The sequence below is a fragment of the Platichthys flesus genome, chromosome 14 (assembly GCF_949316205.1).
Source record: "Platichthys flesus chromosome 14, fPlaFle2.1, whole genome shotgun sequence".
NCBI lineage: Eukaryota > Metazoa > Chordata > Actinopteri > Pleuronectiformes > Pleuronectidae > Platichthys > Platichthys flesus.
Window position 1 is genome coordinate 1,027,547 of NC_084958.1, and position 68,311 is coordinate 1,095,857.

Genomic DNA, 68,311 nt, shown 5'->3' on the forward strand with positions numbered 1-68,311 from the left:
TAACACTGGACAAGCTAAGGAGCAGCTTCAGCCACAGACTCATTCAACCCCGCTGCTCCAAGGAACGATACAGGAAATCGTACCTCCCAACCGCAAAAAGACTGTACAACGCATCTACCTCTGTCAGAGCCACCATCACAGAACTGCACTAAATATACCTGTCTCAATTCATCACTTTATACAATAATATTGTCTTTTGCACACTCAGTCTACATATTCTTACACTCTAATAGTGTATCATATTATCTATTGTATCGCCAAATACTTATATTTATACCCGTACTATATATCATATATTATATCATACTCTTTATATATTCTTTGTATAGATAAGTCTATATACACATATTTATACATGTGTACATGTTGTTGTTATTATTATTATATTTTACTATTATTATTATTATATATACTGTTACTGCTATTATTACTATATACTGCTATTATTATATTGGTATAATTACTTTCATATATAAATATATATTATATACTATATATACTGTACTATTTTTTATATATATACTGTAACAATAACATTGAACCGTCACCTTATCGTGGTGGAGAGGTTTGCGTGTCCCTGTGAACCTGAGGGCTGTGTTGTCTGGAGCCTTGTGCTCCTGGTAGGGTCTCTCATGGCAGAGTGGTCTCAGGTGAGGGGCCAGACTAAGAATGGTTCAAAAACCCTCAATGAATATCGACACAAGAGGAGATGGGACCCAGCCCGGAGGAAGCCCGGGGCCCCCGTCTGGAGCTAGGCCCAGACGGAGGGCTCGATGGCGAGCGTCTGGTGGCCGGGTTTGCCACGGAGCCCGGTCGGGCATAGCCCGAACAAACTACGTGGCACCCCCCCTCTCTTCATCTCATGGGGGAAGACCCGTTGGGGTCGGGTGCGCAGCCACATGGGTGGCAGCGAAGGTCAGGGGTCTCGACGGACCAGACCCGGGCGGCAGAAGCTGGCTCTGGGGACGTGGAACGTCACCTCGCTGTGGGGAAAGGAACCGGAGCTTGTGAGGGAGGTGGAGCGCTATCAGTTAGATCTGGTGGGGCGCTATCAGTTAGATCTGGTGGGGCTTACCTATTTCAAACTATTAGAAATAAAATCAACCATCTCCTGCCCTCAATTGGCACTAATACCCTCCCAACAACAGAGATCTCAGAAACGGCTGAGAATCCTACCCATTACTTAGACAGCTTCTCTCTGATCACCCGTGATCAGTTTACCAAATTAATCTCAGGTTCTAAACCAACAACCTGTATCTTAGATCCCATTCCTACCAACTTACTTAAAGACATTCTGCCCCTAATTGATAGTTCGTTACTTAACATTATCAATCTGTCATTATCATCAGGTTATGTACCACAGTCTTTTAAAATAGCTGTCATCAAACCCCTACTCAAAAAACCCACCCTAGACCCAGAGGTTTTAGCCAATTACAGACCAATATCTAACCTCTCCTTCATTTCTAAAATCTTAGAAAAAGTGGTAGCCAATCAGCTGTGTGAGTTTCTCCAGGAAAATAATATATATGAAGACTTTCAATCGGGGTTTAGAGCATATCACAGTACAGAGACAGCCTTGGCAAAAGTCACTAATGACCTTTTAATAGCCTCAGATCAGGGACTTGTGTCTGTCCTCGTTCTGTTAGATCTCAGTGCAGCATTCGACACAATTGACCATCAAATTTTATTACAAAGACTAAAACAGTTAATTAACATTAATGGAACCGCCCTTAACTGGTTTAAATCGTATTTTTCTGATCGCTCCCAATTTGTGCAAATTAATGATGAGTCATCTGTGCGCACCAAAGTTAATCATGGTGTTCCACAGGGCTCTGTGCTCGGCCCAATTTTATTCTCATTATATATGCTTCCACTAGGAAACATTATCAGGACACACTCGGTAAATTTCCACTGCTATGCGGATGACACCCAGTTATATTTGTCAATAAAACCTGAACAAAGTAATCAATTAACTAAACTTCGAACATGTCTCAAGGACATAAAAACCTGGATGACCCGCAATTTTCTCTTATTAAACTCAGACAAAACAGAGGTTATAATACTTGGCCCCAAACACCTTAGAGATGCATTATCTAATGATATAGCTGCGCTAGACGACATTGCCCTTGCTTCCAATGAAACAGTCAGGAACTTGGGAGTGATCTTCGATCCTGATTTATCCTTTAATAGTCACTTAAAACAAATTTCTAGGACCGCTTTTTTCCACTTGCGTAATATTTCAAAAATTAGACATGTCCTTTCACAAAAGGATGCAGAAAAACTAGTCCACGCCTTTGTTACATCGAGACTGGACTATTGTAATTCATTATTATCAGGCTCCAGCAGGAAGTCGTTAAAGACTCTACAGCTTGTCCAAAATGCTGCAGCACGTGTCCTGACGAGAACAAAGAGAAGAGAGCACATTTCTCCAATATTAGCATCGCTACACTGGCTTCCAGTTAAATCTAGAATAGAATTTAAAATTCTCCTCCTCACCTTCAAGGCCCTTAATAATATAGCGCCTTTATACCTTAAAGAGCTGTTAATACCTTATAAACCCACTAGAGCACTCCGCTCCCAGAATTCAAGCCTACTTGTCGTCCCTAAATTCTCTAAAAGTAGAGTAGGAGCCAGAGCTTTTAGCCATCAAGCCCCTCGGCTGTGGAATAATCTACCACTTTCAGTTCGGGAGGCAGTCACCATCTGTTCGTTTAAAAGTAGGCTCAAAACCTTTCTTTTTGATAAAGCTTATAGTTAGAGCTAATTAGTGCGCCAGAACGTTACTTGTTCTATTTTATGACACATGACACACGGAGCTTCTCTTTCCAGCTTCTCCTTCCTCTTCTCCATCCCTATCCCCCTTCCCCGGAATCCCTTTGCTTTATCACCCGCAGATCCAGGGCCTCTGTGGCCGCACCATGGATTACGGTTTGTGGATCGCGCACCGGGGGTCGCGGTGTTGGATCCAGTGTGGCGGATTCTGAGTCATGTGGGCTGATCGTGGTGCTGGTGGCGGACCCTGTGTCGCGTTGGCATTGGGCACGGGCGGTGGACCAGGACCGCAGTGGTGGCTTGTGATGGGTCCTCCTGGTGGGCGGCGGTGGACGGTGACTGAGGACTGAAGTGGCGTCTGGTCTGGATGGTGGATCGTGGTCTAGATGGTTGCTGAGCATGGACTGTGCTTCATCAATGCTGCTAGAGACTTTGATTATTGATGATGTTCTCCTGCACGTGGCATCTATTGCACTTCTGTCCGTCCTGGGAGAGGGATCCCTCACATGTGGCTCTCTCTGAGGTTTCTACATATTTTTACCCTGTTAAAAGGGTTTTTTGTAGTTTTTCCTTACTCTTGCTGAGGGTTAAGGACAGAGGATGTCACACCCTGTTAAAGCCCTATGAGATGAATTGTAATTTGTGAATATGGGCTATACAAATAAAATTTGATTGATTGATTGATTGACCTCCACGCACAGTCTCAGCTCTGGTACCTTACTCCTGGATAAGGGTTGGACTTTATTCTTCTCCGGAGTTGCCAAGGGCGTGAGGCGCCGGGCGGGTGTGGGGATACTCATAAATCCCCGGCTGAGCGCCGCGGTGTTGGAGTTTACCCCAGTAGACGAGAGGGTCGCCTCCCTGCGCCTAAGGGTGGTAGGGGGGAAAACTGTGACTGTTGTTTGTGCGTATGCACCAAACAGCAGTTCAGAGTACTCGGCCTTCTTGGAGACCCTTAATGGAGTCCTGTATGGGGCTCCAGTAGGGGACTCCGTACTTCTGCTGGGTGACTTCAACGCCCACGTGGGCAACGATGGAGACACCTGGAGAGGCGTGGTGGGGAGGAACGGCCTCCCTGATCTGAACCCGAGCGGTCGTTTGTTATTGGACTTCTGTGCTAGCCATGGATTATCCATAACAAACACCATGTTCGAACATAAGGGTGCTCATAAGTGTACCTGGTACCAGAGTACCCTAGGCCGAAGATCAATGATCGATTTTGTGATCGTGTCATCTGATCTGAGGCCGCATGTTTTGGACACTCGGGTAAAGAGAGGGGCGGAACTGTCAACCGACCACCATCTGGTTGTGAGTTGGATCAGGGACTGGGGGAAATTTCCGGATAGACCTGGTAAGCCCAAACGAGTAGTGCGGGTGAACTGGGAACGCCTGGAGGAGGCCCCCGTCCCAGGTATCTTCAACTCACACCTCCGGCGGAGTTTATCTGGCATTCCTGTGGAGGTTGGGGGCATTGAGCCGGAGTGGGCGGTGTTCAAAGCCTCCATTGCTGAAGCTGCGGCGGCTAGCTGTGGCCTCAGGGTCTTAGGCTCCTCAAGGGGCGGTAACCCTCGGACACCGTGGTGGACACCGGTGGTCAGGGAAGCCGTCCGATGAAGAAGGAGGCCTTCCGGGATATGATATCCTGGAGGACTCCTGACTCGGTTGCAGGGAACCGACAGGCCCGAAGGGCTGCAGCTGCTGCTGTGTCGGAGGCTTAGCAGCGGGTGTGGGAGAAGTTCGGAGAGGCCATGGAGAAGGACTTTCGGTCGGCACCAAAGTGTTTCTGGAAGACTATCCGGCACCTCAGGAGGGGGAAACGGGGAACCATCCAAGCTGTGTACAGTAAGGATGGGACTCTGTTAACCTCGACTGAGGAGGTTGTCGGACGTTGGAAGGAACACTTTGAGGAACTCCTGAATCCGAATAACACGCCCTCTATGTTGGAGGCAGAGCTTGAGGTTGATGGTGTTTCATCGTCAATTTCCCTGGTGGAGGTCACTGAGGTGGTCAAACATCTCCGCAGTGGCAAGGCCCCAGGGATTGATGAGATCCGGCCAGAAATGCTAAAGGCTCTGGGTGTTGAGGGGCTGTCATGGTTGACACGCCTATTCAACATCGCGTGGGAGTCGGGTACAGTGCAAAAGGAGTGGCAAACCGGGGTGGTGGTTCCCTTGTTCAAAAAGGGGGACCAGAGAGTGTGTGCCAATTACCGGGGCATCACACTTCTCAGCCTCCCTGGTAAAGTCTACTCCAAGGTGCTGGAAAGGAGGGTTCGGCCGATCGTCGAACCTCAGATTGAAGAGGAACAATGCGGTTTTCGCCCCGGACGTGGAACTACGGACCAGCTCTTCACTCTCGCAAGGATCCTGGAGGGGGCCTGGGAGTATGCCCATCCGGTCTACATGTGTTTTGTGGATCTGGAGAAGGCGTATGACCGGTCCCCCGGGAGAAACTGTGGGAGGTGCTGCGGGAGTATGGGGTAAGGGGGTCTATCCTCAGGGACATCCAATCCCTGTACTCCCAAAGCGAGAGCTGTGTTCGCGTCCTCGGCAGCCAGTCAGTTTCGTTCTCAGTGGATGCTGGTCTCCGCCAGGGCTGCGCCTTGTCACCAATCCTGTTTGTGATATACATGGACAGGATATCGAGGCGTAGTCGTGGTGGGGAGGGGTTGCAGTCCGGTGGTCTGAGGATCTCGTCACTGCTTTTTGCAGATGACGTGGTCCTCATTGGATCATCGGCCTGTGACCTTCAGCACTCACTGGATCGGCTGGCGGCCGAGTGTGAAGCGGCTGGGATGAGGATCAGCACCGCTAAATCTGAGGCCATGACTCTTTGCAGGAAAACGATGGATTGCTTACTCCGGGTAGGAAATGAGTCCTTAGCCCAAGTGAAGGAGTTCAAGTACCTTGGGGTCTTGTTCGCGAGTGAGGGTACTATGGAGTGAGATGGGCGGAGAATCGGAGCAGCGGGGGCGGTATTGCGTTCGCTTTACCGCACCGTTGTAACGAAAAGAGAGCTGAGCCGCAAGGCAAAGCTCTCGATCTACCAGTCAATCTTCGTTCCTATCCTCACCTATGGTCATGAGGGCTGGGTGATGACCGAAAGGACGAGATCACGGGTACAAGGGGCCGAGATGAGTTTTCTCAGAAGGGTGGCTGGCGTCTCCCTTAGGGATAGGGTGAGAAGCTCAGCCATCCGTGAGGAACTCGGATTAGAGCCGCTGCTCCTTTACTTAGAAAGGAGTCAGCTGAGGTGGTTCGGGCATCTGGTAAGGATGCCCACTGGGCGCCTTCCTTGGGAGGTGTTTCAGGCACGTCCAGTGGGGAGGAGACCTCGGGGAAGACCCAGGACTAGGTGGAGAGATTATATCTCAACACTGGCCTGGGAACGCCTCGGGATCCCCCCGTCAGAGTTGGTCAATGTGGCCCGGGAAAGGGAAGTCTGGGGCCCCCTGCTTGAGCTGCTCCCCCCGCGACCCGACCCCGGATAAGCGGATGAAAATGAGATGAGAGATGAGATGAGACAATAACATTACCATCATATCATCAGTACTTACCATCATCTGCCACTGCACCTTATCTACCCATTTATCTTGTGTTTCTGTTTTTATTGTTTCTACCGCAATATTTTATATTTTATTTTATTTTATTTTATTTTATTTTATTTTATTTTATTTTTTTATTTTATTTTATTTTATTTTATTTTATTTTATTGTATTGTATTTTATTGTATTCAAATGTACCGGCTGCTATGACGACTTAATTTCCATTCGGGGATGAATAAAGTAATCTATCTATCTATCTATCTATCTAATCAACAGGAGGGAAACCCGACAGGACGTTGGATCTGAAATGAGAGACACAAGCTGCCAAAATCCAACAGCAAAGCACAGAGTGAATAATAAAACATAACGTAATCATCTCAAATCGGCTCTTGTACAAACTCATGCAAATTCACAGTAGTCAATTAAAATTGTATATATGTGACCAAATATAACAAATCACAATTTTTACTCAGGGGGGGTTTAACAATCCATACTGCATACAAAACTACCTGTCCTTTGATACTTCAAAATCCAAGAAGAAAACATTCCCAAAAAGACTTTGGATGTGGTAGATGAAGGATTGCCGTTGCTTGAACTCTGTGTGATGTTGAACGAATCTAAGGGAGCTATTTTATAATCTAAAAGTTAAGTATGAGAACAAGTGAAAGTGAGGTGTATAGTATGTCACAGAGTTATCCCACAACAGGCAGCGGCTCTTATCAGACCTTTTATCAAGACAGGTGTGAGACTAAACAACAATGTGATGCACACACATTCTAATTTCAAGATTAACACTACGCAGCAAAGGTTATTTATAAATCATTTGTGTGAAGGACTAATATCTGGCCCAAACTGCTCATGCCACCACCCTCCTTTCATTTGTTTAGAGTTTCAGCTCCATAAACATCTTCACAGAGACAGAAAGAAGCTCACATTTAAAATCCCAACAGGAAACTTTGGGAAGAGCTACAGGGATGTGAGTCTTCGTCTGGGATAAATTATATAAGCTGCACAGGAGGAGGGTTGGTGTGCTGTCGGGGATAGAGCGGTCGTACTCTAACAAGAGGGTCGGGCAGCTTGATCCTAAAGTCTGCCATTCCGCATGTCAAAGTGTCCTTGGGCAAGAAAACTGAACACCAAAATTGCCCCATCTAATTGGGAAAGTTTTGCACATGGATAGATGTACTGCATGACTATGACTGTGAGTGTGGGAATGGGTGAATGGCAAAACTATAGGCTATTTGAGCAGCCCACATAATTGCTGTCTGCCTACTTTGATTGGTTACGAGCAAACTGTGTGCACAGTTACAAAAAGAGGAAGGGCAGAGCGGAAAAATGCAAGAGAGAAAAATAAATATTTCACTGTCGTGGCAATTCTGCAATCCCACTCTGACAAAGAGGAGAGAAAGATATCTTGCAGTATTGTAATGCTCTAAACATTAAAGTGAGACAATTCTGTAGAGATTTGTTTCTTGTTCCTCGTTGTCAGTGGGATTGCAGAATGGCCACAACATCGACAATGTTGGTTCATTATATGCAAAGCTTGGGATCTTTTGATGACCTCAAGGCAACAATACCTTAGTTTAGACAATCAGGCCTAGATGCATTCAGTTGTACAGGATAGAGCATGATCATGGTTACATTGTATAAGATTCAATGATGATCAACCAATGGGGGAAATTACATGATTACATTTTGCATGATCAAAAATCACAATCCCCCCTTTTGACCATGTTTGATCAACCATAAAAGTAAAAACTTAGAGGGAGGGGAAATCAAGGGGGTAAAGTGATCCACTTACTTTTTCCACTTTAGAACTGCCATAACAACACATGTTGTATTAGTTAAAATCCTGACAGCTAGATTGACAACCACACATTCCAAAACTAATATCGGACTTGTAACAGAATCATGGGGATTGTGCAATTAAGCAGATTTATGATTATTATGATTCATGTGATCTCTTGCACACCCTAGCTTACCTGCACATTGTTTCTCTGTCCATTTAGCAGGGACTTGGATATTGTTTTTCTCTCCGTATTCAAATTCCCTTTCACTGCACTTAACTTTTCTTAAGGACTTCTTTCCTTGCATGACCTCAGCGGCTGCGCTCTCCATCTCTGTGAGGGGTGTTTGGCCCCAGGTTGTCTTCCTGTTGTAGTTTCGTGGCATTATGGCTTTTCTACAATGTTTATGATATTAAAAAATAAAACATATGTAATGTAATATTACACTAAACTTAACTTGTGCTTCATGTCTCACTTTACCCCACAGCCAACATTAAAAAAAAAAACATCTCTTTGCAACTCAGGCTAATCTTCAGCTAGCATCAATCACATGGTTTTATATGTTGGGACTTCATCAACATGTATGATATAAGTTTTCTACCTGAATCAATTTGTTTTGACACAACAGTGGTTTAAGTTCAAAGCAAGAAAATGTACATCATCTTGCGGCGCATATCATCATGAGCACACATCAGCCTGCGGCGCACCTCATATCATCCTGCAGTGCACATCATCGTGAGGCGTTTATCATCCTGCGGCGCACATCATCACCACTCATCATCGTGCGGCGCACATCATCCTGGGGCACATCATCCTGCAGCGCACATCATCCTGGGGTGCACATCGGCGCACACCATCCTGCTGCACACACGGCGCACATCATATCATCCTGCGGTGTACATGATCCTGCAGCGCACAAAAAACTGAATCCTTCCTCTTCTGTGCAGGAACAACTTTAATGAAAAGACAAAGACAACAACTCTAGATGAAAAGACATCATCATGTAAAACAAATCAAACGGTCTGTACTCACCAGTGTGCTGCACGACCACAAACCAACGCACGACATTACCTCAGCACTTCATCATGCAGCGCACATCATCCTGCAGCGCACATCATCCTGGGGCACATTGGCGCACATCGTCCTGGCGCACATCATCCTGCAACGCACATCATTTTTCTGCGCACAAAAAACTGAATCCTTCGTCTTCTGTGCAAGAACAACTTTAATGAAAAGACAAAGACAACAACTCTAGATGAAAAGACATCATCATGTAAAACAAATCAAACGGTCTGTACTCACCAGCGTGCTGCACGACGAAAACCAACGCACAACAATACCTCAGCACTTCATCATGCAGCGCACATCATCCTGCGGCGCACATCATCCTGCTGAGCACATCATCCTGCTGAGCACATCATCCTGCAGGGCACATCAGCCTGTGGCGCACCTCATTGTGTGGCGCACATCATCCTGCAGCGCACATCATCCTGAGGCGTATATCATCCTGTGGCGCACATCATCATGGGGCACATGATCCCGAAGTGCACATCATCCTGGGGCACACATCATCCTGCAGCGCACATTGGCGCACATCATACTGCCGCACATCATCCTGCAGCGCACATCATCCTGGGGCACATCATCCTGCGGTGCACATCGGCGCACATCGTCCTGCTGCACACATCATCCTGCAGCGCACATCATCTTTCTGCGCACATCATCCTGTGGAGCACATCGGCGCACATCATCCTGCAGCGCATATCTTCCTGCAGCACACATCTCCCTTGGGCGCACGTCTGCGCACATCATCATGCGGCATTCTGCGGCGCACTTCATCCTGCGTTGCACATCAGCGTGCTCAAGCGCACTTGGGTTATGCAGCAGGACAATGATAGGAAACACACCAGCATGTCCACCTCTGAATGGCAAAAACAAAAAAGAAGCCAAAATGAAGGATTTGGAGTTGCCTAGTCAAATTCAGGACTTAAATCTGATTGAGATGCTGTGGCATGACCTTAAACATGTGGCTGAATTAAAGCTATTTTGCAAAGAAGAGTGGGCCAAAATTCCTCCACAGCAATGTGAAAGACTCATTGCCAGTTATCGCAAATGCTTGATTGCAGCTGTTACCGCCAAGGGTGGCACAAGCAGTTATTAATTTTGGGGGTAATTACTTTTTCACAAAGGACCAGGTAGGTCTGGATAGCTTTTTTCCCTTAATAAGTGAAATCATGATTTCAAAACTGCTTTTTGTATTTACTTAGGTTATCTTTGTCCAATATTACAATTTGCTTGATGATCTGAATCATTAAAGTGTGACAAATATGCCAAAAAATTAAAAATCTGGAAGAGAGCAAATACTTTTTCACAGCACTGTATATGCTTTTTATATTTCATGTAATGTCTGTTGATTTCTCTTCAAAGAGGATTTGAAGAATTTAATCTCTTTCTGAAACCGAGTTTATTTTCAGCTCAAAATAAAGTTCTCAGTCACCACCATCGTCATGTTATTCTCTGTGTAACAACACGGGGGTTGTGTGTGTGCATATATATATATATGACATTGCTGATCACTACTTAACCTCTTCAAGAATGAAAAGGTTATGAATAAATTTGTTTGAGTTTGCTAGAAGTCATTAAAAATCAGGAAAGTTGTGTAATTTAAAAGCAAGCATTTTATAGCCTATATAGAAAGTGAACCATTGTATTGGGGATATATTGACGTAGGTAATGATTTGTATTTTTAATTTAAAGATATACTCTATACTACAAATAATTAACCAATGGTGTTCTCCTATCCGGGTTACGTCTGTAGGTCTCATGCATTTACTTTGAAAGTCAAACAGGAAGCCTTGTTTAGTTTGACCACGGATAACTTTGCAGACACTACGGTTTGGGGAGAGTGGTCTGCTGCTCAGCCGCGGAGCGACCGGCCGCCTCTCAACGCTCCTTCACCCCTCTCAGAGGAACCGCACCGCTCTGCCGATGCGCCCAGCAGCCGCCGTCCCTCCCCGCCACATCACACCTGTACCCAGAGCTCGTCTCCTCACCGGGGCTTCGCTCTCAAAACCTTCCCCCATCACACTCTGTATTTCACTGTAAGACCTCAGGTAGCACTCTCAACTCCCTTCTGAATGACGGGCGGTCGGTTCGACTTTGACGATGGCGGCACATACTGCGGAGGCTGGGAGGACGGCAAAGCCCACGGCCACGGTGTGTGCACGGGACCCAAGGGCCAGGGCGAGTACTCTGGCTCCTGGTCCAACGGCTTCGAAGTGGTTGGCGTGTACACCTGGCCCAGCGGGAACGTGTTCCAGGGCTACTGGGCGCAGGGCAGGCGCCATGGACTCGGTGTAGAGACCAAAGGGAGGTGGATTTACCGGGGAGAGTGGACTCACGGGTTCAAGGGCCGGTACGGGGTCCGGCAGAGCCAGAACACACCGGCCAGGTATGAGGGCACCTGGAGTAACGGACTGCAGGATGGCTACGGCGTGGAGACGTACGGTGATGGAGGTGAGAGGGGGACTGGGTCGCTGTTTGGACATATAATAATAATAATATAATCCAACCACTTTGGAAATTTGTCCTAGATTAATTTGATCCACCTCACGTCGATGCCTCATTATTGTGAATGAAGCAAATGTTTAAGGTTTTACTCGATGGAAACACAGGAAATAGCTGTTGTGGAACTTTGACTAAAATTTCATTTGGATCACATTCTCACCTAATGGAACACAAACCAACATAAGTGACCTGGCTGTGACACACATCTCAGTATGAAGTTCGATATGACTATATAGAAGTTGTGTGAGTATATATGGTAAAACTGAAAAACTCTTTGAGACACTCATTCCATATACCCACTGTGCATAGTGCAGGGGTTGAAGCAGTCTGTGCCTCTAATGGATCAACATCAGATAACGCACACACAGAACCTCTTCTAAACACGCTTGGAACCATTCAGATGAAAATGGTTCAGTACACCACATATTGAAAAGTGCACTATGAATAGTGAAGGACAGATTATTATTTAGGCTATGGTTAGTTTCCCCTTGATCCAATGTCTGTGCACTAGGTATGTGTGATGTTTTGTAAATGGTTGAAGTGGTCGTCCTGCCATTCAGTGCCATGCATTTTATTCAGCAGACCTAATTGATCGTTGTTCAACAGCTGGTTACTTATATGTGACATAGTTATGAGTCTCAGTTTGTAGCAGGATGGTGAAATGTTAGGTTGTATCAGTAGCAGAGCTTGACCCCTGCATTATGAATGATTAACCACACTATATCAACATGTATTTCAATTGTATTTATAATACAAATACAATTAATGATGTGAATACCTTATAATATACAACAAATAGTCAGCAAACAATGACACATTGAAGGGGAACCAGCACATCAAAGTGGATGTAGTTCCAGTTATTGTAATGTTTTATGAGAGTTAGTTTCATGTGATGGTTAAACTGGACAAAGTGACTGACACCAACAGGTGGTTGGCCATGTTCAGGAGGTGGAGGGGCTCAGTTTACCCTATGAGCTGTGCAGCTATGTCATCATATTCACTCATGATTTATTAGATCTGTAGTAATATCCCACACTCGTGCTTCCTTTACACAGCACACCTTTATTTCAAGAAAGACTTGTTTTTTATTCTGAGTAACTCTTGTATGATTTGTTAAGGAAGCACGACATGAAGGAAAATATAATGTCAGCGCATAAACAGCAGAATCTCTTTTTTGCTAGTTCTTTCTCTTATCTTGCTGACTGATGTGTTGATGCCCTCAGTTTTTCACTTAAATATATAGTAATATAATAGTAGTAACAATAGTCCCTGTCTGCAGCAACTTGAGCAGTAGCAGATAGCTGCAGTGATACAGGTGTAATTTTGACTATAATAATAGGAACATGGAAATCTCAGTTTTAGAGTTATACATAGATTAAAATGAATAATTACTTCCCACTGAAAACTCAGCTGAAGTAAAATCAGTGGTATTCCCTGCCCAGTGAGTTTTCATTAGTAGGCCTACAGTCTATACATTTTTAAATTTCATAGTCTGCTCCATTCTTCAGTGTCTTCAGCATCACTGGTGAGTTGGGTTTTTGTAGAGTAGACAGTATAATACCGACCACTATGTCTTCATTTACAGAGTATAGCAAACTGTTCACATTATAAGATTATTTGTGTTTAATAACATGTCCTTTATTTAATCTGACATCAGATTGTCTGTTGTTAGGACAACATTTGTATGCTGATGCTGTTGAGAAGTCTAGCTCATTTAGTCAAAAGTATAAATGTGTGTTGAGAGTCAGGTCAAGTTCTGTCAGTTTGTCTTGTTAATGATATCCACAGTGCAGAGTGTTGAACAGGGCTCTGACTTTTGCTCACACATAGTGGTGCGTATCTCTCCCTTATACAATGATACAATCAGAAAGATGTGTTTCAATAGGATTCGATTTGGTGCTATACAAAGCAATCTCATACAATTCATGTCTAGATATATTATAATTTATATTATAAATGAGAATAGGACCATTATAATAAAGAATAACCTACTTTAAGAAGCTATTTTATACAAGACCGGAGAATCTCATGTATTTTTTTTTGGTGCATGACAGTGTAAAGAAATGGAAGCTGGGATAAATGTATTCAGAACCACATGTTAATAAGACGGATAGAAAAAAATACTAGAAGAACAAACATTTTTGACAAAATTAACATTAAGTGAAGTTTGTCTGGCATACCCATGATCAGCTGTATAACTTTGGCAGATAGTGAGGGTGAAATATAAAAAAAAAGAAAGAAGCCCAAGCACATTTAAGCTCTCTTCATTGTGCTAATTGTGTTAGCATCTACAAATGTCCTCTTTGCCTTACATGTTTTTCACGTGGTGAGTGTTAAGGTTTGTCAATGTAACACTGTTCTTATTACAGACCATACATGAAGCCAAAATTTCTATCAGTCTCACAAATCTTAAGCGCTTCCCGCCCTTTGATTTTAGACTTGATGGTGTACTGTAAACCAATGTCCACTGGTCCCTTTACTTACAGTCTGCATTAGTGGCATATCAATTCATGACTTGCTTATACCATATACAAGGCATGGGGATTTACAAGGCAGGTAGGACCCAACAAAGTATGTAATCCAGTTGCATCATGGGAAAAGTAGAATTCAACATGTTTGCATCTCAAGCTTTACACCATGCGTAACACGTAATCATATCTTATACCGCAGTCTTTTTTTACATTTGTCTGCCATGAATTCCCTATCTTTATGGAAGTTCCCGTTAAATCTGGTGCCAGACTGAAAGCTAACCAGACTAATGGGTTACAGGAAGCACAATAATACTAGAATTTCACCTAATTACATAGAAGCTTACTTCTACCTTTCATTTTGTTTTTCATTACCCATTTTTGTTCAGTCCTTTTACTTGAGTAAAACATGTACTCTCACCTTCATATATCATATTAGTGTTCTTCCTTCTCTAACAAGAAAAGGGTATGCGGAGCTACTTTTACCCACTGCTGGTTATATGAAACCATTAGGGGCCTCTCTCTCTCCCACTCGCTCTATCTTTAGTTCTGCCCTGCACCTTGTTGTGGCAAGAATATATCCATCTCACTGTCAAATTGTTCTTAGCAAGTGCATCATGATTTTGTATTACTGTTTATCATTGCTTCCAATAGTGACCTAAAAAGCAATGCAGATGTAGTTTGTCAGGTAATGTGTTAAGTACAGCAAAGTAACATCAGGTCCAGTGATTTGTTTTCAGTTCATTAGCAGGAGTTTATAGGGGTGACACACAGCAATTAAGTCAACTAATATATACACTCATGGAATTTTGATTAAAAATAGTGTAGTGAACTCATGAATAACACCCTTTCTGGCTGTGGTCACTTTCCTGTAAGAAAGTACAGGAGCCTGGTTTCACATAAAGGCAGAAGAACCATACCAAATTACCTTGACTACACACGCTGATGCAGCAAATTCATCATCTTTAATATTAAAATTGTATTTGTATAGCCCATATTTACAATTTGTACTTTGCCTCATGGGGCTTATCAAGGTGTAACATCCTCTGCTTGTAACCCTCTACAAAAGGAAAGAAAAGCTACCAAAAAAGTTGAAACCTCAGTCAGAGTCACATGTGAGGGATCCCTCTCCCGGGAACGACAGATGTGCAATAGATGCTGCGTGGAGCAGAGTGCATCAACAACATAATAATATTTACAACATTTATGAGAAAACACTTTCTCCAACTGGAAAGGTTTATACATTTAGTATCTATGCACAAGGAAAAGGCCAAACAGAGTGGCAATGGCAATTGTCATGATAGTGGTATTGCCAATAGTGGTAGTATATGCAAGCAGGAATATTGTATATCTAAGCAATCAAGATGTAATAATAATCCACGATCACCTCGGGTAAACATGCCATTAAGCAGTATGTTACTATATTTATGGACTACACAAATTTATTATTTATTTTTTCGAGAGGCTTTTCAGATGTCTTCAAAGGATTATTTCACAAGGCAAGATAGCTGCTCCAGTTATTTTTAGCCAATTGCACCCAACTGACTTCCCAGTGTCTCAAGTTACTTCCAACTTTTAAAATAGACATTCTCACATTCTCCAGCTGAATTCATTGGGGCAAGAGGCTGAACTCTCCTTACCAGACCACGGAGCTGTTTCTCAAAATACATTTTTTAGACTTAGACACACTTTTGTTCAGGTGTATGGCTATAGCTGTACTCTTACTGATTTACTCACTGAAGTATGTTAACTTTAGCATGATTACATAGCATTAACTCAAGTACATAATTAACCGATTAAAGTCTTTACAGCTTTTCTTATTTATTAAAATATTGACCTCATGTCCACCAATATCACTTTCCGATGATATACATTACAGGCTTATGTTCCTTTGGTCATGTGACAGGAATACAGTAAAGTATGGCACTTTAGTGAGAGTATTAGCGCTGATATCTGTATCATTTTATTTCATATTCAGTAACAGGTGATACCTGACACCAGATTAATTGGAAAGTACCTATTCTGAACTTTCAATGAAATGTCTTTTTTTGTATTATCTTGTTATCATAGCTAGCATTATCTGAGCATGGTTTATTGTGGTGAATGCCCCTCTCAGCTCTGAGGATGTGATTATTATCTCCCTTTAAAGCATCACGATGCAACTCTTACACCTGTAGATGGCAACTATAAAATTAGTTTGAGGGTTTACTGACTTGAAAAGGGAGAATGTTTACTCTTTCATTCCCACTCCTCTCCCTAAACACGTATTCTAGCAGCATGTCATTTTGGTGAGCTTTAATTGCCAGAATCAGGTACAGCATGTTCAAGAGTAATGCTGAACAATATATCAGTTAAAAAAAACAGCTGTGTTTATCTCAAATATTCAGCCAGGAATTTTTTTTCCCAACAGAATTAATCACAGCGTTATATGAGTTATAAAGTGTTAGGGCTGTAATGGTACACAAAGTATGGTGGTTCGTATTACATTTCAGTTCATGCTCATGTAGCTTATTTTATTCCAATGAACCCTAGATTTATTGATGGTTTATAAATATTATTTGATGCACAAGGCTGTGAGTTAACTTTTTGCCACATAACACTATTGTTACAGGCCATAAAGTTTTGCCATCTCTACAAACAATCACAGGTAGGGCAGTTTATCACTCACTTATTGTATTCAAGGCGCATAAACTAAGAACCTTAACAACATACAATGTAGTTATCTATGTAAATTGATATTATCATATGTTATTGTATTTATATTGATTTAAGAAAGTGTGTTAATCACCAATAAAGGCTGCTGTACACTAGAGGTTAATCAGGACAATTTTGGACCCAATTTGCCCCTTCTGACAATCGCGGTGGTGTTCCCCATTGGAGGTTAGTCGCTGCTAATTATCAGCTCAAATAATCCTGTGTGAGGGGTTCAGAAAATAATCTTCATGCTAACTATTGAGTCAGAGCCTCCCCATGTCATCAAACATGTTTGATATTTACGATAATTGGTTCCAATAATAATCGGTTCTGTCACCAACCGTCACCAAGCGGAGGTTGCGTACTTGTAGAGATGCAACTAAAAACATTAATACATTTCCAACTCACCTCCACCTCGCGCTGAAAAATAGCAAAACCAATTCGTCCTTCTCATCTATGACATATCCATAGTTTTTTTTATTATGTGGTTTATCGCTGCAAAAAGAACACTCAACGTCGGTCCTCCTCCATGTCTGTTTTTGGTCTGAAGTCACTTTCAGAAACGCGAGTGTTCCACACTCCAGATTAGAAGGTGTCGGTAATGCACCTAAAAGTTGTTTGCCAACCGCTATAAGAAAAACTGAAGCAGAATAAGAAGAATCTTGCAAGTTCCTTTCGAGAATCGCCACTGAGAATTTGTTTCCTACAAACAGCAGGTGTGTGGTCTAAATGACTGGCCAAATAGTGTAGTGTGTATGTTCTGAAAATTATAAGATAAAAAATCGGTTAAATCTGTCATTATGTCAGTTGAAAATCCTCTAGTGTGCAGCAGCATTAAGGGAACATAAAACAAACATGAGAAGCTGTGTGTGTGTGTGTGTGTGTGTGTGAATATTGATTAGTTTGATATAGATGGGCAGAGTAGGATTACTACTCTTACCGATCCTACTTATTGATTCAGTACTTCTACTTCTTCCAATAAACATTACAGATTATCATGTTGTTAAATACAAGCCTAAAGTTGACTAGATAAAAGGTGCTAAATTATATTTGTTCGGAAATAATAGATAAGAAATAGATATTCTTAATTTTTCAGTTCTGACAACCAAACTGATGACATCAGAGCTTATTAACAGTACAGCCTTTAATAATTTAGCTGTGCGGGGTCTGGACCCATGTCTTATTGTTGGACAAGGTGTTAATTTTACACACTATTACACTACACTACAACTTCTAAGCCACATAGCTAGCTCAAACAGAGATACAGGTTCAGACAAGAACACAGTTGTGGCTGCTAACTCAACTATTGTTAAAAAATGATTAAAAACTAAAAGAGTAAACTGAAAACTACAGCTGCACAATATATTCGAAAATGTATGAAATGTCATCCCGATATCAACATGTGCAATAAACGCATCGCAAGTCTCTGCTTGAACTGCGATAAATGGTGTTCCATGTACTATGTATTCACGCTCTGCATGTCAATATATTTGGCCAATCAGATGGAGCCCTGCTGCCCTAGATAATAAATTAAAGATATTCAGATCATTGTTGGGTTTTTCCATTGTGAATAAAAGAGACTAGATAGAGAACAGAGAATTGCGAGGCAGCTCTGTCATATCTCGCTCTGCCTCCGCCCGACTAAGTTCTACTGTGGAAACATCCATTGATCACATTTGCTGTAGCTATTGGCTGGTCTGGATCAGGTGCCGTATGTGGTGGAAGTTTACATTATAAACCGTCCCCTTCACATAAAAAACAGTAATTGAATTGTGCAGATTGAGGAAGAGGAGAAAGCAGACTACGTAAATTGAGTACAGTGATTGAGCAGTTACATCTAAATAATCTATAGAATTATGGCAGAAGAATTATTAAATAAAATAATAATTTCCTCTCTGATTTAGTGCATCTCCAAGCACACATTTTGAGAGCTGTGAAGAGGCTTTTATAAGGAATAGTGAGTTGCCAAGTTCAGAGTCTCATGATGAGCAGTCGACACAGACACACAGTCCAGCACCAAGACACAGAGACACTGAATGGACAGGTGTGTCTTAGCTTCACTTCCCAGAACTGTGTTTAAAGGTTATTTTTGGATTATCCATGGACTTAGAGGTGCAATGTCCTGTTTCCTACTGCCTCCACTGAAATTGACCCATCTTGAGGTTGCCAAAGATAAATGCTGACTACACACTAGTAAAAAAACATGACTAGGATTATTTTATAATCAATTTCTGCCAATAGATCCCTCTCACCTAAATCGTACACACTGAACCTTTACTTTTTGGGATTTGAATTTGGTCTATTGACAGCAGCTTGAATATATATTTTTTGGGGAATTTTTTTTTTTGTAGAAAGCAATAGAAAGAGTGTCACAACTTCAAACAGCTCATAACATTTTCATTGACTGACATGAGAGCATATATCACTGAATCCTTGGAAACAGTATCTAGTTTTTGGGTTAATTTACAATAAAATCAATAACCATTAACGTGGCATATCTACTCCATTTAACTGTCCATTATATGGGCTTACTTCTCAAATCCTAGTAGCCTTGCTGCAATCACACTGCACCTGACACGTTGTTCAAGTAAATATTGCAATGAAAACATTCAGAGTGAAGTGTGGGATTTCTCTGCAGCTGCACTACAGACATACCCTTTCCCATCAGGAAACCACAGAAGTGTATTAAATAAAGTTAAAAATAACTGTGTTCAGCTGAGCCTTGGCTTACTTTGACCCTTACATATCGTGAAGCCACCATTAATGGGTTTACATAATTTGAGATTGTACTGCCATGACAAATTACATGATATAAAAATTGGAAACTTAAGGAAATTCAGGGGCTGTATATCTAATAAAACTTGCCCAAAAACATTAATGAACAAGAGAAGGTGGGAACAAAGAGTTAAAGTTAAAGCTGTTCAGTTGTTAATGGTTGTAGAGATTGTTGATATGTGAAATATAGTTATATATTTAAAAAAATTAAAAATGGGAAACTCAAACTACCTTTTTCTAAAAATAAGGGTTTTTCAAAACCCCTTTTTTATGTTCTATGTCAACAGTGATGGCTACCTGTTCCTTCCTGAACCTCATTAGTACACCGAGCAGCTTGTTATTAAGGTCATGGCCTGTTAGCAGGACCTCTTTGAGTGACACTCTTTAGTATGGCGCATTGGAATCAAAAACAACAGATAAGATAAGATATATATATTTATTGATCCCAAACACATGCACAATCACACAACATGCAGAGTAGGGAAATTTGTCTTCTGCTTTGGTCCCATCTGGTGAACATCACAGGACACACAGAGCAGTGGGCAGCCATGCACAGCACCCGGGGAGCAGATGTTGGGGGAGTAAGGTGCCTTGCTCAGGGGCACTTAGACAGTGGGGGTAGGGAGAGTGCTCTTTAGACTTTAGAACAGATCCGGCAGGTATGTTGTATTGTCACCGCGAGGAATCGAACCAGCGACCTTCCAGTCCGATGTCCGTAACTTTCTGCCCATAGTCCAGTACTCTTATCCTCATGTCAGAGGTGGGGAAACCTAAGTGTGTCTTTTGTCTAGCATGTTTTCCATGAATTCTAGGAAATGGGCTTTCATCTGCGGCCGTTTTTTTCCAGTGTGCGCCATAATGAGTCAAAACGGTCGTGTGCCTGTTTCTTATTGTTAGGCAGTCTCTGTCTCTGCGAACTGAAAGGCAGCTGTCCCATCCAGCTGTTCCAGCTGTCTTGATGGAACTCAGCTTCCATGATCTGGAGAAACTTCATGTCCTCCCCGATGGGGCAAGTTTATGGTCATAGGCAGTTCGAGTGAAGATTGTTTGACCCAAGCTGTCACCATTATGGGTCGTATAGCAGGATGATGTGCAGTCTTAGGTGCTTGACTGAAAATCTCTTTTAATTTGATTTGGCCGTTGCATGGCTGCAGATGGCTGGCATGACCATTCTCTAAAATGGATGTCTTGTAGTTGCTAACCTAAGGTGGTCTGTGGGCTCTTCCAAAGCAACAACCCATCCTAGGTCTAGCCTTTGAGCAAAAGGACCACTTATCTGTTCACGGCCCTGGTTGACCTTAACGGATTTTAGACATCTTAATGCAGGCTACGTGACATAAGAGGGTTTTAAAACAATTTCATAGTATCATAACTCTGAGATTAGGGTTTCTACTTCAGATTGGGATTTTTATAGATGTCTCGCCTGGATGATAGTAGCAGCATTAATATAGCATTAATTACCTTGACTCAGGCGGCCCACAATAGTCTCATTTGTTCATCCAAAATTTTCTTCACTGAAAATTCACTGATGACCCCGTATATCATAGTGGTACTGACCAAAATTTTTAATTTTCTTCAGACAGACCTTGACATACCAATCTGTCACCTGTCACTACATGTATGACTACATTAGCTTAAGTAAATTAGTCTTTGTTCAGGCCAACTTGAGGATATGCTTCACTGTCTGAGGATATTGTTGCATTTATTTTGTCCCCATTACACCGACCCACTGCAGAGAACATAAACTCCGAAGCTGGATTTCTATTAGACACAAATTGTTAATGACTTCTGTAGATGCTCTATAATATGGGTTTCAAGATTTCCTGTGTTGATGTTACTAGCTAAATACGCAACTGTAGTATAACACATAATCTGGCCTTATTAAGGTTTGAAAGCATCCCCACAGTAACTGGAATTTACATTCATATATTCACTTGGTGGTACTGACTGATGGTGGACTGCACACATACTGTTCTTATAGAGCTGGCGTTACACCCAGGTAACCTCCATCTCACCTTGTCTTAGTACTACTGGTAGGCTCTCACGTTTTTGTATCCTGATTGGTGATAGAGAGAAGTGATCACACCTCTTTGTCCTCAATCTTTCTTTCACTATCAACCCTCATCGCATATTGAGCACTCACTTTTTGTTGTTTCTCTGTAGCCCTGACAAGTGGCTCATCTTCACACACTGAATCCAAATCACCTGTCAATAATATCCAGTTCACTACTCTGTTGTTTTATTTGGACACTAGTAGAATTCTAGCAGCATACTAGCTCAAGCAGAGTGAATATGAACTTGAATTAATATTTTTCTCTCTCCCTCTCTGTCTAAATACTTATGTAAATGTACAATAACATTTCAGTTATATATACATATATATGTGTAGTTTTTGTTTTATGTGTAATGACAAACCAAGTAATTGTTGCAGCTGTAGCTATGTCTGTGTCGGTTTAATATTTCGTCTTAGTATTTCTATTCAACTCATAACATTTATTTGCATAGCACTAAATACATAGCATAACATACGTTATCTCAAGGCACTTTACATATTTAGGCCAAGACCATAACATTTTATGGAGAAACTGGAAAACTGACAGTGATTATTCAACCATCAGCAAAAACCATGCGGTCATGTATTCCATGTTTGCTTATATTCAATGACCTCTGTCAATAACAATAATTTTATCTACTGCTTTATCTGATTTCTGTATTTCTGTATTTGACTGTTCACTCATGGTCTTTCTTTTTCTCTCCCACATGCTGTCCTTGTAGGTACTTATCAGGGTCAGTGGACTGGTGGAATGCGTCATGGCTATGGTGTACGTCAAAGTGTCCCATATGGTATGGCCTCTGTCATCCGCTCTCCTCTCAGAACCTCGCTGGCTTCCCTCCGCAGTGAGCAGAGTAATGGCACAGTATTGCGTGACAGCCTGTCTGACAGCCCTGCTGGCACACGTGGTGGCTTCGTACTCAACTTCCACTCAGATTGCGAAGGTTCTGAGAAGAAGAAGAGTCTTTTCCGACGTGGCTCCCTCTTCGGCAGCCTTCAGCGACTGCGAAAATCAGACTCGCGCTCGTCGATTTCCAGTAAGCGTAGCTCAGCACACAGTGACACCACCATGAGCCGCATCAGTTCAAGTGACGCCAACTCCACTATAAGCTTTGGAGACGGAGAGCTGGGCGATGATTACCTAACTCAGGAGGACAATGTGGATGCCCTCACCACTGAGTCCTACATGGGCGAGTGGAAGAACGACAAGCGCAGCGGCTTTGGTGTCTCTGAGCGCTCTAACGGCATGAAGTATGAAGGTGAGTGGTTGAACAATAAGCGCCATGGCTATGGCTGCACCATCTTCCCTAATGGCACCAAGGAAGAAGGGAAGTATAAGAACAACGTGCTGGCCAGGGGCATAAAGAAGCAGCTGATCCCACTGAAGAACGCCAAGACCAAACAGAAGGTGGATCGAGCTGTCGAAGGAGCAGTGAGAGCAGCAGCCATCGCCAAGACCAAAGTGGAGATTGCCATCTCCAGGTAAAATTCCCTTTGTAAAATAGGACACCACAACTAAATCCCATTTTACCTGTTTTTTATTTTGCATTGAACTCAGTTTTTGTAACTTTTCTGCTTTTATATTAGGGGTGCTGTAGAGACCTTACAGAAAGTAAGGGGTGAGAATATTTGGGAAAATTTCGAATACAAAATGGACTCTTGAAACAACAACATTGAAACAACATCATTGTAAAAACAGTTCTCCTGTGCATGAGTGAGAATAACTGTGGACGTTGAGTTTGACCTATTAAAAAGTGGTTTAGATAATCAGGTTTCTTTTCCTGTTGGAGACTTTGTTGTAGTGATGTCTTGAGTGCGATGCGCTTATAACTGTTAAAAGTTGTTGTTGTAATATACCAGAATTCCCCCGTAAGGGATCTGCCACCAAGACTTACTTGAAGAGGCTCATATAGAATCAACTTACTTAGTGAGCTAACATAAAATGTTCTAGGGGATTTTCCCTTGTTTCTTTTTTGCTTAGTTTCAAATAATAGTTTACATCATGATACTTTTGTGAAGCAGTTCCTCATCAACAGCAGTTGATTTCTGAGGCGTCAGCTCTGGTGATATCATGGCTGTAGTACAGTATATGTATACACAGTATATATCATGGTAAAAACTAAATTATGTTACTGGTTTGCAGCAGGAAAAGTTTTTGTTTTTATGTGGACATGTAAGAGAGCTCATTCTACTGTAGCTGCTACGCAGATGAACACATCTGCAGCAGAGTCTGTTTTTTCTCTTTTTTCTGTTTGTAAGACACAGTTAAACCAGAGTCATTCATTTTACCCCTTTATTAAATTTTGTGGTGCAGTTGTGAACACAGTCATCACACAGTGTGGACTAAAATAACCACCTTAAGATCCATTGGAGTAGGTGGTCTTGGTCTGGTCTCATACAAACTGTGGTTCGCTTGTGGAAGGAACTCGATCCAGCCTTGATCTGACCCAACTAGCACATTTTCTCTGCAGTTTTGAGCTTAGAGGCTCCTGTTGGAATGATGTATCTTTACCTGTATTTTCTGTGTTTCTCCAACCCTAGACACATCTCATTGTCTCACATGGTTTGTCCTGATGCGTTATGGTTTGCTTGTATTTTTTCTATTTTAAAAGAAACCTAACCAAGAGAAAACCGAATAACTGAGTTAGAACAGGTCAAACAAACCATTGGTGTAAAAACACCCACAGTCTCCATTAGTCTTCCCTGTTGTGAAGATGGTTGGAAGAAACATCTCTAGGTCCAACAGTGTTTGTATGATGTATGCAGATTGTCATTTATGAACATTTGATAATGGTTTCATGTATTATTATGTTAGCCAGCAACCCTTTTCACTATTCATTAGCACTTGACACATTGCATTGCATGTGCATGCTTGGATTGAGACATTATTAAATGCTCAGACAGTCCAGTGTAGTGAGAGTGGTTGTTTGAATTTAGGAAATGGAGATACAGTCTTTGCTTGTTGTATCGAAGATAGTCAACATTGGTCAGAGCTTTCAGCTTGCATCACTTGTCCCATCATCTGGGCGAAGTAGAGAGAAAGTAGGAACAAAGTGAGGAAACATAGAGATAGGTCAAGAGAGTAGGTGAGTGTGTGTGTAGTGAGTGCGTCAAAAGTAAGTGCCTGTCTGAAAAAGGCCAGGGAGGAGGAAGCATACAGGAAAATTGTCTGACACTGCCCCAGCTACACAAGGAGAGTCAGGCAGTCAGTCAGTTGTGTAGTGTTCTGATTTCCGTTGATCAGTGTTGAGAACAATCTGAACTGTGTAGTTGACACAACTAACCTTGGAAATGGGGCTGCCTTAGTTTTGTTTCTGTTATGGCCCTGGGTTAGTTATGTGTGAATTTTATTATAAATTCTTTACATTAAAATATTGAATGGGTGTAATCCGTTGTAGACATTTGAACGGAGCACATTTTTGACTTCTAAATTGTGAGTGGGAAATACAGACTGGAAAATATTTGATAAATGCCTTATTCACTTGTATTGTTCCACTTGCCTTAGTGGTGGTATGCCATTGTAGTCATCATGTGTGACTGAATTGTAAACATGACTTTCCTGACAGCCAGAAGGAGTCAACGTGAGCCTCCTGGTCAATGCTCAGTTATAAAATCCTAGCTCCTCTCCTGACAGCACAGTCAGCTCAACACTCAGTTGCACTGGAGGCCCTTGGATGTTGTACAGTTGTCTGTTTCAGAAGCTTATAGCCTAGCATAAAATGCTATAAAAATAAGAAAGTAAACTTCACTCGGTCTTAGAAGTTTTTTTGTTTTTTAAGTGACAGTATTTTATTGTGTTCTTAAAAATTAATAGAAGTTCTTGTTGCAACGCTTACTGTACACAGCATTCACTTGTAATGGTCAGCTATTACTGGGCTCTACAGTAAACACTGCAGCAATATAGTGAGATTAATAATCTCGGCCTATTTTATAAATCCTACATCAGTGGTGTTATAGTGTAACAATGTTACTTGCTGAGTTTGTATATTTCTGTATTTCTGCAGGACGTCCCATGCTCGTGCCAAAGCAGAGACTGCAGATCAGGCTGCATATTCAGCCAGTCAGGATTCAGACATTGCCAGAGCTGTGGCCAGAGAGCTCTCCCCAAGCTTCCATCAGCCAGGTACATTTGAAGCAGTGATAGCATGGAGAAAAACTTTACCATCCAAACATGTGTGAAGACCCAAATTAAACACTCTAAGCGGACTACTTGATCACTATTACCGAATTATACCAACCCTGCCTAATTTTCGTCCAGGAAAAAGTCTGCATATATGCTCTTCTGTAACTTTCATCAGAAAAAAACAATGGTGACGGGAATGAGCTCAATACCTAGGTAGGCTTCAAATTTTTATTTTATTTAAACCCCCCCCCCGATATATTTATTGGTTTTATACAGGGGGGGGACCAACCTCAACCCAGAGCATGTTGACCAGCTCTTGTTTTTACACAGTAATCTAAACATATTCAAGCAGTAGCTTTGCCTAGTCTACATGCAAACAACAGTGAAGCATAGCCTACTTTTTATTTCAAAGTTTATGTTTTAAGTAAACTTTTATTCATTTAATTTAATTTACCTTTTATTTATTGTTTAAAAGTAGCCTAAGTGGCATACATTTTTCAATCTGTCAGTTTGTGTGCAGTTGACATTATACAATAATAGGGCACAATTATTTATTTTCTCTATTGGCTTAATATTTGAAATAAAACGTGTAAAGTGAATTTGACTGTGGTGTATTAAAATGAAGGATTCAACTGTTTTCCATGGTTCACACTTTTAAAAAACAAAACGCAAGAAATTCGTAATATCGAATCGCAATACTTAGCGAATCGCAATACCCACAGAATCGCAATACATATTGTATGGGGGTCCCTGCAGATTCCCGTCCCTACTTAACATGAATGCAGTGCCTAGTGCCGTCCACATAAAACCTGAAGGCTCTCACAGGAGACAAGTTGTGAAGCCTCTCAGCCTCTACGGAAACAAATGGTAGAGGATAAAAAGCCTCTATCTGAAGAAAAAATTCGTAGCCAAGATCTTTGATGCACAAGATTATACATGATGTTTCAGGGTTTTGGAGTCTCGTTACCACATCTTGCCTTGTACCTGGGATAGCATATCCCTCCTAAATGGAAGAGGCACGATGCAAGGAACTCAGCCATCCACAGTCTTTGTGGCTATTGGGAATTCAGCGCCATCAAGAGAACATGAGGATGCAGTAAACTCCCCTATTTAGGAAGGCCTGCAGTAGATGAAGTAGGGGATGTGCACACAGCCTCACACAAGGCCATGAAAAGGACAGAGTGTCCACAGGGGCCATGAGTCAATGATAGCAGGGAACAGAGAGTGTTTTCCACTGTGCCAAAGAGGTCTTCCTCCACCTGATGAATGTGACCCCACCATTTGCAGGTGCAAGCCCCTTCGTCAGAGTAGGGGCCTCCCTTTGACAGCAGATGTGCAGCTTCAATCTGCAGTCCCAGAAGATAAATGCCCACAGGACCACACCTTTGGACTTGGAACTTTGGACCAAAAAGCAGCCTTTGAACTGTTGCATACAGAGATGGAAACTTCGAACTAGCCTGGCAATTAATGTATGACACCACGCCATGCTGTCTGTTAATACTATGACCTTCCTCCAAAGTATCAATGGGAGGAAGTACCTCAGTCACATGTCTACAGTTTCACTGAAATGAAGTACGACTGAGGATATCCGTTGATAGACCCTTTCCATCCAATCAGGAACTGCAAATCTTTTATAGAATTGCCCTTTGACTGGAAACTGTACCTGCTGCCTAAGGGGCTTCTACAAAGTATTGAATTATACGTCTTAATACTTTTTGTAAATAAGTGATTTCAGTCTTTAATTTTTTAGAAATTTGTGAAAAAACTCCTTTTAACATTTATATTAGATTGAGTGCAGGTCAATGAGCATAAAAAGCTTATTAATCCATCATCAACAATCAGCAAAAATACTGTTTTAAAAGCAATGTTAAATTGTGATGAAGAATATAATATTGTATTTCTTTTTTTTTATGCTACTGAGATAGACAGGTGCGTATGGGTAAACCTCAATGTCATCTGAATTTATTCAGATGATAAAATGCATGTGACAGTAACATTATGATCTAAACAATTGGTCTACAGAAAGATTTCCCTGTCCTAGTCTGACCCACTGTACTACAAGCAATTGTGTTCAGAGTTTTCCTGTGACATAAGGAATTATTACTGACATTTCTGGTGTGTTCACCCTCAGAATGGTTTAGATTATTAATAACCTGTACATTTACTTTGTTTACAATCTGTCTGATCATCTGACTGCACATTTTTCTGGACATTCGGACTTTGTTGTAACAATGATACCTTGTTCCCAAATCTACTTTGATGAGCACATCGTTTTCAATCAGGTAGTCTTGATACATATAAACACAAAAAGAAAATGTGTAAAAAAACAGAATCATCCTTAAATGCTGAGCTCTTTGTCAGAAATAACCTGCTTTAGTAATTCTTCTCTCATATATTCCAGGCCCTGACTACATACGACAGAAGTACAATGAGCCAGTAGAGGTGAAAGAGGTTCCGGTGGCAGAAAAGAAAGAAAAATCTCCATCAGGGAGCCCCCATTTCTACCGGAAAGGAACCACACCCAACCAGTCTCCATCTCCGAGCCCAGGCCCCAGTCCCACTCCTTCACCGGCTGTTGTCAAGAAGACCTTTTATAGCAGTAAGAACACCATCCCTGCAAAGCCTGCTGGGAAAGAGAACAAAACCCCTGCAGCTGAGTCTTTGACAGCAGGTGAGGAACTTGGGTTGTTGTAAATGTAAAGAATTTATATTTAGTGTCAGTGCCTCGAAGATCTGTTGCACATTGTGTTGTGTGTTATCATACTAGAGGTGTGGCTAAATTGTTTGGCAGTCACAATAATAGCAGCAGAAAAATGTTAGGTGGCAACCTGGTGAGTGATACTGTAAAACATGTGTCTGGGCTCTGAGGACAACTGACAGTACTACAGTACTGTAGCTGAAGGACTCCTGTGTAGGGACTAATGGGATGCTTTAAGCACACTGCCTTTATAGATATAGGCAACGTCCACACTGATATTTTGTTTGATTTGCATCTGATGTCCACACTACACCAGATAACATTGGAAATAATAGTGCCTACGCTCTCTTCCTGATTGGGTCTTATCAGTCACTTACTCACTGTTAGTTTCATAGTCCTTATCATCAGTCCAAAAAAAGAAAAATCCAATCCCCAAATATCTGATCAACTACAGACAATCAACTTCCTCCTAACAGCAGTACACACATAACCACCGATGTGAAGTCAAGACAGTCTATTATTAGTCCCTTAATGGGATGTAACAGTTCCAAAAATGGAATAGTAGAATAGACACTTAGTAAAGGTCATAAATAAGTAAAACATATATTATATACAAAAGGAATTATAGAAAATGTAACTATATACAATGTAAACAAAATATAAACAGCGTAGCAGTATTGCACAGTATTGCACATGTATGATATTGGAATTGCACGGAACGACCTGCAATACCTCTCCTTCAGACAGTTTGGGTTGTACTGCAGGGGGTGGGGCTGTTTCTCCGAAAGAGCTTAAGTTCTATCCATACTACTACATTTGGAGTTGAAAATATGGTTCCGAATCAGTTTTAATCCCTGTTCATACTAACATTCCATATTGCAAATGCAGATGACGTGATCACTCACGTACACTTGGCATACGTGTCGGTGCAAACAGCAACACTATACGCAATGGAAGAGTCTGACAATCAGGAGAATCGTAGGTGGATTAACGGACAACACAACAAATACATGTAGGGGAGAGCGGGGTAATGTGAGACATCAGGTAATGTGAGACAGCCCCTGTATCTAGGCAACAGAACACATTTGTGGTCATATGACTATTATATTTTCAAACCCCTCCCATTCCCTCCTTGCCATGAAGGAGAAGTTGGTGCTGGTGCTGTGGTAAGTATGTTTTTTCACAAAAATGTGTTTTTTGCATGTAAAAGTAATTTGTATTGCTTTGTTTAATCAACTGCTGTGTCAAAACAAATTGATTCAGGTAGAAAAACTTATATCATACATGTTGATGAACTTCACCATGTGATCATGCAACCAGAGTTGCTGAGAGATGTTGTTTTTTCTAAAATGGTGGCTGTGGAGTAAAGTGAGACAAATGCTGTGGGGTAAAGTGAGACATGAAGCACAAGTTAAGTTTGTCTTAAACATATTTTAGTGTAATATTACTTTACATATGTTTTATTTGTAATGTCATAAACATTGTAGAAAGCCATCATGCCAAGTAGCTACACCAGGAAGACAACCTGGGGCCAGACACATCTCGCAGAGATGGAGGGTGCAGCCGCTGAGGTCATGCAAAGAAAGAATTCCTTAAGAAAAGCTTGAAGGGATATAAATATTGACAAGACAACCCTCAAAAGATTCATAAAGAAAAAAGAGAAAGGGGAAGTAAAATCTGTAGCCTGGGTCGAAGTAGCTGAGGCAAAGAGAATATTCACAGATGAGATGGAGGAGGAGCTTGCCAAACACTTGAAACAACTAGCTGACCAGTTCCATGGCCTTGCTCCAGTTAAGTGCCGTGAACTTGCATTTGAATACGCAGAGAAAAACAATATCCCTGTCCCTGCCAATTGGACAGAGAAACAATGTGCAGGTAAGCTAGGGTGGGCAAGAGATCACATGAATAATAATAATCATAAATGTGCTTAATTGACCAATCCCCATGATTCTGTTACTAGTCCGATATTAGCTTTGGAATGTGTGGTTGTCAATCTAGCTGTCAGAATTTTAACTATTACAACATGTGTTGTTATGGTAGTTTTGAAGTGGAAAAAGTGGCTCACTTTAACCCCTTGATTTATCTGGTCTGTTTCACTTTACCCCAGCTTAGGGGTAGAGTGAGACACAAGACCACTTTTAAAAAAGCAATCATATTTTCACCGCCCTTTGTCCTGACGACACTCTGATAATTTCCATTGCTGGGAAACATCCTGAATTAATGTGAAATGTGTACATTTTACTGATATATCATTTTAGCTCACGTAGAGGGGAGCAAATGTAAAAAAAAGTCTCACATTACCCCGCTCTCCCCTACTGCTTCTTTGCTTAACTAGCTCTCTTCTCTTTTCCTTCCCTCTACTCGGCAGGCTTAACAAAAGCTGCATCAAAACTTTCTCTAAGACAGGAAGTAAGGCAACAGGAGGCTCCTACAGTAGTCAAACCAGCTGTTGCCACAGCAGCCAGCATTTGCCCCAGCAATGGGCAGATTCACTCCCAGTACCATGGTTACTATGTCAAGGCAGATGTCAAGAGTCCACCACCCGAAGATCCAATTGGTGTAGAGGATGACCTTCACCCATCAAGCCTTGCTCAGTTTCCACCACCTGCCAAACAGATTCAGACACCAGCACTAAAATCTCTGCCAGCCCATTGTCCTTCACCAGCTCCCCCAAAAGAGAGCACCAAAGCAACAGAACCTCTCAAGCCAAAAAGACTGGAATCAACCAAACCAAGGAGCCTTGCAGAAACCAAGAAAGCCAGCATGGAAATAGCTCCTGAAATTGTAGAGGAAGAATCGGTGAGTTAGATTACCGTAATGTTTGATTTAGATTCTAATTAGTTTTTTCCATCAATCCCCAGCTGCTCCCTCATGGCACATGGACTGGAAAGCTTGTAAAATAGAGCCACTCAGGAAGTAGGCTACCTAACCTCTCAGTGTTGGGACCTTGTGATATCAATTAAGACTGAGATTAGTTTCTACAAACTGGCAGTTTATAAAAAAAAAGCAACCTAAACAACCTCTGTTCCCATACAGTGTTATGAAAAAGTATTTTCCCCCTGTTAAATGTTATATAAGCCAAGTAAAAACTAAATTTAGCTTTTAAATGATGATTTCATTTATTGAAGGAAAAAAAGTTATAGATAGTTAGATAGATAGATTACTTTATTCATCCCCGAAGGGAAATTAAGTCGTCATAGCAGCAGGTATATTTGAATACAATAAAATACAATACAATAGAATAAAATAAAAAATATTGAGGTAGAAAGAATAAAAAAACAGGAACACAAGATAAATAGGTAGATAAGGTGCAGTGGCAAGATGATGGTAATAGTACTGATGATATGATGGTAATGTTATTGTTAGACAGTATATACAAATAGTACAGTATATATAGTATATAATATAACATAATATATATATTTATATATGATAGTAATTCTACCAGTATAATATCAGTATATCGTAATAATGGCAGCAACAGTATATATAATAATAGTAAATATAATAATAATAACATGTACACATGTATAAATATTATATACAAAGAATATACAAAGAGTATGATATAATATGATATGATATATAGTAGAGGTATAAATATACGTATTCGGCTATACAATAGATAATATAATATACTATGAGGGTAAGAATATGTAGACAGTGTGCAAAAGACCATATTATTGTAGAATGATATATAGTATCTATATTGTTTATAATAACACATATCACATATGATGTGAAGTAAGTGTTCCAGTATATGGAGCGGAGTATTTTACAGGGTACACAGTGCAAGGAGACAGGTACATTTAGTGCAGTTCTGTGATGGTGGCTCTGACAGAGCTAGGTGAGTTGTACAATCTACCTCTGTATCCAAATCTACTTGGCCCAACATGAAGGTAATAACCATCTCAGTCTCTAAATCAAGCAGTTAACCAAATTTAATTGGTAAGTGAGTTCACTGTTACTGGTCACACCCAGGCCTGAGAAAGTATTTTTGGATTGCTCAGCATTCCACAATAAAGACGTCATACCAAGGGTCAGGTGTGAGGGGTTGCTGCTGCTTTGTTGCTTCAGGACCTGAATGACATGCGCTCATTGATGGAACCAATCCTGCTCTCCACCGGAAAATCCTGAAGGAGAATGTCTAATCATCAGTTCATGACCTAAAGCTTGTGCAGTTGTGCTCTGTAGCAGTAAATTTTTTGAATCACAAAATCAAGTCTGCCTCTGAATGGCTAAATTCAGTAGTTAGTAACCCAATCTTATTATTGATGTCTGTGGGTTCCTGGTCAGAAAGCTCAGTTTTAGCTTCATCTGTTCACAGCACCTGTTTCTTAAACCACACTGGTGTATCGAGATGTCGCTCTGCAGACTTCGGAAATTGACTTTTGCGATGAGGTGACTGCAGTTGTGTTGGGTTTGTCTTTCTGTCCAGCAGACCTGCAGATTTATCTTGTTGGTCTTCCAGATCTTATCTTGACCTCCACAGTTTCCCTTAAATATAATTTCTAAATGACAATTTGCACAGTGAAGCACTTGACAAATGCTAATAACAGTTCTTGACCTGCCTCTCAAGTCCTAATGAGTCAGAGTCTAACAAGTTAATGAAGTTCTTAGACTTTTTGCCCCTTTTGAACATGCCACAAATGTTCTTAAATCTTTTCTTATTTTCTAAGTTTGTAAAATAAAATATGTAAATGTTATCAGTAAATACATATTGAATAAAGACGTATTTCTTATGTCAGTTTCCTGAAGGGGTTCGATGTACTTATATGCAAATGTATTCAGAGGACATAATGTAAACTTTTCTTGTGTTTTCCACAGGGCCCTAACTCCATCTTGGTGGCTCTTGTGATGCTGTTGAATGTAGGTCTAGCAATCATTTTTGTCCATTTCCTCACCTGACCAAATCTCCACTCAGGTAAGAATCAACTTTTTTTAAAAGAATCTGAAACTAAATTTAGTTTACATTCATTTTTCTAATCTAGCTCATTCAAAGACATTTACTAGACCTTAATTTATATTTTCACTAACACACCAGTAAATCTCTGGACACATGACGTACCTACATCATCTTCCATTCTAAAGGGGTGATGCACATGAGCTAAAGTGGCTTCATTACTCTCCTGTGTAACTCGAATTTGCGTGAGCCAGGCACTGATTGATATGTGGTTGAATAGGATCTGTATGTCCTGTCCCGAGTTATGCAACACAAGGGAGAGGCAGGTTTCAAATACAGGATCCATTTAAATCAGTTATTATTTTCACCCATACCCATGTTACAACTTTTGATGGCTGCAGGAAGTGTCTAAGTACAGATCTATCTGTACATTTTTGAATACGAGACAGAAAATGGGGTGAGAGGGATTGTGAGATGCACGGTAAATGGTCCAGATACCCAGGCGTCATATCAGGGACTGCTTGAGGAATATGCACCATAACCATTCGGTGTTTCCCTAAAAAGTTTTTGATTTAAGTTAAACAACAATTTCTAAAGAATTTAACCTTAATGCTTGAACTTTCATCTCATTTTCAACTGGTTGATTGGTGCATTTTCTAGTCCAACCAAATTCTTATTGGTCACACGCTTTATATCGTTAACCTCCAAGGATTCATGTAGTTTTTACATTGGGGAGAGAGACAGAGCACCTTTGAAAAGATGGGGGTTCAACAATTTGAACTGGCCCTACCTAATAACTAGATTTAATTTATTAAACATTTACTAAGCATTACCTCAGAGTTGTCTAAGCAATGGATAACAGAGGTGAAATGTGCGGTTGCATTTTGTAATGAAACAAATTGTTGGTGAGAGTAAAACTTTTCATATCACAGCTCAACAACCAACATGACACATCATCTAGAAACAGTGGGATAACCTTTCTGTGTTAAGATGCTCTATCATTTCTGAGTTTCAGCTTTGATGCTTTGAACACAAGCATATCAGAACTGGCAATATATTTGGTGAAATTATTTTAATATGCAGCTAATACTTACAAAATTATAAATGGTAAATGGTTTTGGTAAATTGTTTTGTATTTTAGTTCTAGTCTTGATGACCACTCAAAACGCTTTACAGTACAGTTTTACATTAACCCATTCACACACACATTCATACAATGCATCTATTCGCAGCACTTTGTTATTCTATTCGGGGTTCAGCATCTTGCCCAAGGACATTCGGCATCTAGATGGGTCAGACTGTGTTATCATAATTTATTTTGATTAGTAAGACCACTAGGTAGAGTGCACTTTGGCTGATGTAGTTATTGTTGAAGAGCAGGTAATGTTTCAGTGGAAACATTGAAGATTGTTTTTGGTTGACTTCAACCCTACTTAATGCAATGCATGCTGGCAAGTAGGCAAATAAGTTTAACAATGTTACATAACTTACATTATTGGGTTACATAAACATCAGACATTTCGTCAACTGATATGATTTAACATTTTAAAGGTGAGGCTGACAAAGTGAACTTAAAGAAAAGAAGGTTAATTCATCAGTTTTTTTAAATGTATTTAATACTTCTTACCAGGTGACGATATATAACGCATAAGACAAATAATGTGCATTTTTATCGAATTGCAGCATTGAGCTAGATAGTGTAACAAGTATGGTAAACATGTAAGCGCTAAATATCATAAATTTTAACATAAGCCTGTTTTGATGTGTTTAAATTACATTGATTTTTGATATAGATGCTTTTGGTATCCAGAAGCAACTGTCATACATTGGAGAGATCCTACACAGTGGCTGTTTTATTCAGGGCCCACAAACCTCAATCCTGTACTGTAGATAATATGATATTTATCAGAAATGCTGATGTTTGCAGGTTAACACACTAATTAATTTGTCAGCCTGATTCCTTCCAATAGCTGGTTGGGGTTGTTGGAGAGAATAGTACATCTGCTTTAACTGTCGTAACATGCATGCAGAGAAATCCAGAGCTGGACAGGATAAGACACAACTTTTAAGCTATGATTGCACAGTTGCTATTCTGAGGAGATATAAAAGTGAAGGTCTGTTTTTAATATAAGCCCCATTGTACTAAATTGATCATTTAAGATTCCAGGTTTTTTTTATCTGAAGAATTTTGATTCTCTTTCACAGCAGGTTATTTGAATATACCTGCCTAGTCTCAGTATGGCTGCAAACCTATTACGCGAATAACATTCACCATAATACCAGGTTTCCCTAACCCTCAACTTTTCTGACCCTGCAGTGGACTCATCCAAACTAGTCGCCGAGCTGCTAACCCTCCACCAGCCACAGGGGCATTTCAAATAGACAACAATAGTCAGAACAGCAAACACGGGCAGAACGGAGGTCTGAAAATAGACTAGTGAAGAAGAAGGAGGAAGAGAAGTGGAGCAGAAAAACACATGGAGAAGAAAGAGAGAGGGGGGAGATGAAACCTCCTTCACCATCACCACCACCACCACTACCACCACCCTACACCCCACCCAGCCCTCTCTCTCTGGATAGACTGACTGACTGGGTTTAGTGCCCAAGTCCAACCTGATTGGACTGGCGATGATTTGGGACTCCACTCCAGAGTGCAGTGAAAGTTGAAGCAAGCAGGTGCTGGTTGGAAATGGGCCTTTTAGCCCCAACTATGGACTCTCTTACATGCTTAGAAATTACAGGAGACCTGAAGAGTAGAGCGGATTAGAGCAAGTGTAAGGCCTGGCATCTTTTCTTCTTATAAATGTGTGCTTCGATTTTTCTAGCTCCATTTCCATCCAGCTGTTCAGCAAATATGGAAGTTTTTAAATGCTGCAATAAAATGTTTATGACTAGTCCAGCTGCGTTGATACACAATTTGTTTCCTAAATGATCCTCCAGAACAACTGAGAGCATCTTCACTGTGTTGATTATGCCTGTTAATTATTGGTAACTTTTGTTCTGATGTTGGTCATATGTTATGTTTCTATTTTATTTATCTACCATCATGCAGAACACCTACAATTTAGAGAGACAACAGGCTGTCAGATACATCACAATAAACATTAATGACCTGTAGTACACTTTAATTCAACTATTGACCAGGTCAGTAACACCAAGCCTTTATTATTGCATCAACCAATGCTACATGGTGTGTTGTTGAAGAAAAGCATTTTCTGCTTGTAGTGAGCATGAAGCATTTTGTGTCGATTTTTTTTTCTTTGCTTAGAATCAACTCTCCTGTTATGTAGATATCTACACATAACTGCTGGATGGAAACCAGGCTTGTGTGTTTCTCAGTGTATTTTAAATGTTTTTCTATCTGCTTCTGCTGGGTGTGTGTGTGTTTGTGCGCGTGTCTGTTTGTGAACGTTGGTGTGCACGCGGGCCGATGGACTGGAAATGTTCGGAGATGCACTTTGAGCCGATGGAATCCAACAGCTGCCTTACCATTTTACAGAGTGACGTGCTGGTGGGTGAGAAGGGTCCGGGCAGGAATGTGAAGCGCTTGGCTGAATCTAGCTCTGTCTGGTCCTGGGAGAGTGGCTCCATTTCTACAAGTCTGTGTATCGATCTGTTCATATCTGTTTTTATCTCTTTCTGTGGGTCTCTCAGTGCCTGCCTGCCATATTTTATACCACATCAGGTGCACATAAGATGATCAGAGGTTTTTATTCCAAAATGAACAGATGAAGCATGACTACAACATCATCGTTTTTAAAGGGATAATTGCAATTCAAAAAATTTAATATTATTCCCTGTCTTTCATTTTTGGAATGGATGAATGAAAGATTGCTTTTGATACAATTACTGTTTGTGTCTGTCTTCACTTGTAATTATTGCTCAACCAGGTATTCATGTTTCTGTGTTTTAATATCTTTTGGCACAGTCTTCATCCCTCCTGAGCTTAATTTAACACTGGTTTGTGTATCCTGTTTATAACAGTGTGGGGTGTAACAGTTGTATGTGCCCCTCTGTTTTCTAAGGAAGTTTTTTTAATAAATCAATGAGGGTTAGTACAGTTTAATACATTTATATTTCAATTTAATACCTTAATGAGTGAAATTCATCTAGTTCTTATTTCAGGCGTGAGTAATATAAAAAAATTTCAGCCATGAACTGAATTCCTGGTAGGAATGCAGTGTGGATTTGTGTCAGTGACTGCAGTGAAGCTCTTTCACTTAGTGCAGTACATGAACAATGTGAGTCAACAGTTATACAGAAGCTGTCATTTCTTCTGTCCGTCTTCTAAGAATTAAAGAGTGGAAAATGAACAAAACTTAGATTGTAAGGGACGATTGATGCACCCCCTGATGAGAATCTGTGGATTTGGTTGTATACATGTGTTCTACCTAAACTCAAAAGTGTTTCAGATCTGCTTTGGTCTAAATCTTCTGTCAAGGGTCTAAATCAACTCTCAGTCTTGTTAGAGGTCTGTCTCGTTCTTGCTGCTGGACAGAAACACCAGGCAGTTACATAAATAGCTCTCGTTTGGAGTTGTAAAAGGAAATGAGATGAAGACTGCGTGTGACCATAATGCTTCTTTTTTTTCGCTGAAGTTTGCTGACAGGCTACTCTTCTTTTATCATCCTAGTTTTATCAACCTGGTTGATTCTCTGACCATTCTGAGTTTTTTTGTACCATTGTGGTTTGTAATGCATTGTTATGCCATTCATTTGTGCAAAACTAAACTACTAGCACAGAGACCTGTGGTTTTAATAACAGAGACTATCAAAGAATTCTTAGCTTAAAATGTTTTCCTTCATAATGTTTGTAAGAAAACATAGAGGCATCTGACTTAAAATCTATAAATTATTTATTTATTTATACATATTTTAATGTGGAACCATGTGTTTGCAGCTTTAATCAAGTAAGTTTGCTGATTAAGCTGAATAGTAATTGTCTTTGTCTACAATCTCTATTTGATGCTTATGAAGAAAAGATTTCTAATATTTACCCAACTTGACAGCGTGGTACTGTTCTGTTTAACTGTGGACTTGTGATAAACGTTTCCACTATTGTTCAGTAAACTGAAACAAACATTTTATCTTTTGGGTTTGTTAGTTACAATTATTTACCATAAAGTTATTTAATAATAACTGGAAAATATGAAGAAATGGAAAATAAAGCATGATAGCAGGCGTTTGCCGGCCCATTGACTTTCAATATCATACTGTGTATGGTTGGTATATTACCAACCTTTGACTAATACATTTAGGATTTTGTTCTGTAGAGTAATTAGGTGGTTTATCATTCATATTTAGATAAAGATGACATTTGTACATTGGGTGGATGATGTAGAGCTCTCTGCTCTCTTGTATGTGGTATCCTGTTTGAATTTGAACTGGCAAGATGAAGATTCTGAGTTACTTCAGGGTATGCATTGGTTTCAGATAACTGTGCTGCTCTTGTTCACCATTATCAGCGGGAGTATCAGTGCCTGTTGAAATAGTACAGCAGCTGTTTATTTCAGTTTTATTTAAATAATGAATGCCTTATGGTATGGTTTTACACTGTAGAAGCAGAGTGTGACATTAGGTTTCAGTTTGTGTGTGCTAACTTCTAAACGGTCTGGGCTTTGAGGCCAACAGTGTCACTAAGACCGGTAATATACTTTCATATGTCCTGAATGTATTCAAAACTGCTGGTGTGTGATTGCTGGTTTCAAAATGTACTATTTACCCCTCTTAACATGGATGATGTCATTTAAAATATTTATCTGTATTTTTTTATGAAAGTTTTAGATAGAAACATTTTTAATTTTAATGAAGTTTACAGTTTGGAAAGAAAAAGCATTGTCTTAAATATGTTTCCACCCTGATGGCTGGATTAAGCATCACGTTTTTGTTATAATATGGAAACTTAGTTAAGTAGTTTTGTTGCCCAAACCAAAGCAGAGAAAGAGTGAAAATAAGAAGTTTGATGCAATCAAACCCAAATCTCCAAGGTTCGTGTGTTTAACACAATCACCCGCCACATCTTACTGAATATATGTACTTTGTCAGTATTTTTAAACCCAACCAAACAGTGAGTAAAAAGTGAAAACAACATTAAGCAGAAAAACCGAAAATACTAGCACCACTAGCACCAATGAAGGAACTCCATTCTTACCATGTTCTCGGCTAGTATCGCTGGCCCTTGAGTTGTGTCACTGCAGAGAATTGAATGCTGTAAATGTAAAATGTCAAATGCTTATAGGTTTGCTAATGCTATGAGCAGCTATGTGGGAGGGGTAAATAGCCACTTGTGAGCTATTGTTCTGCATAATACTTAGTGCAGTAGCTGACTGTTTTCGTTCCTATTCATTTAAAAAAAAATTGATGGGGATTTAATGTACTTTCTGTTCGTCAGGGTGAACCCTATAAATGATGGTACAAACCCTTCACATCAGGTCTTATCACAAAGACAGTTTGATGTAATTAAATAAATGTTTTTTTGCTAATTTGGATTTCCACACATCTCATGGCTAAAAAAACTTAAGAGAGTCCCCACTTGAGAGTCAGAAAATGTGAAGCTTTTCATCAAACATTATTCACGTGTATTTCAATTAAAAACTTTTTTTAAAGGGAATACAGTAAATTAAAGTCTTGTGAGTTGCCGAAATGATGAATAGAGACAAAGTTAAAATGCAGAACTTTGGTTGATTATTTGTTGGAATCTTACTTGGAGTTTTACTTGAATTCATTGCACTGTAGTGAAAAAGGAGTAGCCTGAACAGTTAGGGGTTAGCATCGAATGCTTGACTGTTATCAGTGTCTGCAGTTGTGTGACAATAGGGAAACACATACAGTGTACAGAAGGTGAAATGACAGCTTGAAATGCACTGTGGACAGTTTGTGTTGGCCAATGCAAATTGTACTGTACTATTATAACTGGTAGATGATTGTTTGGCTTATTGGTATGGTAGCAGGTGAGTGATTTAACTTTATGATAGTAAAGCTCATAGTTCCAAGGTATGAAAGAAAAACTGCATTAGACCCACTCTCCAGCAAATTCATTCAAAGGTATTACATTATTTCTCACCCATCCACACCAATCAACACCTCTCTTGAAAGCAGATTTATTAAGAGCTGAACATTATCACTTTCATGAGGTGGATTTGATGTTCAAGTGTTGCTATTGACTGCAGTTTAGCCAGGTGTATAACTGAGTGTTTATACATACACATGTGACTAAATTCATTAACACAATGTTCCACTTAAAAAAGGAAAAATCAAGCATCAAAGCAGCCCCATAGCACAACTGAGTAACCTCCATGTTTTAACTGTTTTCAGTTTGTTTTTCTTCCGACAGTAATTTGTTGTACATTGATTCTTGAGGTCAGCTTGTATCTCTTTGGAAGTTTCCCATGGTTTATTTTCCACATCCATGGAAATTGGTTATGGTCCCAGCCCTTATCCTTCCAAGCACTCATTAGCTATACCACTTCTTTCTCTCATCCAGCTGACAATGGGTGAGAGGTAGGGTATGCACCCTGGACCGGTCACCAGTCTATCACAGGGCTGGCAAGCAGGTTCAAAGTCAGGACCTTCTTACTGCAAGGCAATAATGCTATCCACTGCACCATTGCTAATTTTGGCTGCCCCTAATTAACTAATTGCTTGGATATGGCCTCTTGGTCATTCTTGGCATTATTTTTGTTAATTCTCAAGAAGCACATTGAGGGCTTCTCTTCATTTAAATGTAAATGGTAAATGTTTTGTATTTATATAGCACTTTTCTAGTCTTGGTGACCACTCAAAGCTCTTTACAGTACAGTTTTACAATCACCAATTCACGCAGACATTCATACAGTGCATCTATTCGCAGCACTTTGTTATTCTATGGGGGGCCATTCAGGGTTCAGCCTCTTGCCCAATAGACACTTCAGCATGCAGATGAGTCAGACTGGGGATTGAACTGCCGACCTTCAGGTTGGAGGACGACCACTCTACCCCTCAGCCACAGCCGCCCCATAAATAGGCTAATGACTGGTAGTTAGACTGAGGGCAAGTGTGATATCAATTGAAGAAAAGTCTGCTTGAAATATCACCACAATCCACTAATTAATCACCAAAAAGATATACCATAATTTCATCCAGGGCCTTTTAGAAAATCCTTGTAGAATAAGCAGAAATGCAGCTCTACTCAAAGTTCCTTTGATTCTTTCTTTGCCAAACTAAAGGCCTGCAGGTGAGCACCACTAAAGAGTTTGAGTTTAAATATTTAAAAAAGAACAGAGCACTGTTGAGGTGCACAAGTACCAACACATTCGGTTACATATGTTTACATATATATATATATATATATATATATGGGATCTTTTAAATAACAAACTTAATTGGTTTGTTATTAAGTTTGTTAATAACATTGGTTATTAACAAACTTAATAACAGTTTGTTAATAAACCAATATTTATTAACAAACTGTTATAAACATTGGTTTAATCAATGTACAACAAATTACTGTCGGAAGAAAAACAAACTGAAAACAGTTAAAACATGGAGGTTACTCAGTTGTGCTATGGGGCTGCTTTGATGCTTGATTTTTCCTTTTTTAAGTGGAACATTATGTTAATGAATTTAGTCACATGTGTATGTATAAACACTCAGTTATACACCTGGCTAAACTGTTTGTTATTTCAAACAAACTGTTGGTGAGTTATTTTACCAGCTTCAGCAGGTGAAATAACTCACCTGCTGAAGCTGGTGAGTTATTTCACCAGCTTCAGCAGTGAAATAACTCACTGCTGAAGCTGGTGAGTTATTTCACCAGCTTCAGCAGTTCAGTGAACCCGTCCTGCCAGTCAGCACCAAACATCCTGAACCACATATCTCGAGAAGATACAGAGATACATTTTTGACGGACCACTTACTGGTCCCATTAGACTTTTAGTTTGTCGCAAAAATGCAGTTATCAACATACAGATGTGATTCAAAACAAAAAATCAGTCGAGGGTCCTCAGAGTTATGTATTTGAATGCACCAGCAAAAATATGCTGTGTCCAAAAAGTGGACACTGACAACCAGCAGTGCGCTAGAATGTCGGCTGTTGAACTCATGTTGCTTCTGATGATAAATGTGCTTATGATCCCAGCAACTTTCCCTTAGATATATAATTCTGTCTCATAGTATGAACTGTTATTCATTGATAGCATTTCAAATTAACATGCATCACCTTATCGTGACAACTTGACCGCACAAACAAACCGTGGGGTTTTTAATACAGTGACATTTTAACCTTGAATGCTCATCTAAAAGAAATGTTTGGGTTAACTCTGGGCCTCGATTAGTGTAGTTGATCATATGCAACTTGCCCTGAGGTAGGCCTATTGTGACCCTCATACATAAAATGTAAGTGATTTTGTGAGGATTTTTCCTTCCCTTGCTGGATTGTGGGTGGAAAGTTTTAAGATGAGGAAATAGTAACATCGTCTATAGTGTAATTTTTAGAGAAGAAACAACATTGTTTGAGGAAACAGGTTGTCAGAGTATGAAAGAGAAAGCAAGAATTTGAACACTGGTCGGATATGTCTTTGATGAAATGCTGTCTTTCAAGGGAACAGGGAAGAGAAGGTTAGAGATTCTTGGACATATCAGTGATGTGTTTTGTTGGCTGAAATATAATTGTTGGAAATTTTAAATTGTAACTGGGTCATTGATTTTATGAGACCAGTAAGCCGAATGCTAGGTTGGTCAAATATGATTTTTTTCGTCAAATTTAGGTTGAGCCTTTAACGTTCAGCAAAATCTACCTTTGTGCCATCAGTGATTTGCTCTAACAGGACAATCTATTATGACTCTTGTCTGAAATGATGATGACAATCTGTCATTTGTTCTCTATGTAGAATTTCTACATCAATGTATAATGTCTATTTTCTGAGAGTCTTTTCAAAACTGTTCATGACTGTACTTTAAGTATTTGGCTTGATTGTTAAATCCAACTATCATTTTGAGTGTTGGTGCTGATGCAATATACATACTGCTAGCCATTATTTAACATGTCAACAATGTATTAATTTATTTTTTCTGTTTTGTTGTTTGACGGTTGTTTTTATGGAGATCAATTAAAGAATAGGTTTACATTTAAATCAAATGTATGTGTATCCTTTGTCCCCTGCTCTCACACTCTTTACAAGACACAAATAATGCATTATAACTATCACTGTGCTAATCACCATGGTAAGTGTGACAAACATATATCTGTAACCCTTGTGATCGAAGTGTTACAGTCTCATTGAGTTAAGTCAGACAATGACTATGAAGAACAAAGGGGCATTCCCTGTTCACATTTAGAGATGCTCTAACTCTAAGTGTGAAAGTTGGCTCAACTCTCCTATGACCAAAATAGTCCTGATGGCTCACAGCTGCTGGCCTGCCTGGAGATTGTAGCACAACACTGAGCGTTTGAGAGAGGTGGAGCTTTGACAGAAAGCGTGATCATAACATCATTCTAATAAGGAAATGTTGCAGTCAGACAACAGGTGTGGATTCAAGCTGCAGTATGAAGGAAATGTTGCCGAGATGATGTATTTTTATCAAGCAATTAGAATATTGTGATATGTTTATTATGGTTTTATTAAGAACAGTGATAAGGTTAGGGAAAAATTGTGGTCTTTAAATACAGAAACAGTCTGCAGTGAATGTCACAGGATAAGTTTACTTTATTGACATTTAACCAAGCTTTGATCTTTCCCCAACTTTATCCAACGTCATCTTGTTGCCTAAATATAACCTAACACAACATGGTCTCTGGTTTCAGACTCCTGAGCGTTCTACTCCGACAGCCTCCCGACGTCTACAGCGTCACACAACACATGTAGCGCTTCCTTCACTTCAACAAAATGATTTGATGACAAAGCTTTAGGATTTTTTGAAAATATATCATAAAGGGCTAAATGATATATAACATTGACTTAAGTATCCACACTCTTCACAGTGACACTTCATATGTTCCTACTATTTCTCTTGATATTGTCTCTGAGATGTTTGTACACATTGGTTTCTTTCTTTCTTTTTTAGGATCCCCATTAGCACCAGCAATTATAATTAGATATTCTTCCTGGGGTCCATCACACACACAAAAAGTTATACACATTACATAAACAACAAACAAACACAGCCACATAAACAAACAAAAACAGATCATCTCATGAAATCCTTTAACTTTATATATAAGATAAAATAAATAGTAATACTTTTAACAGTTCATCTATGGTAAATTTGATGATTTGGAAAGACACACACCCCCTGTCCATACAAGGTCTCACAGCTGACCAAGCCATGACGTCTGGTTTCCTGAATCATTTAATTTACCCAAGATGGGATTTTTCAATGTGATATCTCATCTTTTTTTTTATTAAATTGCAAAAAAATGTTCAAACTGTCATTAGGGTGTAGATTGATGAGGAAAGTACTTTTTATTTTATTTGAGTTCGTGTTTCGTGTTTCAGTCATTCAAAATATCCTGACGGTATTTATACAGCAACATATTTGTTTCTGTAGAAAAAATGCATTTTAAAAATGATTATCTTTGCCAAACCTGAAGATAACAAATCCATGACATATGAATTGCTTGGCTCAATTGACCCAAGATATTTGAGCGTGGCCCCAGACATTCATATGTCTGAATTAACCTTTCTTGTCTAAGCCAACGCCCCAGTCTTTTCTGGTCTGACTGTCCTGTCACAAGAGGATTAGGGTGAATTTAGTCCCCGTTCAACAGTTTGGGTGGTAAAGTATTTCAGTGTAAGATTTGCCAAGGTCAAATGGCATTGCTTCCAGGGTGATACCATTTGTGTGAAAGGGAGACAGCGTCAAACCTCAACCATCTCCTGATGAGGAGAACATTTTGGATCACTGTTACACCACAGTAAGCAGTGCTTATCACGCACTGGGACTCTCGGACCATGTCATGGTCCATTTGATTCCTGCATACAGGCAGAAATTAAAACTCTGTAAACCTGTTCACAGGACTTCAAAGTTTTGGACCAGTGAAGCTGTGGAGGATCTTTAGGCGTGTTTTGACTGTACAGATTGGGATGTGTTTAGGACTGCTACTAATAGTCTGGATGAGTAGACAGAGGCTGTGACTTCTTATATCAGCTTCTGTGAGGACAGCTGTGTTCCATCATGGACCAGGGTGATTTACAATAATGACAAACCCTGGTTCACAGCTAAACTCAAAAAGTAAAGGTTGGAGAAGGAAGAGGCGTTTAGGAGCGGGGATAGAGTCAGGTTTATAGAGTCGAAAAACAGGTTTAGCAAAGAGGTGAGAGAAGCTAAACGACAGTGCTCTGAGAAACTTCAACAACAGTTCTCAGCCAGTGACTCTGCCTCTGTCTGGAGATAAGGCCTTTAAGGCCAATGTATGCTTTCGTTGAATTAGCAACGCAGTTTGGAAACAAGACCGGGGAACCGCTGCGTTAAGACACGATACCATCAGCATTATGACCCGCTGGGTGTCACTTTATTTTAGCAAAAACTGTCATACATTGGCCTTTAAGGCCGTCAACCGTTGTCCTTTAGCTTAGGCAGATTACAAATTGCAAGCCCAGAGCCCCCCACTCCACTAACGACTCACGCCTGGCCAACGACTTGAACAAGTTTTACTGTCGCTTCGATAGACTCTGCACAACTTCCAACCACAGTGATGACTCTCTCCATCCTGGAGAGGGACGTCAACAGACTCTTCAAGAGACAGAACCCATGCAAAGCAGACGGGCCAGACTCTGTCTCTCCATCAATCCTGAAGCACTGTGCTGATCAGCTGTCTCCGGTGTTTACTGACATTTTTAACACCTCACTGGAGACATGTCACGTACCAGCCTGCTTCAAGACCTCCACCATCATCCCTGTCCCCAAAAAAACAAAGATCGCAGGACTGAACGATTACAGGCCCGACGCCCTGACCTCTGTGGTGATGAAGGCATTTGAGCGCCTCATGCTGTCCCACCTCAAAGCCATCACCAACCCTCTCCTGGACCCCCTGCAGTTTGCCTACAGAGCCAACAGGTCTGTAGACGATGCAGTCAACATGGCCCTTCCCTTCATCCTCCAGCACCTGGACTCCTCAGGAACCTACGCCAGGATCCTGTTTGTGGACTTCAGCTCTGCCTTCAACACTATCATCCCGAATCTGCTACAGGAGAAGCTCTCCCAGCTGAGTGTGCCTGACTCCCCCTGCAGGTGGATCACAGACTTCCTGTCTGACCGGAGGCAACGCGTGAGGCTGGGTAAGTATGTCTCTGAATTCAGATCTATTAGCACCGGTTCCCCTCAAGGCTGTGTTCTTTCACCTCTTCTCTTCTCCCTGTATACCAACAGCTGCACCTCCAGTCACCAGTCCGTCAAACTCCTTTAGTTCGCGGATGACACCACCCTCATTGGGCTCATCTCTGATGGGGACGAGTCCGCCTACAGGTGGGAGATTGACCATCTGGTGACCTGGTGTGACCAGAACAACCTGGAGCTCAACTCGCTGAAAACAGTGGAGATGTTTGTGGACTTCAGAAGGAACCCAGCCCCACACACCCCTATCACCCTGAGAGACGCCCCAGTCGTCACTGCGGTGTCCTTCCGTTTCCTGGGCACCATCATCTCCCAGGACCTCAAATGGGAGCTGAACATCAGCTCCATCACCAAAAGAGGGCAACAGAGGAGGTTCTTCCTGCGGCAGCTGAAGAAATTCAACCTGCCAAAGTCAATGATGGTGCACTTCTACACCTGCATCATCGAGTCCATCCTCACCTCCTCCATCACCATCTGGTTCGCTGCTGCCACCGCAAACGACAAAAGGAGGCTGCAGCGTATCATCCGTTCTGCTGAGAAGGTAATCGGCTGCCATCTCTACAGGACCTGTTTGCCTCGAGGTCCCTTAGGCGTGCAGGCAAGATTGTGGCTGATCCTTCCCACCCGGGTCACAAACTCTTTGAGGTTCTTCCCTCGGGCAGGAGGCTGCGGTCCATCAGGATCAAAACTGCCCGCCACAAGACCAGCTTCTTCCCGGCTGCCGTTGGCCTCATCAACAAGGCCCGGGACCCCCACCTGACTCAGACTTTTATTCCACCCCCACACCTCAAGGATGTGTTAAATTAATAAATTAACACATCGTCTCATATTATATTATACTGTATTACATTGCAATCGGACACTGTTTACTGTTTTGCATTTTGCATTTCACTTTTTACTTCACTTTTTATATCTTTTATCTTTCATATATTTTTATTCAGAAATGTTTATGTCAAAATAAATGCCACTTTGTATAAACATTGGAAAAAAGTGAGTAAATAAGAAGTAAACAGTGAGTAAATATATACTGGTTTTCTATTTTTTATTGCTTTTCCTATGTATGTTGTATTTATTGCGTTTTATGTTTCTATGTTCATTGTATGCACCAATAACCAGAGCAAATTCCTTGTAGGTGTAAACCTACTGGCAATAAAATACTTCTGATTCAGATTATGATGCACACACTCTCTCCTATTTCACAGTTCACCCCTTATGACATTATATACCATATCCCTCTAGAACACAACATGTGAGAAGCGTTTCAATCTGATCCTAAAAAGAAACCCGGAATCTGCACCCATCAGTACCAAATTCAATTGATTCTTCCATGACCCATCCTTCCACCAAGTTATGTGGTAATCTGTCCAGTAGTTTTCTGTTAACCACAGCAGCAACACAATGCCACTCAGTCATATCCCTGCTGTGGCCAAGAGTTTCTCCAGGGGACATGTATGTGTGAACGCAAAGGTCCAAGGGAGAGCCTCCAGAGATTCTGCAGAATTCACTGCACAAGTGGGGGGGTTGATGATGAAGAAATGCTAAAAAAAGAAAAAAGAAATCAAATCACACTTAGAAGACATCAACGAAGACATCAAGAGCAATTGTGGTGATAAGAGCTGACGCCAGTGTTGATGTGCTGTCTGAAAACGGTTCATGTCTTTCTTCACCACCACGTCACTTGCATCATGTAATGTTCAGGATGTGTTTTAGAACTCCAGTGCAGAGACAGAACAGTGAGCACAAGTCAAAATAGAGAGTTCAAGTGTGTTTCTTTTTCTAAAATGCTGGATCTGAGATGTGGTAGCTGAGGTAGCATATATCTACGGGAGGTCCTCAGCGAGGAGGGAAGGCAGGAGGATCGACGGGTGACTGCTGGAGGAGACGTGGAGAAAACATGGTGAGAACAGTGTATAACAACAGGAGAAGGTACTCTGATTAATAACGCAGAGGGGCCAAGGAGGAATAACTGGTGATGACTGGAAGCACGACCAGGGAAGATATCCTGTTGCTGATCAGCGGATGAGCTGCAGGTTCGGTGATGAGCTGTCCCTGGCTGTGCCTCCGCCGAGTCATCAGGGTAAGATGGCACACACCTGCGGAGGAGAGAGCGACAAGGTAAGGGGGAGAGAAACTGGGCGGCACAGAGGAGCTGTGACAGATCACATCCATGTTTGTGTCCGAAAAGCTGTACTTTTATTTGATTCACCATAAAAATGCATTGATGATCAGGGTCATTTCACATTCATTATGTTATGATAGATGCTGATTTATTAAAGTGAACAACAACAACTCCATGCACACAAATGTAAGTCATGGAGTTCAACAAGGTTCTCTTTCTTAGCAATTGTTTCGATATCTCCCTATGGGTTATGCCCTTTGCGCATATTCACAGTAGCACTCCAATTCGCCAGCCCAGAGTGGCATGTCGTTGCGGAGACCCCAAGGTCCCCGCCTGAGCGCTAATCCCTAGCCCGCCAGCACTTGGCTGTTCACACCAGGCGCGGTAGCGACGCAGAAGCGCCGCTGTTATCAGCCTGCAGTAAAAACGGCATTTAATAATTTTTTTCAAGCATATACTTACTTGCTCCAAAATGAACTGCAACAGCGTCCCAACATGTGTCATTTTAAGTGTTGTCTTTATACAACATGTTCCGAGGATCATACAATTCACTGCACTTCTCCACACGTTAAATGTCGGGTGTCAAGGGTAAATTACGTATTCTCATCTCAACCTATGTGGAGAATACGTAGCCCCCCTCTCTCTCTCTTTATCTTTATGTCTGCTTGTGTGGCTGTAGTGGATGGGCAGAGGGGGACATTTAATAATGTGGTCGGTAAAAGTGGTAAAATTAAAACTCCTGGACAGCAGAAGGTGAAAAGAAAGTATGCGATGCATATTTGATCTTTTATATCACATAAAATATGTCGTCAATATCGTTTAAAATCATTTTTCAGTGTGTTTCCTGTCGCGATACGCTCGCGTCAAGCGGAAAAAAAAGACTCGATGCCGAAACGATCGCTGCACGGCGCTAGGCAGCCTTCAGCGTCCGGTGTGTTCAGCACATCGATTTAACATGGGAGAGAGAGAGCTGTGAGAGAGCTGAATCTGACCAATCTGTCAGATAAGGAAAAGGAGGTCATCCTGAACATGCCTTTTGTGGGGATGCAGCATCCCACCTGTGGTGAAACATCTAATTCCCCTCGTGCCGATTCAGTCAGTCCGCGCATGCGCAGTAGTACTTGGATGCACAGGCCATTGTCCATGGGTAGGAAACAGCATTGTACAGCAATAGCGCACTTCCAGAGACCATCTGTTTCAGACAGAGCTTCACTCCCCCCTAGCTTTAACTTTAGAGAGTTGGAAAGCATTCACAGCGTCAGAATGGGTATTGAGAACACTAGCCAAGGGCTCCAGGCTTCAATTCGCCACAATTACCTTCCCCCCCCCCCATTTCAACAGTCTCATCGCTTGGAGAGTGGGCCTGGGTGTTACGGGAAGAAATATCTGATCTATTAAACAAAATTGGCATACCACCAGTGCCACACAAGCAGAGGCTGGACGGTTTCTATTCAAGGTATTTCCTGATCCCAAAGATAGGGTGGAACTGCTTACATCTCCACCTGGACCTCCCCATTCATATCTCTGTAGATAAGTTTGAAATGCTAACACACACAGCGTTGATACGGTTGATACAGCCGGGAGATTTGTTCATCATCGATCTGAAACGCGCATAGACAGACAACATCTCTACATTTAAGTTTACATTACATGTCATTTGGCGGAGATTTTTTCCCTCTCCAGTTATATCATATAGATAGTACTCAAATAACCAGCAGGGTATATAAAATGTGAGCAAATACATAAAACAACTATCAGCATATAGCAGGCTCCTGTTCACTTGTGCTATCAAACATTTTATCTGCTACTATTTAAGTCTTACTATTCACATTATCACATAATTATTGGCATCAGGATTAATAACGCACAGTGTCCCTCCAGTAACTACAGCTGTTGCATCTTTCATCCATGTTTTTTTTGCCAGTTGACTCCTGCCTGCTCCTTTGTCAGCGCAAAAATATGAGGAACGTCGATAGAGTGACGTCAAAGTAAAGTCGCAATGAAATTCAATACGTGTCAAATGACTGTTCAGTCTGAGGTTGCATTTAAAAGCATGTGATCTGTAACTGATTAACCACCTGATTAGCCACATATGGGGGGGGGGGGGGGGATCATATAGGTAGTCCAAATTTAGTAGCATGGAGGTTTGTGGGAAAATGTGACATACATTATCCCAGGCATTCTACATAGTAAGGTCGATACCTGAATAAATATTGAGAATAGACATTTGTCAATACTGCTCCCTATATCTCAAGCTGATTTTTTATTGATACACCTCTGTAACATCTGTGCAGTCTGTGTGTTGGTATCCACTTCCTGTTTTATTTTGTTGTCCGGGTTCTTGTGTCCTGTGTCTAGCTTTACTTCCTGTTTGTTTCCCCACACACCTGTACCTTGTTTCTCATTAAGCACTCTCTATTTGTACCCTGTGTTTCCCCTCACCCTCTGCCAGATTGTCATTGTCGCCACCGTGTGTGCATGCTCTCCAGCTCTTTCATTCGTGTGTTGGACAACCGGCTTTTTGACTCTGCCTGGATCTATGACTTTTGATTTTGCCTTATCCCTGAATGGACTTTTGAAGTAAAGTTTTATTTTTTTATACTTTATTTTGCTTCTCGTGCTTCTTTTCTGCTACTGAGTCCCAGATCTGTAAAGGACTGTTACAACCTCTCCATTTATGTAAGACACTGTCTTTCCTGATGAATGTTGTAAATATTGTTATATATTATGGCTCTCTTACACAAAATAACTATTGTGCTTCTTTCCATTGAGCGGGATCCTTCAAACTCTCTGATGTTTGCACCTTGTTATTTTCCTGTTGAAAGGGTTTTCCTTATTATTGCTGAGTGTTAAGAACAGAGAATGTTGCACCTTGCTGAGGCCTATGAGGCAATTTATGTTTTGTGAATTTGGGTTGTACAAATAAGATTTGATTGACGATTGATTGATAGTCTGTCAGTAACATCCTGCATTGCAGAGTACATGGCTACAGTTCATGACCAGGATAACTAATGTTTTTTATTATTTTTGCTACATGCGTCAAAATACTTAAGTGGTAACATTTTCCAAATCGGCTGTGACTTGCTTTGACATTTTCATTTTATGAACAACTGACAGTTTACATATATTTAATGATTCTACACTAGAATTTAAACTCCTATTCAGTAGACTTGAACAATGCTTGGCTGCACGAAATGACTGTGGACACAGAAGGTTTAATAATGATATATGAATAATGTCTGGATTCATGATGGTAAAGGAAACATATATGCTATGTTGACTTCTGGTGGCAAAAAAACAAATCAATTAAAGTCAGATTCTTGTAGTGGAGCCATCAATCAACAAAGGCCTCAGATATAATCCTCCAATAAATCCTATCTACACAGATGAAGAGAAAAGTTGGGGCGACGTCTGAATATGAGTGTGTCAGAGAGCAAAGGAAGGTACATATAAAGATATTAAAATATGATCGAAGAACATTGGAATTGCCCGTAGACAAAAAAGCAAACCTTAAAAATAACTGTGGAAAATGATACTTCAGGAGGAACACATTCAAATATATAAAAATACACAAGATAAAACACATCATACATATACACATATCAAGCAAATGTCATACACAACATACATGCAGACATAAAAATTAGGAAGTATAAAGTGCTTAGATCGCATATGATTATTGCAAAGTCCACAAAAGTTGTTGTCCAGTTCTCATAGTTAAGAAGGTTAAGGGTGTAGTAAGCAGTTTTCATTTCCAAAAGCTCAAAAGGCTGTGAAAGAAAAGCACTGAGGGTGCTGTAATGTAATAGGCTTGTGTGCCATGTGGGCACATGTAGATTGTAGATGTTAAGTAATGCAGAAGCAGAGACAGATAGTGACAATGTTGTTAATGGCTATAGGCTGCCCATGGCCAGTAAAGAAAATAAATGTTTGAACAAACAATGAAGAAATTGTCCAGCTACATTTCCTCCAGGATCAAGAATGTGTTTACAATATACACATTCGCTGCAGACTCCCTCCAGAGTATTTTATGTTTCAGCAGTTTTACAATGAGAGCAGGTGTTATAATGTAAATGTATCAATATTAGTCATAATCTGAATATTGGCTATTTTTAAAGGAAAACACTCGAAAAAAAATCGGTGATGAAGTTGAAAATCTCAGGGTATATCCCAAGTCATCCACTACTAAATGATAATATAGGCAATCAGGTTTACTAGATGAAAAGCTAAATATTACATCAGAAAATTGACTAGGACTGACATTAAGGAATATACGTCATATTCTAATGAACAATACTTCAGAGAAACAGGACAAAAGACAATTTAATTACATTTTTTGTGTAGTTTTGTTTGCTCCCAAACTACCGCTCCACACTCCAGTCTAAAAGGTGGCGGTAATACACCTTCAAACTGGTTTGCCAACCGCCTGTAAACACCAGAAGAAGAAGAAGAAGAAGAAGCAAAAGCAGAAGCAGAAGAAGAAGTCATCAGTGACCCAGACATCAGCTGTTCGTACTGTTTGAGGACCTGTCATGTCCACACTCCATCAGGGGCGGACTGGCCATCGGGAATACCGGGGACATCCCCGGTGGGCCGATGGCCGAAAATATAAATCCAACGGCCCATCACTATGATGTACCGGCCCACGCCCATCATCGCATCAGCCCTACAATGGTTGAAACAGCGGCACAAGCGTAATTTTCTCCAAGAGCTATACCTATCTATTCGCACTGACTGCTTTTATACGGCTACTCGCAATCGGTCTTCACACTCATGGTGACTATTTTTCGATTTTTTTTTAAGTGTCTTTTAATATGTGTTTTACAGACTTCGGAAGTCCAAAGTAAGAAAAGATCTCCACCTTATTAATAAACACCTCTAAATTGGTTCTTACACAGCCGAAGTGTAGAGAATTTGGATTTGCATACATACACGCAACGCGGCACCCAGTTATACGCATGCGCACCGCCGTGTATTGAGTGGGCCGGTCTGACAGAAACTCCCGGGCCACTTTTTTCCCCCAGTCCGCCCCTGCACTCCATAGTCTGAAGGCTTTCATAAGCCAGCAGCTCAGTGCGGCGGTGGAGGAGATCATTGGCCAATTAGAGACAGTGATAAGCGAGTTTGAAGAGGATATGAACTGCCGGCAGCTCAGGCTCACTGCCCAGCGACAAACCGTAGGTTTGTGTAATAATAATTATAATAATAATAATAGGGTCGGTGATGAGCCAAGGAAACGTTCACTGACATACTGTTGCTCACATGGCACATGCTTAACGTGTCCCCAGGGTTCAGACCCTCTATATATACAGTCTATGGTTCAGACATGCTCCCTGATTATGTTAAATAAAAACTGGCGGGTAGTGTGTGATTATGTTTGAAGCAGCAGGACTGTAAAGCAACCGCACCAGTAATTCACTAAATCTGTCTGCCAGAACTGCAGCCAGTAACATGGTGTCACTGTCTCAAGGCAGAGATTTTCATACATTAAACTGACCAGAAACCTTCTTCTTCCTGTTTTTCTTTGTTTATAGGCTGTGCTAGATTTACTGCATTGTTTGACTGCAGTTTCCAAAGTTTACTGCACAGTTGATGCTTTTTCTATTCACCTTAATGATCCCCTCATGCTCTTTTCTGTGATAGTTCTTCATATTCTTTACGAGATTGCCAGTTTTGTATTTAGCAACACTTGTGCTATTATCTGGCTAACATTACACTACCAGAAATCACTTCAGCTGTGGTTCAGGGGATAGAGCCACCAATGTTGGTGGTACGATCCCAGTCTTCCCCATTCTGCATGCTGAAGTGTCTTTGAGCAAAGTATTGAGCCCCAAATTGCCCCTGACGGCTGTGCCCATAGATGCACTTCATGATTGTATGTGTGTTAAAGGCCAAAAAACTTTAATGTAAAGTGCTTTAAGTGGTCATTGAGACTAGAAAAAGGGTTTCATGAATGCAGACCATTTACTATTCACTTCTTCTTTGCCATTCTAAATGCAGAAATTGCCAGTGATAGTACAGCGCAAAGTTCTGCTGTTTTGGAGCCACGAATATGAAGTGAGTTCTGGAAAACAAAATTTGCTATTTTGTTTGGATGAAACATGTCGTATCCGATCAATACATTGATTTGTGTACTAGCCAACACCTGTACATTTTTAGCAGTATCGGAGGACTGACTGACAGTAGTAGTGAGTTTTTTTTATTCTGAAAAGCAGCTCTGCTAATATTTTTTCTTTTTCTTAAAGCTTAAATGTAACTTTGTTGTTGTGTATTTCAATATTTTGTGCAGGTGTGCAGCAACATTTGGTGATTAAAGAAGAGGTTCTGTCTGAGCAGCAAGAGTGGATCTCCAGCCTGGACAAGCAAGACCAAAAGTGGGCACATGTTAAAGAGGAAAAACAGGATCTCTGGACCAGTCTGCAGGTCAGGAGTCAAAAGCAAGAACTGCAGGAGGAAAATATCATCAAGTTCCCTTTCACGCATTTCAATTTGAGGAATAAGATGAAGAGGAATCTCAGTCCTCTGCGTTTCGGCACAGACAAACTGAGGATAACCAAGAGGCTGAGCCGACATTTAGCAACTCAGTCCATCATGTGAAAACAAAACCTGATGTAGAGGGTGGTCGAGGACCAGAAGCTGACAGGATCTTAGAGTCTGGTTTAATATGCCTCTCTGGATTTGGCGATAAGACTCTATACTCTTCTGAATCTCAGACTGATGACAATGATGATGACTTGAAGGAGACTAGGAAACCTCAAATAGATTTGAATACTGTGTGATGGGGCTATATTAATAAGAGCGTTATGATGAGACATTTAATTCTATTCTAAATTTAACAGGAAGCCAGTGTCATGAAGCCTATACAGTCGACGTGATTTATTTATGGGGTTCTTGTCAGGACACGTGCTGCAGCATTTTGGACAAGCTGTCTTTAAGAATTACTGGTGGAGCCTGATAATAGGAAATTACAAGAGTCAAGTCTGGATGTTATGAACACATTAGCTCTCTCAGCTTTCTTCCTTCCACAGAATTGCTCCCTACTGGATGTCTTTGATTTGGGCTCCAACCTGAGAAAGCTTTAGAGTCACTGATATCACATTCTTTTCTCACACTCTGAATATTATCTGAGGCACATTTCCTGTAGCAGCAGCGTTTATACACACATTTATACACTGTTGCCACATGATAATAAAAGCCCTATGAGGAGCATGTTTTTTTCAAGTAGTCACAATTTGTCTTCACTGCACCAAAATGTTCAGTGTTGATTTATAATAGGAGTGATCAAATGAAAGAAAAAAACAAACTGCAACAGAAAATGTAGGTGAAGAATGTGTCTATTATCTTCATTGAGCCTAGTCTCACATTAAGATAGGAGAAGGATGATCAGACAGGACCCATCTGAGTGTAGACCCTGGTGGTGAAGTAAAGCCATTGGGTTGATGTAAACCATCGAACAAGTCTCGCTGGATATAATCAAGGTTATTTCGGTGATGGCAAGCTAAACTTCAGCGATATTTAAAGTATGACATCTAGTGCTTGAGGATTACATGCAGAAAGACAATTGGTCAGATATAGTAGCGCAAGACTGAGTGAAAGGATGTCCCCTGTATGAGCCGCTTATTGAGCATGATTAAGAGCCTGACTGCTGCTTTGACTGCCCAAATTTACCAATGCTGTCTGGCCAAACGTATTACTGCTGAGTTTTAGTTGGACTAGATTACTGTATATCAACCATTGTCTTATATGTTGATCCAAAGTCCATTATATAATGTTGATGATTGACTGATACACATACCTTGCATGCAGTGTGGTATGCGTGAAATTATGTTGACACTCAAACAATGTGGGATTAGTCCTTTTCTTGGCAGTGTAAGTTGCCGTGCAACTGGTGATCACAGTGTGCTCATGTGATGGTTAATATCGGGGTCTGCAATAGAATCTCCCTACTGTAAGTACTCTGCCTATGTAACTGTAGTACTTATTGGCTTTGACTAAAAAAGTTTTCTCAGGTCCTCCATAGCAGTCATACCATTTTTGAATAAACAATTAAATGTGAACTGAATGAAAGACTCCCTAAAGTTGTATTGTGTCCACATTCAAGCCATTGGGGTCAATTATGACCCATAGGCTGATGTAGAGAAATATCTGTCTGTGCACACAGTCTGTTGAGTCACACCTTTGAATGTGTATATATTCTTAGTTTTGCATTTTTTATATAGACTTTTTTTATAGGAAGCTCTTTTAACCTGCTCTTATTATTTATTTTTTTAACTATTGCACTACTGAGTTGACTGGTTTATTCCTGTCCAACACCTTTCATTGTATTGTTGACACTATGTTACAGCATATGACAAATAAAACTTGGCCACGTGGGGACTTTTGCTGTCCATCAATGTGTAGACATGTAGTCTGGAGTGTGTGTCCACAGGTAGACTGTGAAGGGACTTGCACAGACATTTTGAGGGGCAGGTTCTTGAAGTGAGTCCTCAATTCTCATAATTTAACAAAAAAATTCAACTAAAAGTTGTAAATAGTAGAACGTCTCTGACTTACTTAACTATTTATTTTATTATTTATTTTAAAGCTATAACTATTCTACACAGGTAGTAGAATTTGCCTTAAAAAAAAATTAACTAACCAACTAAAATGTATGTGTAGACTCACTGTAAGTGGGGGTCCTCATCAATGTTTAATTCCATCCGTGAGGCAGTCTGGAAACTCATAATCCATTTTCCTCCTTGCTCTCTGCTCCTTCTGTTGCACCAAGTCCCAAATATCATTGTCATATGCGCCTCACTGTTTAAATGTGCTGTTAGGCCTGAACAAGAGAGGGAAGTCAAAAAAGCCAGAGGATGTTTATTTTACCATAATCCAACCAATAGCATATATTTTTTTAGATAATTCTAAACGGTAGACTGCATATAAACATGGAACACTGAACTCCACATTTTCAAACTTCAAAGAAATATAAGTAATGAAAATGCATCAATGTGATGAGAAACACCTAACCCTTCATTTACTTTAGGGTTTATGGCCCCTACTGTAGCTAGCCACGATCTTTTGACTTCACTTCTGGTAGCTGTCATGTCGTCCAGCTTTGTTTACATTCATTGATCCTTACCCGGAAAATGCAAAGCAACTTAAAACTATAAGCAAATAATTTGTGATTAATGTTTTATATTTAAAATGTCTGCATGTCCATGCTCAAATAGCAACGATGACATCACTGTGACTGAATCATGATTATTATTTGAAACCTGACAAAGCTCTGGCGTAGCCAAAGACATTTAACAACTGTCAACATTAACTCTACATATGACCACAAGCTAGCCTTTACACTATGATGATCCTCCTTATGTTTTTTATCTGAGTTTTGGACAGGTACATTTCTTTTACAGGAAATATTAGAGCTGTATGCAGTCAGGTAATTTTCCAGTTTTGATAGAAGATGAGACTTTAATGTGATAGGATAAAAAGTGGCCTTTCTAAAATGAAAATTAATCCTGGATTAAATTCAGGATACAACAATGTTGCGACAGTTCAAAAGGTAAAACTTAAGAAACAAACTTCACAACACTCTCACAGAAAATGTGTTATTAACAACCTTATATGCCAGTTTTTTGGGTTTGATGAATTTAATCAAGAATTGTGTTTAAAATAATCTTTAAACATTTAAAATACTTGTAATTTTGGAATAGTTCAGAAAAAAAAAAACCATCAGTGTTTGTTACCTCTTGTTTTGTATTCACAGATATGCAACAGGCCGTGAGGTTTCGGGTTATCATTGATCATGATATTAAGAAGATAACTTTCGAAAATGGCATCCCCTCATCTGTGGAGGACATGATAAAAGGGTTGAAACAGGCATTTTCCATCACCTCAGACATAGGCCTGCAGTACAAAGATGCTGTCTTTTACGATTTCCTCACACTAACGTCTACAAGTGACCTGAAAGATAAAGACACGTTAAAGTCTTGCATGTGAACCCATGCATATTATTGACAACAGTCCCTCTGGAGTCCCACTTTGACACCACTGATGCATCTTCAGTGGATGAAATGCTCTCCACTGATTCAAAGGACAATCTGATTCCCAGGCCCCCTGCCACTGAGAGGCACAAACTCTGGCCTGCTGTCTTCCCCATTCCCACCTTCTCCTACAACACGGAAATGGCTCTGAGGCAAGGTAATGAGAGGTTTCTAAAAGATGGAACTCCACTGACAACACCAAGTGTCAAATCAGATATTCTGGAGAGACTAGCTGAGGCCATGTTTTCCTACACCACTTATCCCAATGATCCACAGAGGGCTGCAGTTGCACAGGCCCTAATAGAGAAGCACTCCTGCCTGAGGGAGCCTGGCTCTTCTAACAGATTTTATGGGTGGCAGCAAAGCCTCAAGTACAAATGTGGGAACTACAGGAGCAAACTTAAAGCACATGGAAACCCTGAGCTAATGATAAATACACAGAAATTTAAAGCTGGATGGTGACAAAAAACCTGCCATAAATATAAAAAAAAAGTTAACTACCTCCCCCCACATCCAGCCGGTCAAACAGATGACAGCCTTGAGAATGTGAGACTTGCGCTAATTGCAGCCAGCGTGACAGAAGACAATAGACTGATGATCAATGATATGATGTCTAGAACATACAGCTGCAGAAGAAGGGAAGTGGTCAGCCAGTCCATGCATTTGGCAGAATTCAAAGAGCAATAGCCTGCCCTCTTTGATCCATTTCAGGTAAATAAACTGCCTGTAATAATGTTTGTGATCTGATCACAAGAGGACAGCTCTATGGTTAAACCTTCACTAATGCAGTATAGTTTTAAAACACATAGCTATGTGCTAACTTTACACCTGATGTCAACGCTACATTGTGATAATACATATACTGCATCATGTATGTCCTGTTCGTACCTGTAACACACACTTGCTCCTTAAACTTTAGACTTTAGTAACACTTACTGTCCATGTTCAACAGTTCCTCCTTGTGAACTGTCTTAAAAATGATCTCCCAGCTCTGTCTTTTCTTCATTGCTGTTCCTCGTTCAAAGTATTTTCTGTAACCAGGAAACCAACTGCAAGGAGACAATCTGATTCTTGTTATCACCAGCATGTGTATGATCAGTTTACAAGAATGGTCAAGTAATATGTGCTGTAAATCGAGTTATAATTGTGATTATTTCTGGTATGGAGCAACAAAAACTTGGATGATTATCATTTTAGTTTTAAACACTGTTATGACACAATTGCATCATTGTGGACATAGCCTAAGTATGTCGGTTCACATGTATTATTTTAATGCATCTCCATATGTGTCTCCAGTGATCAGATGTCCCTTTCCACTTTAAATGAATAATACAAATGTACAATCTACATGTTCTTCTGCCGCAGTATTACATTGTATGGTGGCTTTTCCATATTGTCTTCAGCATCGTTAATCGAAAGCAAAATCTTGCCACACAGATAAATGAAGAGTTCCGAAGGTGCAACACTATTCCCCTGGAGTCGATGTTTCTGTCCCAGCTGGATAAGTACACCCCAAAGTTCCTGCAACTATTCAGGACAAAGGGAGGAGTTGTTGGACAGCACCTCAAGAGTGTGTTGATTGAACTGGTAAAGTGGAGTTTAAGGTGGTTAAGATGTATAAACGTTAAGTAATACATTCAGATTGGGCTACGGAGTAGAGATGGATTTTTCTTTTGTTTACAAAATGGTTTGATACAAAAAGTTGTTCATCAAGACGTGCTGTTGGTACTCATGATCCAATGATCCACTGTAGGACCCACATGCCTCAGTGGTCAAGAAGAGGGACATGACTCTGAGATGCCTCGTCGAATACCTAGGGGAGAGTGTGCAGGAGCTCATCACTGACTACTATGTAAGTATGGCCTTTATGGAAGCTCCACAAGTTTTACTTCAATGTGCTGCTCCGGTACTGACCTTTTCACATATAGGAAGAAGTGATCTGCTTTAGTGCATATCAGCTGATTGAGCATTATTATTAGCACTAGACTATCGAGTTTTATTACACTGAAATCAATTTAGACTTAAACACTTCAGCAGAAGGTGTTCGGAGAAACATGTTAGTGAGAGGTTGCAGCAGCATCCTGAGCTATTCATAAAAACTGAAACACATTGGTGAACAGGGTATTTTTGGAAGGTAAAAATGGAAAGAACATACATAAACCAAGAACACTCAGGGTCTATGCACTCAGGAAGGATAAAACTGGCCATATGCTAATGATAAAATGAAAAGAAAAATGCTGCGGAGGATTATTTGTCTCCCACTCACGTATGGGAGGAGAAGCATTAATATGGCATTTATAGTGTTACAAATAATTTGTCCTATTTTATTGATTTCTGTTAGACTTTTGAAAACATGTAATTTTGATGTGACATATAATCTATAGATTCATTGTGATTCAGTGTTTAACATTTTTATTAAATAGATAATGTCTGAAGAAATGGACACATTTTTATTTTGTTTGGCTCTTTAAAAACAACACAAAAAGAAGAAAATGCAACAAATCAGAACACAACTGAACAGATGGAATCACCAGTACATGTAAATGAAGGTTCATACAGGGAAATATTGAGGCCTCTGACTCCTCATCCAAACACAGATGCCTAAGATATTCATTGCAATGAAAACTAGAATGGAATAATAGTAACAGCTCTGGGGTCGGGGTTTTATATTAAGGTCACTCAAAAACGTAAAGCTCTGTTTAGAGAGGGATTGCTGCTTCTCTTTTGGTTTATAACCTTGTAAACTAAATATTTTGAGTTTTCGGACTTGCAGTTCAATAAGACATTTGAGGAAGTCAGCTTCAGTTCTGAAAAAAGTGGAGAAAAAAAATAGAAAAATAGGACAATGCTTTTAGATATTCAAGGAAAAATAAATGATTAATGAAGCATCACATGAACTTGATTATATTGATCCTTTTGATTGAAAATTGTCTTCCTTTAATCAACACATGTTAACAAACGTTTTGCATGTTGTAGAGAACAGCAGAAGAGAAGGTACATGAGGACCTTAAAACACAGGACATGAGGATCTACGCTTGTCAGCAGCCTGATGCATTGGGCATCATTATTGATGGAACTCCTGTGCTGACAGGACTGGATAATGTGTCCATAGCCTGCAGCCTGTTCTTTGGTCTCACCTATTCCCTAAATCTGGATTATCCTCCAAAACTTGCCAAAACATTTGAAGTCTATCAAAGACTATTTGTAGGACTTGATACAATTCAGTCAAAACCATCCTCCAAGTTCATCAGCCTGAAAAACAAACTCCTCACTTAAGCAATTGCTCTGAGCCCCTGATGTGACCCATGCTTGGTTGGTGTGTTATAATTTGGAGCTGGAGAGGTTTCTGGTTATTTGATGACTGTATGTTCTTCACTGTAAGAAGGCCAGGGCTTTTGATGAAAAAGGTTTAAAAAATACTTTATTTCACTTTGCTTCAGTTTGAGCAAACGTATTACTGGGTTAGGGTTAGGACAAATTTGGAAAATATCCTCAGCAATTCCAGTTGTGATTATTTCTTTGGTCAGTTAATTTGGGTTTTATATATCCAAGGGATTTCTACTTCTTCTGGATAGCTGTTTCATTTCAAGCTATTGATTCTCAAGAGCGATGTTTTGTTGAGAATAATTGTTTTAAATGTCATCAACTAAAGGTACATTAATCTGAAATATGGCCTTCATATAAAACACCTCTCTCATGAACTCATCTTTCTTAATTGCAGCAATGAAGCAATATTTCCCTATTTTTCACCAGGATCTTAAAGTTCTCTCTGGCATATGTGGTATGAGTGTATTCAAGTAAGCTGTACATTTTTTTTTAGATTTAATTACATGTAGCTAAACTGTTTTGAAAAATTATTTTGAAGTAGTTTGAGAGTTACTGCTTTTATACATTTTGAAAACATTTCAGTTTGAAGAATGTCCACTATTCCTGGCTTACAAATCAAATTTAAAAAGAAGCAGGGATTTACAATGGGAAATTTTTTTTTTTTTTAAATCTAATTTCCCACAACATTTTCCAGGGGATCATAGTTTATTGCTGAACTCAAGAAAATTATTGGGAAGATCATCGTGAACCCTTCATGTGAATATCGGCTCCATGTCATATGGCAAACTTGCCTTGAAGAGAGACTACTTTTGCGATTATGGATCAAAAAACGTTTCTCTACTTAACGAGGGGAGAGAGGTCGGTGAGAAAAGGAATGAAGAGAGAGTGACCGGGAACAGTTTTTTAACCATCATAATTAAGCTACGTCACAATGACAAAATATTATAAGTGATATTTAAAAAAGTTATATAATTAATGATAGCAGCACCCAGTTCATAATAATAATTATTGAGTCGAGTCAGATTTCAATTCCTCCAGCTATGGACTCAGAAAAATCTGCAGAATAAGAGGAAGAGAGAGAGAACACCAACAATTGGAGAAAAAAACCTCACCTGAACCAGCACTAATTATAAGCTTCATCAAAAAGGATTATTGTAAGTCTAACCTAAAATGTAGGGATGCTAAATGGTTTGTATTTATATTGTGCTAACCCTAGTCTTGATGACCACTCAAAGCGCTTAACATAACAGTTTGCCCTTCACCCATTCACACACACATTAATACAGTGCATCTTTTAGCAGCACTTTGTTTTTTCTATGTGGGGCAATTCAGGATTTAGCCTCTTGCCCAAGTACACTTCGGCATGCAAATGGGGAAGACTTGGATTGAACTGCCGACCTTCTGGTTAGAGGATGACCCTCTACCACTCAGCCACAGCTGCCGGACGGTGTCTGCCCCCAGAGCTCAGAGTCAAAACTGGGAGCTGGTTCCACAGGAGAGCAGAAATTGGTTAGGGTTAGGGTTAGAGCCAGCAGGAAGTGTATTGACACAAGCCCATGTCTGAGGCCATGTAAAGTTCATTGGATTCTAAATCCTGATCGAAAGTCTTTAAACAGACCCTTCCTGTGCTAATAAATACAACTGGTCAGCAACAGCTTTTTCCAGGATTTTAGAAATGGCTTTGTTATATGTCTAGATTTAGCGAAAACATGAGAAGGCTTTTTAATCACACAAAAGTCTGCAGTAATAAGCCTCTTGAAAGAGATCTGTTAATCTGATTTAATATAGTACTATAAATTCAAACCGCCTTAAGGCCAATGTATGCTTCTCCGTTTTGACGGACACGGACAGATAGGACCGCCTTCTCCAACGTGGAACGCCCTCTCCGGCCTCTCCGCGGCTCCTCGGAGAGCTTTTCGTGCAGCTCTCATTTTAAAATGTGGTGCTGGCTTCATTACGTCAAGCTTGCTGCGTCATTTCCTGTTTTCTTGCCACTGCCACTGGTCGCTCTGTGAATTAGCTCCTATGCTAAACACAGCTGTTTCTCTTTAGCACAACAGCTATAATCACCGGTCTGTAGTTAAACACTCGCACATACCAACCCTTACTCTATCGTGCTTAGTGATTCTGTGTTCTGTCTGAGCTCACCCTCGTAGCTATATAGCGATGTCTTCTCTCTCTCCCTGTTGCTCCACTGCTCTCTCTTGCGCCGAGTGTCTTATGTTTACCTACTCCTCTGCCTCCCTTAACAGTAGTGGTACATGTAATAAATGTAGTGTGTTTATAGCGATGGAGGACATGGTTAGCGACTTAGAAGCTCGGCTCAGCAGCTAAGAAACTCCGTTAGCTGTAGTTAGCCGGCTGGCCGCGGAGCCACGTTATTTAGCACGTAGCTTAGCCTTAAGCCTGAAACATGCTTCTGCGTTTTCACGGGCCCGTAAGCGCAAGAGCCCTTCCGGGTCCCTTACGTGCTTATGTATCCCTCCTTACGTGCTGACGGGTGTCGACCCCCTTTTCTAAAATTTACGGCAAAGCTCCGCAAGCTCACTCAGCCCGCAAGGCTGTGATTGGTCTGCTCTACATCCCTTCTGGAGCTGCATTTCCGGTTTCATGCCCCATAAAACCGGCAGAAATCACGGAAGATTTAGAAGAACGAATATGGACCATATAGAAGAGCACTTGGCAGAAGATATCCGATAGTATGATCACTTGTATAACCTGTCACTGACTGGCGGATTTGTCCGCCAGAAAAAGGCTACGAGGAGCCGCAGTGGCTATGTAAATAAACAATCGACGAAGAAGAAAGAAGGCGTCTCTAAGGTCGTCTCGACAAAAAGCATTACTCCGCCTAGTGTTCTGGCGCGGAATTGCTTTGTAAGACGCGCAACGGTTGGGGAAGCATGAATGAAAACGAGTCTTGCGCCACAGCGGCGTGAAAAGACGCAAACGCAGTCGCAGAAGCATGTTTCAGGCTTCAAGGAGCAGCCCCCTAACTAGTCCCGTGCAGCCGGGAGCCCAGGGCAGCTCGGTGACGTTCCGGAGGGGGCATAATGCTAGTCTTAAAAAGCCCACGATTAAAGAGCCACCAGCTCACGTTTCAAATAGATTCGCTCCACTCAGCGAGGCACCCGCTGATAAACAAACTCTGATTATTAGCGACTCGGTTCTGAGAAACGTCAGGTTAGCGACACCAGTGACCATAGTCAGCTGTATCCCAGGGGCCTGAGCCGGCGACATCGAATCTAAACTTAAGTTAATGGCTAAAACTAAAAAACGTAAATACAATAAAATCATAATTCACGTCGGCAGCAATGACTCCTGGCTTCGTATGTCGGAGATCACTAAACTGAATGTTGAGTCGGTGTTTGCTTTTGCTAAAACGATGTCGGACAAAGTAGTTTTCTTTAGCCCGCTCCCTAATACAACAGGTGATGACATGTTTAGCCGCATGTTGTCTTTTAACCGCTGGCTGTCGAGGTGGTGTCCTGTTAACGGCGTGGGCTAACTTTATGGAGAAAACCTGGTCTTGTTAGGAGAGAAGGCGTTCATCCCACTTGGGAATGAGCAGCTCTCTTATCTAGGAATATTACTCAGTCTATAACATGACAACCCATAGTTGGGAACAGGAAGCAGTGCTAAACACTTCTCTGCGCTCCCTCTGGATCGGTCACAAAACCCCATAGAGATTGTGTCTGTTCACCGTCCGATTGAAATTAAACAATAACAGAGCGAGAACTCCACACAAAAATCTAATACAAATTAAAACAACCTCTGAAACAACACAGGGAACTAAGATTATTAAATGTGGTCTTTTAAAAATTAGATCACTGTCAACTAAAACAACTAACTATATTTATTGTCCCTCACTGAGACGTGGCTGCATCCTGATGAATATGTCAGTCTAAATTAATCTACTCCCCCCAGTCTTATAAATTCACAGGTTTCTAGAGAAATTGGGCGAAGAGTTGGAGTTGCTGCTATTTGTAACTGCAGTCTATCAATTACTCCTAAACCTAAACTCAGCTACAAATCATTTGAATGTCTGGTTCTTAGTCTTCCACGCCAATCCAGGAAACGCCAACAGCCAATCATATTTGCTGTAGTTTAGCGTACTCCGTCGGCCTATACAGAGTTTTTATCAAACTTAGTCCTAAAGACCGATAAAATTATTATTGTTGGTGACTTTAATATTCATGTTGACAATAATAAAGATTGCGTTAGCGTAGCATTTATTTCAATAATAGATTCTATTGGTTTCAGTCATTGTGTGCACAAATCTACTCATTGTTGTAACCACACACTTGACCTTGTATTATCGTACGGTGGTATAATTGAAAATTTAACAGTACTTCCGTGCAATGCAGTTCTATCAGACCATAATTTAATAACCTTTGATTTTTCAATAACTGAATATATGCCGCTAATAAAAAATTAATTTGCTAGATGTCTACCTGATAGTGCTGTAGCTAAATTTAAGGAAGTAATTCCAATTACATTTAAACCTGTATTAGCAGTAGATATAAACATCAAATTCTTTAAAAACCCGAGCTCCACTGAGATCGACCACCTCGTTGATAGCTCTGCAGACTCATTACGATTAACATTAGACTCAATAGCGCCTCCAAAAAAGAAAAATGTCAAACATAGTAAATTAGCTCCGTGGTATAATTCCCAGAAAAATGAGTTAAAACAATTATCAAGAAAACTAGAAAGGAAGTGGCGCTCCAGTAAGTTGAAAATCGAATAGACTGGAAGAATAGTGTTAAAGAATATAAAAAGGCTCTCCAGAAAGCAAGAGCCGCCTACTATTCAAAACTAATAGAAGAGAATAAAAACAACCCCAGGTTTATCTTCAGCCCTGTAGCCAGGCTGACAGAGTCACACCTCCACCGAACCCAGTATTCCTTTATCCCTGAATAGCAATATCTTTTTTAATGATAAAATTCTAACTATTAGAAATAAAATCAACAATCTCCTGCCCTCAATTGGCACTAATACCCTCCGAACAACAGAGATCTCAGAAACGGCTGAGAATCCTTCCCATTACTTAGACAGCTTCTCTCTGATCACCTGTGATCAGTTTACTAAAATAATCTCAGGTTCTAAACCAACAACCTGTATCTTAGATCCCATTCCTATGAAATTATGAGTTTCTCCAGGAAAATAATATATATGAAGACTTTCAGTCGGGGTTTAGAGCCAATCACAGTACAGAGACAGCCTTTGCAAAAGTCACTAATGACCTTTTAATAGCCTCAGATCAGGGACTTGTGTCTGTCCTCGTTCTGTTAGATCTCAGTGCAGCATTCTACACAATTGACCATCAAATTTTATTACAAAGACTCAAACAGTTAATTAACATTAATGGAACCACCCTTAACTGGTTTAAATCGTATTTTTCTGATCGCTCCCAATTCATGCAAATTAATGAGTCATCTGTGTGCACGAAAGTTAACCATGGTGTTCCACAGGGCTCTGTGCTCGGCCCATTTTATTCTCATTATATATGCTTCCGCTAGGAAACATTATCAGGACACACTCGGTAAATTTCCACTGCTATGCGGATGACATCCAGTTATACTTGTCAATAAAACCTGAACAAAGTAATCAATTAACTAAACTTCGAACATGTCTCAAGGACATAAAAACCTTGATGACCCGCAATTTTCTCTTATTAAACTCAGACAAAACAGAGGTTATAATACTTGGCCCCAAACACCTTAGAGATGCATTATCTAATGATATAGCTGCGCTAGATGGCATTGCCCTTCGTTCCAATGAAACAGTCAAGGATTTATCCTTTAATAGTCACTTAAACAAATTTCTAGGACCGTCTTTTTCCACTTGCGTAATATCTCAAAAATTAGACATGTCCTTTCACAAAAAGATGCAGAAAAACTAGTCCACGTCTTTGTTACATCGAGACTGGACTATTGTAATTCATTATTATCAGGCCTCAGCAGTAAATCGTTAAAGACTCTACAGCTTGGCCAAAATGCCGCAGCACGTGTCCTGACGAGAACAAAGAGAAGAGAGCACATTTCTCCAGTATTAGCATCGCTACACTGGCTTCCAGTTAAATCTAGAATAGAATTTAAAATTCTCCTCCTCACCTTCAAGCCCCTAATAATATAGCGCCTTTTTAC

At 40.5% G+C, this 68,311-nt stretch overlaps 2 protein-coding genes across 2 annotated transcripts; both read left to right on the forward strand.

Annotated features, from left to right (window-relative positions):
• Window positions 1-10,990: 10,990 nt before the first annotated feature.
• LOC133968216 (junctophilin-1-like) lies at window positions 10,991-40,600 on the forward strand. The gene is made up of 7 exons (XM_062404130.1): window positions 10,991-11,619; window positions 22,383-23,142; window positions 25,665-25,783; window positions 28,185-28,454; window positions 30,850-31,280; window positions 33,309-33,405; window positions 35,702-40,600. The coding sequence occupies exons 1-6, from the start codon at window positions 11,241-11,243 to the stop codon at window positions 33,387-33,389; spliced, it is 2,040 nt and encodes a 679-aa protein (XP_062260114.1). The 5' UTR covers window positions 10,991-11,240; the 3' UTR covers window positions 33,390-33,405; window positions 35,702-40,600.
• A 5,453-nt stretch (window positions 40,601-46,053) lies between these two features.
• Window positions 46,054-46,861, forward strand: LOC133968217 (uncharacterized). Its single transcript, XM_062404131.1, has 2 exons — window positions 46,054-46,636; window positions 46,728-46,861. Exons 1-2 carry the CDS (start codon window positions 46,054-46,056, stop codon window positions 46,844-46,846), a joined length of 702 nt encoding a protein of 233 aa, XP_062260115.1. The 3' UTR covers window positions 46,847-46,861.
• Window positions 46,862-68,311: the final 21,450 nt, after the last annotated feature.

What these genes read in the sequence shown, in the direction of transcription:
- LOC133968216 (XM_062404130.1), top strand. Translation starts at nt 11,241, where the DNA reads ATGACGGGCGGTCGGTTCGACTTTGACGATGGCGGCACATACTGCGGA. An exon ending in GGAGACGTACGGTGATGGAG is followed by an intron (nt 11,620 to 22,382) that starts GTGAGAGGGGGA and finishes CTGTCCTTGTAG; the next exon opens with GTACTTATCAGGGTCAGTGG. An exon ending in CCCAAGCTTCCATCAGCCAG is followed by an intron (nt 25,784 to 28,184) that starts GTACATTTGAAG and finishes CATATATTCCAG; the next exon opens with GCCCTGACTACATACGACAG.
- LOC133968217 (XM_062404131.1), top strand. Translation starts at nt 46,054, where the DNA reads ATGACTCTCTCCATCCTGGAGAGGGACGTCAACAGACTCTTCAAGAGA. An exon ending in GAGGCAACGCGTGAGGCTGG is followed by an intron (nt 46,637 to 46,727) that starts GTAAGTATGTCT and finishes GTATACCAACAG; the next exon opens with CTGCACCTCCAGTCACCAGT.